Below are 68293 nucleotides of genomic sequence, written 5' to 3' on the forward strand. Positions count from 1 at the left end.
GAGCATCAATTCCTGGAAAATCCTCCCCTGGAGCGCAAATCCCCGGAGCAGCAGCAGCAGCCTCTGGAATTCCCATCCCCGGGAGGAGCCCGCGCGTCCCTCCCGGACTCCCCGCGGAGCCCCGAGAGCGGCTCGGCATTCCCGGAGCCCGGCGGGATCCCCGAGCCCCGGGAGGCAGCGCCGGCCGCTCCTTGGAGCGGAGAAATCCCGGGAGGAACGAGGGAGCGGCGCGGGCAGAGCCCGGCGGGTCGGGAATTGCGACTCTGGGTGTTCCCGAGGGAACTCCACCCCCAGGAACAGCAGGAGCAGAATTCCAGGGGTCTCAGCAGGAAGAGATCCCAGAATCGATCCCATCCCACAAATCGGTTCCTGGATTTCGTTCCCGGCTGCTGCTCCAGGCTCTGATCGCTGCATTCCCTTTTTTTAGGGATTTGTCCCCATTTGCTGCCCCACCCCACTCCAGGATTATTCCTTCCAGGCCCCTCTCCAAAGTGTGCAAAGTTTATTATCCTTGAAAACAGTAAAAAAAAAGGGAATAATCCCAGGGAATGGAGGGAACGGGGACCAGGAGTAACAGTCAGTCCAAAAGCTGGGAATTACAAACTGGGAAGGACAGACAGACAGAACTTTGGGACAGACAGGAAATTTTGGGATACAGAGAGGAAATTTTTGGACACACAGCAGCCTGGGTTCACAGTGAAGTGCAGAATTCCCAATCCCAGGGAAAAGCTGATGGATCCTTGCTGGACCTGTCCAGTCAGGACATCCCTGAATCCCAACCTTCCCAGGGATTTGGGATTTCTCAGCATCCCCTGCTGGATCTGGAGTGGTTCCAGGGTCAGTCCCCCGCTCTCACCAGGATATCTGACAGGTCCTCGGTGCTTTCCAGCTTCAGATTCTGGGAATGGGAAGGAAAAGCCTTGGAATTAAATCCCCTGGGATGAGGCTTGGGAACAATCCCAGCTCCTTCTGCCCTGCCTGGGGGCTTTTCCAGGGAATGGGGACAGAGCAGGAATTTCCTCATGGGAAGGGGCCCCCAGAGGGGGTTGGAGTCTCCATCCCTGCAGGAATTCCAAAGAATTCCTGGATGTGGAAGGAATCCCAGTGGGAATTGGGCACATTGTGACCTTGGAGAGCTTTTCCAGCCTCAGGAATTCTGGGATTTTGTTCTCTTATCCAGAGTCCAGAATGTTTGGGACAGCTCTGAGGGACAAACCTTGCACGAGCTGGGAATGTTCCCATTCCCTGGAAAAACTGGGAATGAGCTGTATTCCCTGGAAAAACTGGGATGGATGGACCAAGCTGCATTCCTTGGAGTCACTGGGATTGGTGGGAATGGCTCCCTGCTCTCACCTTCTCGTTGGCCAGGTGCAGGAGGCACACGAAGGCCAAGGGCACCGACAGGTTGGTGGCCATGGTAGGAGGGAGCCTGTGGAAAAGCAGGATCGGGATCAGAGCCTGGGAATGCCCAGGAGCAGGGACTGGGCTCCTCCCTGGGAACACCCACAGGGGTTTGCCCTGTCCTGGTCCCAGTCCCATCCCCATTTGGAATTTTTCCTGTCCCATTACCATCCCAACACCCAGAGGGATTTTCCCATTCCTGTTCCCATTTGGATTTCCTCTGTCCCATTCCAATTCCCATTAAAGATTTTCCCACTCCCATTCCCATCTGGGATTTTCCCTGTCCCATTCCCATTCAGGATTCTCCCATGCCCATTCCCATTATTCCCATTCCCATTCCTGACCTGTGCAGCAGATCCTTGGTGAGGTCACTCAGGATTTTCTCTCCAGCCACCTTCACCTCCATCCCTTCCTCGGCCTCCTCCCCCTGCTAGGGAAAATCCAGGAATGCAGAGCCCCCAGATTCCAAGGAAAACGCCTGGGAACCTCAGCCCATCCTGGCCAGGGGGAAACTTGGGGCTGATCCCATGGAATTGGGGTTTATCCCATGGAATTAGGGTTTATCCATGGAACTGGGGTTTATCCCCATGGGACTGGGGCTTTTCCCATGGGATTGGGGCTGATCCCAGGAACTGAGAAGGAAGCCCTGCAGAATTGCCAGCAGGAATTTCCCTTCCTGACCTCTCCCTGGTCCGTCAGCAGCTCCCACATGTTCCTCTTCAGCCTCCTCATGTCCATCCTCTTGGCTGTCCTGGCGTACTGGATGGGGATCTTATGGATCTGAGGGGGGAATCCGGGATCATCCTTGGGATCACAGCCACAACAACTGGCATTCCTGATTTTCCATGGGAACTGCAGCGAGTGCAGCCTCGCTGCCAATCCCAATGTTTAGTCTGGGAATTGTTCCTCTGGGAATGCCAATCCTGGCAATCCCTGGAATCACAGGGGTGTCCTGGGATTTTTAACCTTGGAGGTGCTGAGAGGTTTTTGCTCCAGCCCAGCCCAGGGAGGAATTCCCGGTCCCAGTGAGGAATCTCCAGCCCAGTGCTCCCAGTCCCTCCCGTCATTCCCAGTGCCAGTATCCCAGTCCCCATTCCCAGTGCTCCCAGTGACCTTGTGGGGCTCAGCAATCAGCTCCAGCTCCCCGCAGCTGGGGCCGTTCCCGCCGTTGATCCCGGAGTGCTCCGGAGCCTCGGGATGAGCCGGGAGTGGGAACAGCCCCGCCTGGCCCGGGAATTCCGCAGGATCGGGATCGTCATCGCTGTCAGGGACCTGCCAGGGGACACAGGGGGGGACACCAGAGTCACCTGGGAGGAGCCAGAGGCAGCAGGAGCTGCTCCAGAAGGTGGGAATTCCTGCCCAGCTTCCCCATGGGATTTGGTTTATTGATGGGATTGGGGCTTATCCCCATGGAATTGGGGTTTATCCCATGGAATTGGGGTTTATCCCATGGAATTGGGGCTTATCCCATGGAGTTTGGCTCATCCCTATGGAACTGGGCTAAGGCTGAAGCCAAGGCAGCTGCAGGAAGCAGAAATCCCAAAGTTTTCCCACCCCTGGGAATATCCAGGCCAGGCTGGACACCATCAGGGCCCTGCAGCTCCGATTGCTCCCCTCAGGAATTCTCTGGCCATGGATTTTATCCCAGCAGGAGTTCCCCAGTCCCAGGCTGTACCTGCAGGGCAGGGCAGAAGTTGGAGGTGTCATTGGGGTTGTTGTAGTCATAATCCTCAATTCCAGCCTCGCTGTCCAAGGCTCCCACTGGATCCGGGCTCGGGCTGAGCTGGGGGAAAAGATTCCAAAATATTCCTGGGAAAAGGCTGGGCCTTGGCCCTTCATCCCCCTTTTTGCCCTTCCAGGAGGGTTTGTGGTGTGAGCAGCCCCAGGGAACATCCAGAACATTCCCAGGGTTTGGTGAGGAGAGGTTTGTGCTGGGAATGATTCCTGGGATGATTCCTTGGGGTAATTCCGTGGGACACTTTGCTGGAATGGCTGCCCAGGATAATTCCCTGGAATTCTTTTGGGAATTCTCACCTTAAGCAGGGGTTTTAGGAAGAGCTGCCCCAGGTTCTGGGGGTCATAGTTGAAGTCTGCAGGGAGCGTGGTGCTCCGGCTGTTCTGGCTTTCCAGGATGGATTTGGCCAAAGTTATGGATGCCTGGGAATGGGAATGGACAGCTCCATGGAACAACGGGAAACCGCACCAGCTTTCCATGGAAAAACAGGGAGTGTTTTGTCTGGGAAGGGGCAGGGTTGGAGCGGCCCAAATCCCGGGAATTTCAGGCTGCTGTGGGAAAAGGGCTCCATGGGGACCTTGGTCTTCTGGAAATGGGCCTCGAAGTCGATGTCCTCCTGGAAATCCAGCTCGAAAACCTTCCTGGGAATCTTCTGCCGGGAATCCTTCTCCAGGCCTGAGGCTGCTGCGGGAGAGCAGGGAAAAAGGGGAAAGGGAAAAGGAAAAGCTCAGAATTCCAGAATTGAGCATTTCCCAGCCCAGAATTCCAGGATTGAGCCCATCCCAGTCTGGAATTCCAGGATTCCAGCCCCTCCCAGCCCAGAATTCCAAGACTCCCTGCCCTGGGCACTCACGGGGCTGGCGGGGCCGGAAGCGCCAGTGCTCGGGGCCGGCCCACATGGAGAGCACGCGGGGGCTGAAGTAGGAATATTCCCCGGGATTCATGGACACGTGCAGGCTCAGTGTGCCAATGTCCCCCTCTCCCAGGGGAGCTCCAGTGCTCCTGGAAAAGGAATGGCAGTTGCTCAGAATTCCATCAGCATTCCCAGGGGATTTCTTATCCCTGCTCAGAATTCCCTTGGCATTCCCGGGATTTCCTCCCTGGCACTGGGAATTCCTCCCTGGAATTCCAGCCCAGTCCTCATCCCTGGATCCCAGCCCCACCTCTTGCTGTGGCCCAGGGAGTCTCCGTTAGGCTGGAATTCCCGGCTCCCATCCCCAGCTGGGGATTCGGGCTGGAATTCGGGCTGGCAGGGGGCCCAGCCCTCGCCCTCCTCGCTGTCGGGATCCAGGTTGGGATCGAAGGCCTGCTCGCTCTTCCGGAACTTCTCCAGGAGCGCCGACACCGACTGCAACACACGAGTTCCCAACCTGGATTGGGGATCCCGCCTGGATCAGGGATCCTGCCTGGATTGGGAATTCCCCACCTGGATCAGGAATGTGGCTCAGGAGCCCCTAATCTGGCTCAGGGATTCCCACCCACCTCATCGTTGGACTCCTCATCCCACTCGGTGAACTGGAATCCAGCCAGGGAGGAGCAGATCCGGCATTTTTCCAGGCACGGGGCCAGCAGGGCTGTGGAGAGGTGGGATACAAGTGAATTCCTGGGATCCCAGCAGGATCTCCCATTTGGATCAGGAATCCCCACTTGGATCAGGAATCCCTAATCTGGCTCAGGACCTCAAACCTCCCAAATTCCCATTTTTCCAGCAGCCCGAGCAGGATCCGAGCAGGGAAAACGCAAGGGAAAAGGGCAGGAACAGCAGGGAAAAGGTTGGGAAAGGCTGGGATTCACCTTTTAGAGCTGGCACGGTGACGGGATGGGAGCTGGGCAGGGTCAGGCTCTCTGAGGAGGGCAGAGGGACAATGGCAGAGTGGAAAAGGAGCCGGCTCTGGAAGTCCTGGGAGCGCAGCCCCGTCAGGAAAATGCCGGCAGTGTTGCACTCGTCGAAGGAGGCGGCTGCTCGCTGGAACATGGGATCCACCTGCAGCATGGAGAGGGGAATCAGGGAATGGGGATCCAGGAATGCAGAGGGGAATCAGGGAATGGGGATGGAAATCGGGGAATGGAGGTGGGAATCAGGATGGGGGAGTGGAGAGGGGAATCGGGGAATGGAGAGGGGAACTGGGGAACGGAAATCTAGGAATGGAGATGGATATTGGGGAAAGGGAATCAGGAATGGAGGTGGGAATCCAGGAATGGGACTCAGGAATGGAGATGGATATTGGGGAAAGGGAATCAGGGAATGGAGGTGGGAATCAGGAACGGAAAAGCAGGACAGAGGGGCAGGGAGGATGAGGAGCAAGATAGCGAGGATGAGGAGCAGGGAGGATGAGGAGTAGGATAGCGAGGATGAGGAGCAGGACAGAGGGACAGGGAGGATGAGGAGCAGCCCAGGCCCACCTCAGCCCTCTGGCTGCCCTCGGGCACGTTGATGTTGCTCAGGTTCTGCTCGATGGTTTTGAAGCTTTGCTTCTTCTTTGGCTGAGCCTTCCTGGCAGCCTCAGGGGCTGGGCTGGAGTCTGGTATAGGGAGAAGGACAAATTCCACCTCAGAAGGGCTGGGATACCCCAAAGGAGGGAGAAAACCTGGAATTTGCAAACTACGGCAGGCACTGAAATTCCTCAGGATCTGTGGGCATGAGCAATGTTCCACTGGCTTTTTATGGATTCTGTTTGGCCCCAAAGTGCAATCTGAAATCACCGAGCAACAGATCCAGCTCTTCCTCCCACCCTCCCTGCTCTAGCATTCCAGGAGAACCAATCTGGGATCTCCCAACCCCTGGAAAACCCAATTAATCCAATTAATCCCAAACCTCTTCAGAACTCCCAAAGAGCGCCGAGGCTCCCCCCAATCCCGGGTGGGAAATGAGGGAATGCCTGGGTTTTTTTGGGAGGAAAAGAGGGAATTCCCACCTTCCTGGGGGCTGTCTGGGTCCCGGGCAGGGGGTGGCTCCTTGCCCAGGTGGCCCAGGACCCTGAAGGCGTCGGCGTGCACGGAATCCACGCGCACGGCGTAGATCTTGGCGCTGGCGTCCAGAGTCCCGGCTGCCACCTGCAGGGACAGGGAATTCCCAGCTGGACAGGGAAATCCCCACCTGGGGCATCCCAGAGTGACCCCCAGTGCTCTGCACCCCCAGGAAAATCGGGACAGAGAAATACAATAACAGGAAAAGGGTTTAGTGAAAGCTATGGACTCCCCAAAGGGTGTTCTCCCCATAGTTTGGGGGTTTTTTTTGGGATTGCAGCTAAAAATCCGTTAGGAATTGTTTAGAAATGCCAATTTTGTGCAGTGGTTTTGGTTTGTTAATTGTAGGTCTTTTGGTTAATGTATAGTATAACATATAATAGAATAGAATAATGAATCATAATGTAATTAGGAAATAGTGGGCTTCTGATTGTAATAGCATGAATTATAACATCTGTATTGTCTCACCCTTCACGTGAGACTGAAAACGGAGTACAAGTTTTTGAAACACTTCTCAGCTGCCCCATCTCTGGGTCTGAAAAGGACACGATCCAACAGAAATGAAGCAGCAGCAGCAGGGACCCCTCTGACCTGGAAGTTGGTGAGCTCCGAGTTCTTCTGCTTCAGGATGTCGGTCATGTAATCGATCAGGTGCAGCCCAAAGGCGTTCTTGGTGGTGATTTTCTGCAAGAAAGCACAGCTGGAACCCTTCCCCTGGCCAGGGACACCCACGGGGTCCAGCCATGGGATGAGAGGAACAGGCAGGAAAAAGTGCCACAGGAACTTTTTCCTAGGATTGCCCAGAGATATTCCACAACGCTGTGGACAGAATCCATGGCCTGGCTGGGACCAGACACCCCTTTACGGTCCCTTAACCTGCTAAAGCCCCGGGTGTCTCAAACCCCGCGGGCCCAAACGTGGCCGCCCCGACTCACATTCTCGGTGGAGAGCTTGATGCAGGTGCTGTAGTGCTCCGAGATCTGCGCGTTGGTCCACTGGGGCAGCGGCGGCTGCCAGCTCTCGGTCCTGCGGGACACAGCGGGATCGGTGTCCGGGCTCTCCCCTCAGGCCGGGCCCGGCGGGATCGGTGTCCGGGCTCTCCCCTCAGCCCGGGCCCGGCGGGATCGGTGTCCGCGTTCCCCCCTCAGCCCGGGCCCGGCGGGGTCGGTGTCCGTGTTCCCCCATCAGCCCGGGCCCGGCGGGGTCGGTGTCCGGGCTCTCCCCTCAGCCCGGGCCCGGCGGGGTCGGTGTCCGCGTTCCCCCCTCAGCGGGGGCATCACGCACCGCCCCTACCTTAGCGATGGGGAGCCGAGGCCCTGCAGCGACGAGTCCACAGCCCTGGAGCGGCGGCGCTGGCGCCTCTCGCGCTCATCGTCGTTGCCGGGGCACTCAGCGAGCACGGGGGTGCCGGTGCTGCCGAGGGCCCGCGGGGTCGGGGAGAGGAAGGCGGCGGTGACGGTGGCGGCAGCGCGGGGGCTGCGGGCAGCCATAGCTGCGGCTCCGCGCTGCGCGGAGGGCGAGCCCGCCTTCCCCGGTGCCACGCCTCCTCCGCGCCTTCCTGCCAATCAGCGCTCGGGGTGCCTGCCCGACAGCCAATCAGCGCGCGGCTCTCGCGCCCCCCCGAGGCGGGTTTGAACGGCGGCGCGCGCTCAGTAACGGTCGTGAGGGCGAAGGGGGCGGGGCTTCGCTCTGAGGGAGCCGTGAGGGGGCCCGGGAAGGGACGGGGCGGTCTCGCCATTTCCGACTTTCCCCCCCTAATTCCGGGGCCGGAGCGCGGTCAGCAGCCTCCGATGCTGCCCTGGAACCCTCCCCGCCTCGGAAGGAGGAGAAGCCGCCAGAGTAGCGCCGCTAACCCCGGAATCGCTGAGGTTGGAATCTTTGGGATCACTGAGTCCAAGCTGGGCCCGATCCCCACCTTGTCACTGAGTGCAACATCCAGGCCTTCCCTTCCAGGTGCGTCCCGATATTCCCTTTGTCCTTCCAGGTGTGTTCCCACATTTCCTGGACTCTCCAGGTGTAATTCCCAAATTCCCTGTCACTCTCCAAGATGTGTTCCCACATTCCCTGTCACTCTCCAGGTCCATTCCCGCATTCCCTGTGACCCTCACCTGGCTCCAGGTCCCACATCCCTGGGAGACACTCCTGGGAGAGCCCCGATCTTTGTGCCTGAGGCAGAGCTCCACCAAGAGGGAAGGAAATCCACGGCTTTTCCTTCTGGAGCATCCCTCGTGCTCTGGAAGCTTTAGGAAATAATTAGGATGGCCTGGATGTGCCAGATCCGTCCCCAAGCTTGGGAATTCCATCGCGTTCCAAAGTTTGGGAAGAGCGGTTTGACTCCGCCGGGAGCAGGAGCTTTTCCGGCATTCCCAGACGGAATTTAGGGTTTAGGGATGCTGCCGCTGGGTGCCGCCGTTTTTCCCGGCGGTTTTTCCCGGCCGAGCCGCTGGATGGAGCAGGAGGAAAAGCCGTGGATTGATCTCCGCGGGAATGGTTCCCAGGATTTCCCCTCCCCGCATGGAGCAGCCAAGGGATCACAGAACCATGGAATTGTTGAGGGTGGAAAACACCTTTGGGATTATCAAATCCGAGCTCCAGCGTGGGATGGAGCCGCGGGATCTCCCGAGGGGGAAAACCTGGCTTTAGGGAATGGCGTCCCTATCCAGGATATTCCAGGCTCCCGGGAAGGGCTGATCCAAGGAAACACTGTCCAGCGCTGTCCCCAGGACAGGAGTGACAGCTGGGTTTTCACACAACCCCTTCCAAACACAGCCATCCATCAGCCAAACAAGGACAATCCCATTTTTCCTAAGGAATGTGTGGATTTAGGGTGATCCTTAACTCCCAAATCCCAGTTTTATTTTGGCTCCATCCACCCTCCAGAGCTGAGCTTGATCCACACTTTGGTTTTTATTCCACACACAACTATGCATCAACCAAACAAAGAAAATCCCATTTCCTCAACTGAGCCCTTCCTGGGCTCAATTCACAGTTGGGTTTTTATAGAACCCATTCCAAGCACAGCCATCCATCAACTGGAACCGAACAAGGAAAATTCCATTTTTCCTAAGGAATATGTGAATTTAGGGTGATCCCCAACCCCCAAGTCCCAGTTATGTTGTGGCTCCATCTGTCCCTCTGGAGCCAGACTCCATTCCCGCCAGGACGGAGCCGGAGGGATCTCAGCTCTGCCTTCACCCAACCCCAAAAATGGCAAAGGAATCAGTGCTTGAAGCCCGGAATCTCCTTGGAAGATTCCAAGCACCCGGGAGGCCCCGGCCGATTCCCAGACCTGGAGGATCTGAACCACTTTGGGGTTTTTTTGTCCCCCTGATAATCTGGGGGCTGAGCAATGGGGTCGGTCCCTTCCCTCGGCTGCTCCAGGATTACCAGGAGAGGCTGGAAAATCCCCGACAGGGTTTGGGATGTGTTTTCCTGGGAGCAGCCCCCGCTTTCCGTGGCTGCTGTAAACAAATCAATCTCTGCAGCTGAGCCCATCCCGGAGGAGACTCCAAGGAATTCTGACGGGTTTTATGCCCGAATAAATCATTCCTGCCCTGGCAACAGCGTTGGATTTTCCCCCGGCATCAGCAGGAATGTTCCTGGATGGAAGGGGGAATTGAGGGAATGGATCACTGTGACAACAATGGTACAAAGCACTGTGATCCCTCCCCGGCTCCAGAAATCCTGCCAGGAATCGATTCCCAGCACCCCACATTCCGGAGGGGTTTGCATTCCCAAAATCCTGGGAGGATGTGGGGATGCTCCTGGGTGCAGGGAGGGTTCCTTCGGGAGCTGCCAGGACTTTTCCAGCTGGGCTTGGGAGGATTTGAGGCACCGGGATGTGCCTGAGCTGTGGGGTGGGAAATGTGGGAAAAGGGGAGGGAATGGGGATTGGAGACCTTGCCTGGAACAGGCAAGGAATGGGCAGGGAATGACCATGGAAGGGGCAGGGATTTTTACCCTGGGACCAACCGACCCGTCCCTGCCCATTCCCTGAATGGAAGCCCGGAAAAGGCCTTGGATTTGGGATTTCAGGGCATTCTCCCCCTGCTTTCCTCTTCCAGGGCCGTGTCCATCCCCTCCGGCTGCGGCCCCAGTGCTGTGAGGGAAAGCTCAGGAGAGGGAAAGGGGTTGGATCTTTCCAAGATTTCATTGGGAAGCTCTGTTCTGCCTGGCTGCTGCATGTGCTGCTTGTATCCAGCTGGGATGGATTCTTTTCCCTTTAGTGGGAATGCTCTGGAAGAGGCTGGAGTGTCACAGACCTCAGGGTGGCCCCAATCCCTTCTCCTGGTCCTCATTCCCTGGGAATGGTCCCAATCCCTTCTCCTGCCCCTCACTCCCAATGAGCAGTGAGGATCTGACCTTTGGTGCTCTCATTCCCTGTGTTTTATCCCCAGTTCTTTTGCCACAAATCCCAGGATTTCCCAGATTTTTGGTGTCCTGTCCATCCTGGCCTTGGACACTCCCAGGGATCCAGGGGCAGCCACAGCTCCTCTGGGAATTCCATCCCAGCCCCTCAGGGAGGAATTTCTTCCTAAAAAATCCTGGCTAGAGCGTGGATCCCCCAGAATTCCTTAAATCCTCCTGCAACCCCTGGTTGCTCCAATGAATAATTAATTTCTAATTAAGCCCATCCTTGTGGAAACAATTCCCTCTCCTCTTTCCCCCTCTTTCCCTCTGGAATTTCCAATGTCCAGGAGGTTCCTCGGCCCTGGAAACACCAAATCCAACTGAATTCCTCATTTCCCACCCTAAAATTCCCACCCAGCCCGGGTTGGTTCCCAATCGCTGCTGCTGTTGGCAGCTCCTGTTCAGAGCTCAATAATTACCAGGGTAATTAACACTAATTACTGCTGGGAACAAGCTGGAATTCTCCACCCTCCAGGAACCCCAAATCTGCCAGAATCTGCCCCAAAAATGAAACTGGGCATTCCTGAAAAACGTGAATTCACTTCCATCCAGATGTCCAGAACCCAAATTGTTCCTCCCTGAGCTTTGATTTTTTGGGAAGCATCCCAGAGCCCCCCGGGTGCCATGGAAACTGCGGGATCCGCCCCGGGAGCCGGGAGCTGCCTTGAGTTCTCGGGGATTTTTATTTTCTGGGATATTTTGGACTCAGCATTAAGCAAACATTTATGCAAAATGCTGGAATGCATCCATGGAAATGAGGCTGAACCAGAGAGGGAATTTAGCGGGATGGGCTCACTCAGAGCTGCAGATCCCGCTTGGAAAGCACCAAAACCGACAAAATTTGGGGTTGTTTTGTGGTCAGCCCTGATTTTGGGGTGTTTCCCAAGGAATTGGAGATGGAGGGATAACCCAAAGCCCCGGGAATGTGCAATTCCCTTTCCTTGTGTGGCAGAGGGGGAGTTTTGTGCCTCATTTTATGGGGTGGGGGTGAAATTCCCCATTAGGGACAGCCCTGTTAAAGGGATGGGATGATTCCGATGGGATCCCAATGAATCCTGCTGGGAAGGGATGATCCCAATGAAGGAAACGGCTCCGTTGGGATCTGAATCCTGCTGGGAAGGGATAATTCTAGTGAAGGAAATGGCTCCATTGGGATGTGAATCCCACCAGGAAGGGGGATCCAACCCAGCGTTCATGGGAAGCTCAGCCAGGAACATGTGGATATTTATCCCTTCCCTCCTTTTTCCCGGATAAAATCACTGATAGAAAACCAACAGCCGGAGTTTACCGGGCCCGTGGGGTTGAGCTGAGCCCGGGAACGCTGCTTTAATTAAACTCCAGAATTCCAGTCGGCCGGAACTGCCGGCGGGGGTGGGATGCTCCCGCAATTCCCACCTGGAATATCCTGCTTGGAAATGCACGGAGGATTGCGCGTTCCAGCGGAGCAGCGGGATTTGGGAAGCCCAGCCCGGGAAGAGGAGCCAGGGATCCATCAGGGACACCGGAATCGCCAGGAATTGCCTGGAGAATGGAGCGGCCCTGAGCCCTGCCCGCGCTCCAGGAGGGATTGGAGCCTTTTCCCTGATTTGGGAAGAATCCCAGCCCTGAATTTGAGGAAGAATTTTGGGAATTACTCCTTTTCCTGTTTTGGTGACATTTCAGGGCAAACCCCTCCCACTGAGGGTGCCCCCATACCCCTCATCCATCTTTTCTATGGAATTTTAGCTTTTCCACCTCTTCCCACTCCCACCCCTCCTCCCCTTGTTAAGGGATAATGAACCATTCTCCACATCAAAGGAATCTTTATCCATGAAAATCCACACTGGGACAATCCCGAGATGCTTTGGGAAGGACAGTTGGGTTCCCTCTCTCTTGGGATGCTCCCCTGGGAAGAACATCCCAGAAAGTTCCTTCCTGCTGCCACCATCCTGAATTCCCCAGGGATGTCAGAGTCACAGGGATGGGATTTGGGGTGGATATTCCACAGGGATGGGATTTGGGGTGGATATTCCAAGGAAAAGGGGGTTTCCCATGCTAAACTTTGCATTATAATGGTTGTGTCCATTTTTCAGCTGGACACAGGATTTTGGGGCAGGGTTTGGGAGAGGAATAAATCCCAAAATTCAAGAATCCCAGAATCAGGAAGGCTGGAAGGGCCCCTGAAGGCTGAAAATCTGAATTTTTTCAGATTATGGAGATTTTAATGGGAAATAAACCCCAGGAGTTCCCAGGCTGGGCTCTGTGACCTCACGCCAGGGCTCCAGCAAGGACGCGGAAATCCCAAAAAACCCAAATCCCGTCATTCCCTGTGGGAACACTCGATAAACAGTGGATCCTGCGCTTCCCTCCCGGAACGCTCGGAACGCTCGGCCGTGAGGAGCCCTCGAGGGACAGAAAACAAAAACAACAATAAAGACAAGGATGGGCGGGGCAGGCCTTGCATCCACGGCAATCCCAGAAAAGTGCTGGGAACAATGGGAATGGCTCCCGGATGGATCCTTGGCTGCGGCTTCCAAAGGCGCCGCGGTTCTTCTGCCAAACAGACCCAAACCAGGGCCAGGCCTGTTTGAATCCCAAAATCTGCGCTGTGGCTGATGATTCCCCCATGCAGCTGGAAAAAGCCTTTTTGGGATTTTGGGATTCAAGATCCCCCTGGATCTCCAGCAGGGAGAATGCCATTAAGGATGGGAGGAGGGAGGTGCAGGACGGGGCTGTTTTCCACGGGGTGGGATGCACCGAGAGGTCCCTCCTGCCTCGCACAGAGCACAGAAGCGCCGGCCAGCGTTGGAATTCCGGAGGAAAACGCAGCTCTGTCCTGTTCCTTCATCCCCTCCATCTCCGGCCAGGCAGTGAAAACATTCCTGGTGTCCAGCCCTACAACGGAACTCATCCCAAGGAAAAGAGACAGGAAAACAGCACGGGACACGCCAGCACGGCACAAGCAGGGCGGTGACACTGAGGTGGCACTGAGGGGACACCCCTAAGTCAGGGTGTTGGAGTAGAAGCTGAAGCTCTCGGAGACCGTCTTGGAGTCGCTGCGGGAGGAGCCGTTGGAGGTCATGTCCAGGGAGAGCCGCTCGGCCCGGCCGGGCTCGTCCAGCTCGTCGTCGGCCACGCCGAGCGCCGAGGCCACGGTGGTGGTGTCCATGCGGCTGAGCTTGGACACGGAGCTGTGCGTGTGCAGGAAGCGTGCCGAGCGCAGCTCCAGCCCCTCGTACTCGCCAGCGCTGACCCACGGGCACCACCGGAAGGCGTGCTTGAATCCCACCCGGAACCTGGCCACAGGGACAGGACAGGCGTGGAATGGGCCAGAGGAACAGGATGGATGAGGGCATGGATGGGGAAAGATGGGGAGATGGCCAAAGGAACGGGATGCAGATGGACAAAGGAATTGGGATGGAGATGGCCAAAGGAATTGGGGTGGACATGAACAAAGGAATTGGGATGGACATGGCCAAAGGAATGGGATGGAGATGGAGAAAGGAAGGGGGAGATAAAGCTGAGCTTTTCTAAACATTACAAAATTGCCATCTTCCACTGAGGAGAAGAAAAACCCTCCAAGAAATGAAAAATCCGCAGAGAAATGGAAAACCCCCCTGAGAAATGGACCCCCCCCCCCATAAACCCCAATAAGGAGTTGGGATCGTTTCAGTTGATGTTTGCCCTCAAAATCCACAGGGATTAGGAAAGACTCCAGGTGAGAACTGTGCCACCCCCACCCCTGCTGGAAGTGGCACCGGGTGGGACAGAGCCATCCCAAAAAAACCCCATCCATCGTCTCCTCGGGACCCCACTCCACGTTCCCGAGCCCCGCGGCACTCCCACCTGTCGTTGAGGCAGCAGTAGATGATGGGGTTGTACATGGTGGAGCTCATGGCCAGCCACATGACGGCCAGGTACACCTGCTGGATGAAGCTCTGCAGGTACCACTGGGGCCGCAGGTACTGCAGCGTGAAGTAGACGTGGTAGGGCAGCCAGCAGAGCGCAAAGGTGCACACCACCATGATCATCATCTTCACCACCTGCCACGGGAGAGAGCCATGCTGCAGCCACTCCCATTGTTTGGGATTGGCCAGGAATCCTGGATCCAGTCCCTCCTGGAATTCCTCACCTTCCTCTTGGCCGACACCTGCTCGTGGTAGCGATCAGAGGAGTCTCCGGGGATGGCGCTGGCCCAGAGCGTGCGGCCGACGGCGGCGTAGGCGCAGCCGATCACCAGCAGAGGCAGCAGGTACAGCAAGACGGTCATGGAAAAGTGGTACCTGGAAAAAAACGGGATAATCCCTGAGGATCCAGCATTGGGAATGCCATGGAAGCACTGGGAATGCCGTGGATCAGTGAGGACTTCTGTTAGAGAGGAGTTGGTTTAAATGGAAATCCAATAATTCCAGGTTTAAGCACAGGAGGGGACGAAGGCTCCGACCCTGCAGAAAATCCTGGAAAATCCTCTCTTCCCTAAAACCTGAGTCCACAAACGTGGCAGGTGCAAACTTGGAAAACTTCCCAAACCCTGCCTGCTTAGTGGAAATTTTATTCCCAAGGCTTTGGCACCTCTGGGCAGATTTTTGAGCTCCCAAAACTTTTTGGGATCCCAGCTCCTCTATCTTCCCAAGGATTTGGAACCCAATCCAGGCCCTGCTCCTGCTCCTCTTCCTGGGAGCTCAGGTTGAATCCCGGCTCCAGAGGGTGAGGAGCGGCTCTGGGAATTCTCCCTCAGAGAACGGGGCTGGCCCCGGCCCCACTGCTGCTTGGTACCGCAATCTGATTTTCCCGGCCCTAATTCCATTTGGGATGGCCTTGGCGGGGCTGGATTTCGTTTGCCTCATTCCAGAGGCGTCTCGGCGGCTCCGGAGGAGGATTTGGTTGCGGTTCCCATGGAATTCCAGATCCTTAGAGCGCTGCAGGAATGTCTGGAGGAGCTGCGGGATAACGTCAGCAGCGCAGAGCCCCATTCCCAGAGGGGTCTGCGCTCCGAGAGCCGTTCCAGACAGCTCCAGGAATCCTTTTGGGATGCCAGGCCTGGAAAAGCACTGGGAATTGCTCTGCCTGCAGCATTCCCGGGATCGCAGCACTCCGGGAGATTTGGGGTTTGCAGCTGGGAGGGTTTTAGGATGTGGTGTGGGATGGAGGATCCCGGGATGCCCGAGGATGGAGCTGCCACCTCCTTTTCCCTGGGAATCCCGGGAATGTTGGCATGGACGAGATGTCCCTGAATTCCCAAGGGATCCAGGTGTTTCTCCCTTCCCTCAAAACCCCAAATGGAATTCCTGATCCCTTTGGGAAGCAGGGATCGATGGCCGGATTGAATCCCACAGAATCTCAGCTCTGGCTGAAACCAGGGATGTTTTCCAGGGAAAAGCCAGCTCTGGTACCCTCTGCACAGCAGGGTTGTGCTCCCCAGAGGTTTTCCAAAGGAATTCCCCCCAGAAGTGTTGGAATTCTCCTGTTTTCCCTGGGTTTTCTCCCTGTTTTTCCTGGGAACTGGAGAAGGGATGGAATTTTTTCCTCCTGGCGCCGCAAATGGAGCAGCTGCCACCGGAGCGTTCCTGCAATATCCACTCTGAGGCCATGGAGCGGGGAAGGGCTGGAATGGCGCCTCTGGAATGACCCAAACACCTGTCCCGAGTTATTTAGGGCAGGAAAATCCCATCCTGGGATCTGCTCGTGGGATTCCCGAGGATTGGAGACGCCACTGAGCTGCCAGTACCTCCCAATCCCCAAATTATTTGGGATTTGCCCATCCCAAGGCTGCCAGGGATCTCCTTTCCCAGTTTTCTGAGCGTGGGATGTGGATCCATTGTGGATTTAACGGCGCTGTTTTCCTTTGGGATCAGCCTTTGGAAAAGCCACTGGAATAATCCATCCCCATCAGCAGCTGCCTCATTCTAGGCTGGGAATCTGGGAATATTCTGGGATGGAAGGGGCCCCCGAGGATGGAACAGTGCCACTTTGGGAATGAGGTGACAAAGGACACGGAGAGGGTTTGGCACTGGCCACTCCTGGATCTGACACCTGGCCCGGAATTCCAGAGTGGAATTCCACAGCCCCAGTTCCTCCCTCCTCAGGGCTGGAGATCACAAGCTCCTTTTTTATTCCCTATTTTATCCCCTCTTTATTCCCTTTTTTAAAATCCCTTTTTCATTCCCTTTTTTATTCCTCCCCCTCCTTTTTTTCCTCAACACCTGACATATAACTCCCCTTGCAAACCATTCCCAGACCCTTTGGAAATTCAGGACTTCCCTTCCTTTTCCTCTTTTTCCCCCCTCTTCTTTTCCTCTTTGCACACCTCTTTTTTTCCTCTTTTTTTGCTCCTTTCATTTTACTTTTCCCTTTCCCCTTCCCCCCTCCATTCCCCCCGTTTTTCCCCGTTCCCACTCACGTTTTCCCGGACATGGCTCCGCCGGGCTCCGGCCACTCCACGAGGCAGACGAGGCGTCCCGGGAGCTCGGCAGTGATGGAGAAATATCCCTGGGGAAAGGCCAGCAGGAGCGCCAGCAGCCAGATCAGCCCGATCAGAGCCTTGGTGGCCGTGGCCGAGAGGCGCGGCCGGAGCGGGTGGATGATGGCCATGTACCTGCGCGGGAAAACCGGGAAAATCTGGGGTAAAATCCCGGGGTTCTGGCTCTGGGGACAGCGGGAATATGGCCAGAAAATCCCAGGGTTCTGGGTCTGGGGACAGCGGGAATATGGCCAGAAAATCCCGGGATTCTGGGTCTGGGGACAGTGGGAATATGGCCAGAAAATCCCGGGGTTCTGCCTCTGGGAACAGCGGGAATATGGCCAGAAAATCCCGGGGTTCTGGATCTGGGAACAGTGGGAATCAGGGGCAGAAAATCCCAATGTTCCAGCTTTTGGAACAGCAGGAATTAGGGATGGAAAAACCCGGGGTTCTGGGTCTGGGAACAGCAGGAATATGGCCAGAAAATTCCAGAGGTCTGGGTCTGGGAACAGCAGGAATATGGCTGGAAAATCCCAGTGTTCCCTTTGGGAAAAGTGGGAATTAGGACTGGAAAATCCCGATGTTCTCCAGCTTTGGGAACAGTGGGAATGGGAGCTGGGAGATCCCGGTGTTCCCTTTGGGCACACAAAGGATGGGGCGGGAATTTGGGAGCCGAGGGAGGCCCTGAATTCTTTGGGATTTTCCTGAGGCACTTCCCGCAGTGCCAGCCCCGATCCCGAATTTCCTGCCATTGTCCCGAGTGTTCAGAACAACTTCCGGCTGTTTTTCTTTCGTGCCCAGGGCTGGAGCAGCTCCAGGGGAAGGAGGGGATGAAGAAACTTCCAGCAAAAATCCCGCATGGATCCATGATGGATCCCACAAAATTTCCCACGGGGGATTCCTGGGGAGCCCTCTGGTCCTGGGCAGTGTCCAGGGCTGGGCTGGAGGGGTTTGGGGCAGCCTGGGTGGGATTTGAGGTCCTTCCCAATCCCACCCATTCCACAACTTTGTGAACACGAGGCTTGTTCCATGCTGCTTCCCTGATTTTTGATGGGAATTGGGAATTCCAGCTCCATCCTGGCTGTGACTGGAACCCCAACCCCGCTCTGCCCATTCCCAATCCCATTCCCAGTTCTCCCCATTGCCAGTTCCAGCTCTCTCCAGTCCCAGTTCCACCTCTGGGAACTGGTAATCCTCCCTCCCAGGCTTCTGGAACAAATTCCTGCTTTTTCTGCCTTTCAGCTCCATTGTCAGCTCCCAGTCACAGGAAAAAGAATTTTCCCAATGTTTGGAGGGACTGAGGATGGGGTTTGGGGTTTGTTCCCTTCCCCATTCTTGGCTGGAATTTGGGATGCAGTTGGAGCTGCAGTTTCCAGATGGGAGCCTGGATTTTTTGGGAAAACCAAGTCTCTCTTCAGGGTTTGCAGGTGCAGGAAGATTTTTTGGGAATGCTAATCCTCAAAAAATTCCAGCCCCAGCCTCCCAGACCTCCCTGTTTTACTGCAGCTTCCCTGGATTTGCTTTCCTGGATTTTTCAGGGTCGATCAAAGGCTGTAAATTAAATTATTCAGCCCAAAAAATAATCCTTGGAATTCATTCCAGCCCCAAAGGGGCTTTTCCAGCTGATCCCAAAGATCCTCCTGGAACCACACCGTGGGAGAGGAGCTGGAAGTATCCTGGTTTTTATTGATGACTGCCTCAATGCCCATGGATTTTTTTTAGGGAGAGGATTTGGTGACAAAAACAAACCTGGGGCTGTTTTTAACACCCGGGAGCCTCACCCACCCCCAGCCCTGCTTCCCACAGGGAATCCCAGAGCCAGCAGCTCCAGAGCTGTTGGAAAAGGGCAGGAAAAGCGTCCTCCCCCTCCCGGATCCCTGCCAGAATTCCCTTTATTCCCTGGGAACAGGGAGAGGGGCAGAGCCTGGCTGGCTCCGGGAACTGGGCCTTGGAAAAATCTGAAGGCTCAGAGGGAGCCCTGGGGCGGCTCTGGAGCCAGGATTTGTCCTGGGGCTCCAGGGGAAAATGTCCCTGACCCCAGATTCCTGGGAGAGGGAAGGGACATCTTGGGGGTTCTGGGGATTTGGGGTCCCTCAGTCCCACTGGGATCCAGCTGAGCTTGGGATCATGGATCCAGTGAGATTTGGGATCATGGATCCATTGAGGTCTGGGATCATGGATCCAGTGGGATCTGGGATTAGGGCTCTAGTGGGATCCAGGATCCAGCTGAGTTTGGGATCATGGATCCAGTGAGGTCTGGGATCATGGATCCAGTGGGATCTGGGATCATGGATCCAGTGGGATCCAGGATCCAGCTGAGCTTGGGATCATGGCTCCAGTGGGATCTGGCAGGAACTGGGCAGGGAAAACCCAACCCCGCTCACTGACCTGTCCCCGTGCTCTGGCCAGGGATGGATGACCCTGTCACTGACCTGTCCCCAGCTCCGGCCAGGACTGACCCCTCACTGACCTGTCCCCAGCTCCGGCCAGGACTGACCCCTCACTGACCTGTCCCCAGCTCCGGCCAGGACTGACCCCTCACTGACCTGTCCAGCGCGATGGCCGTCATGGAGTAGATGCTGGCGAAGACGGCGGCGATGGGGAAGAAGTTGTGGAAGCGGCAGTAGGCGGGCCCGAAGTACCACTCGTTGTGCACGGCGTAGCTGAAGTTGACCACGGTGTTGAGCGCGGCCATGGAGGCCTCGGCGAAGGCCAGGTTCACCAGGAAGTAGTTGGTGACCGTGCGCATGCGCTTGTGCGCCAGGATGATCCACATGACCACGGCGTTGCCCACCACGGCCACCACCACGATGAGCGCGTAGGCCACGGCCCACAGGGCCACCTGCCACGGCGGCTGCACGAACGGGTTGGTCCAGGACTCGTTCAGGGAGGCGTTGAGGGGCTCCAGCTCCAGCTCGGCCGCCAGCGGTGGGGACTCATCCATGGCCAGGGAGATCGGGGTGAGGGACTCCGGATCAGCAAAACTGAGGTGAGGGACCTCTGGATCAGTAAAATTGGGGTGAGGGACTCCAGATCAGCAAAACTGGGGTGAGGGACTCCAGATCAGCAAATATGGGGTGAGGGACTCCGGATCAGCAAAATTGGGGTGCGGGACCTCCTGATCAGTAAAATTGGGGTGAGGGACCTTCTGGATCAGCCAGTTTGGGGTGCAGGAACCGGGATCAGCCAATTTGGGGTGCAGATCCCTGCTGGATCAGCCAATTTGGGGAGCAGATCCCTGCTGGATCAGCCAATTTGGGGTGCAGATCCCTGCTGGATCAGCCAATTTGGGGTGCAGATCCCTGCTGGATCAGCCAATTTGGGGTGCAGATCCCTGCTGGTTTAGGCTGCAGTTGGATCAGTGCCTGGCCCGTGGGGTGCAGGGGCAGGGCCCTGCCGGCTCAGCCACTTTGGGGTGCGTGGCTGCTCCAGGGCATGGGCACCTCCCAGTTTGGGGGCAGCAGGTTTGGGGTGCAGAACCCGTCTGGGTCAGGGTGCAGAGGGTTTGGGGTTCCGGTCCCTCCGGTGTCCGGGGGCAGCTGGAGCCGGGAGCGCGGCCATGGCACGGCTGGCTCGGGGTGCGGGTCCTGCCCGCTTCGGCACCGAACTGGGCTGCAGGTGCAGCAGAGCAGGCGCGGATCCCTCCCGGTTCGGGATTCAGTCGCTTCGGGAAGCAGCCGGTTCAGGATGCGGCTCCTCTCGGTACCTGCTGCAGCCGGTTCGGCATGCAGATTCCCCGGTTCGGCATGCAGATTCCCCGGTTCGGGATGCAGATTCCCGCTCGGTTCGGGATGCAGCCGGTTCCGGATGCAGTCAGTTCGGGATGCAGGCGGTTCCGGATGCGGATTCCCCGGTCCGGGATGCAGCTCCCCGCCCGGTTCAGGATGCGGGTTCCGCGGCTCGGGCTGCGGATCCTCGCTCGGTTCGGGATGCGGGCGGTTCGGGATGAGGATTCTCCTGTTCGGGCTGCGGATCGCCGCTCGGTCCCGGCCGCCGGCGGTTCCGTCCGGCCCAGCCGCGGGCTCGGGGCGCAGCCGGTGCCGCGGACCCGACTGCGGCGGGCGAGGCACGAGCGGGGCTTTTATGGGCGGCGCGGGCGGTGCCAGAGCGGGGTGGGCAGAGCCGGCCGGGGACAGCCTTCTCCCGGTGCCCTCTGTCCCCTCCCCTTATCCCCCCGCCGGCCCCCGGCCCCCTGTCCCCTCTCCCGGTCCCCTGTCCCCTCCCCCGGTGCCTCGGTCCCTCTTTGTCCCCTCCCGTTGTCCCCCCCGTTCCGAGCTCCGCCGTCAGCGGCTCCTCCGCCGTTCCAGGCACCCCCATCCCAAATTTCCCTCCCTCCATCCCCTCTCCCACCTTCTTCTCCCCAAATCCCCCCGGGCACTTTTGTGGCCCGACTCTAAAATCAGCGGAAATGGAGAGATCCCGGTAACGGCGAAGCTCCGGGGTTTTATGGATGATTTTATCGATTATTGATCGGTTTTATCTTTATTTATCCCGAACCTTTTCAGCCCCCCTAAAAAAGGGCTGGAAAATCCCTGTCCCTGAAATTCCCTCTCCATGACATTCCCTCTTCTCCCTAATTAATTTAATTAATCTCAGATCCCTTCCCGCAGCCCGGGTTCGTATCCAGGGATTTGAACTCCGCTGCTGCCAGATCCATCCCGGCCCTGCTGCTCCAGCCGGGAATTCTGCCAGGAATGCTGCTGGGAATTCTGCCAGGAGCGCCCCCCGCTTTCCCCTCGGGAATTCTGCTCCTCCCTCGGGATGCGCCGCCGCTTTTCCTCGCGTGGAAGCCGCTCCGGTGTGGCCGGGGGTGATCCCAAAAACCGGATTTTTGGGCAGAGGAGCCGCTCCCAGGTAAATCCCGCAGGAATTCGGGCCGGGAGCTGCGCGTGGGGAGGAGCCGCTGGAATTCCTTGCTCCCAGAGCGATCCCGGGGTTTATTCCAGGGGGGAATTGATAAATTCTCGGTGTTCCCAGAGGGATCCAGAGGGGGCCGGGCCGGGGCCGGGCGCTCCTCCCGCTCCATCCCTGCTCGAGGGCAGCATTCCCTAAAAACCTGGGAATGCAGGAATGGGGACTGGGAATGTGCGAATGGGATCCAGGAATGGGAGCCGGGATGTGCTTAGGGTGTTCCCAAAGAGCTTTGGGATTTGTGAAGAAGGAGAGAGCCCAAAATTCCTGGAAAAAACTGGAATTCCAAGGTGGGAATCACATCCTGGACAAGGATGTGGCTCCTTCCCGAGCAAGGGGACCCCGAACCCCCAAATCCCAGAGGAAAATCCATCCTCATCCTCTCGGGAATTTCCCATCCTGGGAGGTTCCGGCTCCTCCAGCCCAGGGTTGGATCCCAAAATCTGGGATTGAGGAACACCAGGAGCAGCTCCAGGTTCTGCCTCCTCCCAAACCCCTGGAACTGGGAATTGGTCCCTTTGATCAGGGGCTCCCCTTAATTGGGGTTCCCCTTTGATCAGGGCCTCCCTGTTTTGGATCTCCCCTTTAATTGGGGTCTCTCTTAATTGGGTCTCCCCTCGATTGGGGTCTCCCAAATTCCCGCCAAACCCCGCAGTCCCACCGGGCTTGGCTCTCTGGGAAAGAATTTTCCAGACTTTGGGAAGTGAAGTTTTCACTCTGGGTTGTTTAAAGTGAAGATGGCAAAATAATAAAAGAAATTTGGGATGGATCTAAATAAAAAAAAAAAAAAAATCAAAATCCAAGGGGCTGAAAAGGATCAAAATCTGAGGGAATCCAAAAAAATCAAAATCCCAGGGAATGAAAAGCTGAAAATCCGTGAGAACCCAAAGCAATTCCAGATCCCTGCGTGGCTCCTGGAGCGCAGGTGATTCCTCAGGTGCTCCCGGGGATTATCCCTGCTGGAAAAATCACTGCTGGAAAAATCCCTTGCCACAGCCGCTCCTTTCTCCGCAGCGCGGAGCTGTTAAAGGGTTAACGCGGCCGCGCTCGGCCCCTGCGGGCGGAAATCGGCCCCAAGTTCAAATTGCCCGCAGGAATTGCAGCCGGGAAGGAGCCGGGAAGAGCCGGGGGTTCCAATTCCCCGCAGGAATTGCAGCCGGGAAGAGCCGGGCATGGCCCGGACCTGCCGCGAGTCCCATTTTTATTACTACGGCATCAAATTCGCGCTCTCCGCCTACGCCACGCTCTTCTCGGTACGTTCTTCCCCATTTTTTCCCCATTTTCCTCCCCATTCCCCTCATTTTCCCCGCGTTTTTCCCGGTTTTTCCCAACCGGAATTGCTTTTTCCAGCCCCTTTCGCTTTTCCGCGTCCCAATTTCCCCTTCCCAAACCCCGAATCCTTCAGGAAAACCCGCGGCGCCTCCAAACCCCCGGGGCCGGCTCCAAACTGGGTAATTTAGGGCAATTTTGGGCTCCAAACGTGGCGATTTTGGGGTGAACCCGCGGATTTGCGGTTTTTTTCCAACCTCATCCTCCCCTGTGATTCCTTTGTGGCCGCGAGTCCCGTTTGGAGCAGAAAAAACCAGGAAAATCCAATTTTTTTCACCCCCCCAGGTGCCCCCTGCAGACATTGAGGGGGTTTCAGTCACGTTTTTGTTGGAAAAAATCCCAAATAAATGAATTTTTTAGGCGGTTTTGAAGCCCTGGACTCTGCTCGGGGCGGGATTTCCCCGTACCTGGGAGCTGCAAACACCTGCAGGAGGAGGGGAGGGGAAAACCGGGAATTCCACCCGCTGTGGGGTCTCTTTTTGGGGTTTACTTTGGGTAATTCTGACTTTATTTCCAAATATTTCTTCCCCAGGGTTAAATAACCCCGGGGTGGGGCTGATTTTTCAGGTGTGGGTGCAGAAATTCCTCTGCAGGTGCCCGGAAATGGTTTTAATTTCAGTTTTGATTTTTGACCCGTGAATGAGCTCGGCCAACGCCAAAAATCACCAAAATTTGGGCTTTTTTGGGATTATCTCCCAGATTTTCCAAGCTCTCTCAGGTGGGAAAGCTCTGAGGGGCCAGAGCTCTGTGACATTCCCAGAAACCCCAAAAATTCTGGATTTCTCCCATGTTTCTGGCTCAGGGTGGAGTTTTGGGTGGGATTTGTTCAATATTCCAAACAAATCCGGGGCAAATCCCAACATTTGGGCTCCCAAGGAGCCTGTCCCGCCCACTTTGGGGTTTCCCAGAGGTTTTTGGGGTGCTGAAGGAATTGTGGGATTTTCCTCCCAATTCCACTCTGGGAATTGTGGATGAGCCCTGGGACAATTCCCAGATTTTTGGGGGAATTTTGGGAGAGCTCCATGGAGAATCCACCAGCGAGAGGCTCGGATTGATTCAAAAAATGGGAAAACAACCCCAAAAAATCCCCACTTTGGGCAGTTTAACCCCTCCCACCTCCATCCCCGGGATGTTCCCAGGCAGGAATTCTGCTCCAGGGAATCCAGAGCCTTTCAGCCTGACCTAATTCCGGCCTCATTTGCATAATCGCAGCCCAGTTAATTCCTGGACAATTATTTTCCCACAAAACAGAGAGCTGATGTTTCAACTGACCCTGAAAATCCTGAAAACCCCAAAAATCCTAAATTCCGTGGATTTGGAGTCACCTACATGGTTTGGGGAGGGAATTCCATGGATTTGGTGTCCAAACCAGGTCTGGGAGGTTTTAATGAGGGAATTCCATGGATTTGGAGTCACCTCCATGGTTTGGGGATCCCTTGGAGAGAATTCCATGGATCCAGAGTCACCTCCATGGTTGGGGATGCTGAGGAGGGAATTCCATGGATCTGAAATAGTCTCCACAGTCTGGGGATGCTGGAGGGAATTCCATGAATTCAGAGTCCAAACCAGGTTGGGAGGTCTTGAGGAATTCCATGGATCTGGAGTCACCTCCATGTTTGGGGGTCCCTTGGAGAGAATCCCATGGATCCATGGTCACCTCCATGGTTGGGGATCCCGGGGCAGGGAATTCCATGGATTCAGAGTCCAAACCAGGTCTGGGAGGTCTTGAGGAATTCCATGGATCTGAAGATCCATTCCATGGATCTCTGTGATTAGGGGATCCTGGGGGGAGGGAGTTCCATGGATCTGAAAACCCCAAAAACCCTGGAAATCCCCAAACCCCTAAAAACCCTGAAAACCCCGAAAACCCCAAAAACCCTGAAAACCCCAAAACCCCCTGAAATGCCCCAAACCCCGGAGTAATTGCCGTGAATCCCCTGCAGCTGCTGGGGCTGCTGCTCCTGGCCGTGGGGGCGTACGCCGAGGCGGAGCGGCAGCGGCACCGCACGCTGGAGGGGATCTTCCTGGCGCCGGCCGTGCTGCTGCTCCTGCTGGGATCCTGCGTCTTCCTGGTGTCCTTCGTGGGCATGGTCGGCAGCCTCCGCGACAACCGCGCCCTGCTCCGCACGGTGAGGGGGGATCCGGGGTCATCTCCGTGGAATTCCATGGGTCTGGGGTCATCTCCATGGAATTCCATGGATCCGGGGTCACCTCCATGCGTCTGGGGTCATCTCCATGGAATTCCATGGGTCTGGGGTCACCTCCATGGAATTCCATGGGTCTGGGGTCACCTCCATGGGTCTGGGGTCACCTCCATGGATCCCGGGGTCATCTCCATGGAATTCCATGGGTCTGGGGTCGTCTCCGTGGAATTCCATGGATCCGGGGTCACCTCCATGGATCTGGGGTCGTCTCTGTGGAATTCCATGGATTTGGGTTGTCTCGATGGAATTCCATGGATCTGGGGTCACCTCCATGGATCTGGGGTCACTTTCATGGATCTGGGATCATCTCCATGGAATTCCATGGATCCCAGGGTCATCTCCATGGATTTGGAGTCATCTCCATGGATCCCAGGGTCACCTCCATGGGTCCGGGGTCATCTCCATGGAATTCCATGGATCCTGGGGTAATCTCCATGGGTCCGGGGTCACCTCCATGGGTCTGGGGTCGTCTCCATGGAATTCCATGGATTTGGGTTGTCTCCATGGAATTCCATGGATTTGGGGTCACCTCCATGGGTCTGGGGTCATCTCCATGGAATTCCATGGATCCTGGGGTCACCTCCATGGATCCGGGGTCACCTCCATGGGTCCGGGGTTATCTCCATGGAATTCCATGGGTCTGGGGTCATCTCCATGGTTCGGGAATTCCATGGGTTCCGAGTCATCTCCATGGTTTGGGAATTCCATGGATTTGGAGTCACCTCCATGGTTTGGGGATCCCAAGGAGGGAATTCCACGGTATTTTCCCTCCCGAGGTCCATCCCGGGATGCGAATTCCCAGGACCAGTGAATTCCCAAGAAAATCGAACTCCCAGGAGCAGCGCACCCAGCCCGGATTTGTGGGAATGGGGCGGTGAAAAGCCAGGAATTGCTGAGGACAGGAAGGAGCAATCAGAGCCCTTGTGGGATGGGGAATTGTCCCTTCCAGGAGAATTCCCAGAACAAAAGCAATCAGGGAGAGAGGCCCTGGAGGAGCTCTTGGAGCTGAGCTTGGCCTGGCAGCTGCAGCTTTTGGGTTTTTTTTGGAAAAATGGGGAAATTGTGTTTTAAAGGATCCAGATTTGTGTTTTAAAGGATCCAGGATTTGTGTTTTAAAGGATCTGGGATTAGATTTAAAACGATCTGGGATTGGATTTAAAAGGATCCAGGTCCATGTTTAAAAAGGATCAGAATTTGTGTCTAAAAAGATCTGGGGTGGTGTTTAAACCTGGATTTGTGTTTAAATGGATCTGGGACTGGTGTTTAAACCTGGATTTGGGTTCCAAGGATCTGGGTCTGGTGTTTAAACCTGGATTTGGGTTCCAGGGATCTGGGGTTGGTGTTCCACAGGAGCCAGGCTGGTTTCTCCCCGGGGCCGTGCAATTCCCGCTGGAATTTGGCTGATTTGTGCCGGTGGTTGGAGCTGACAGCTCCATCCATCTCCCGCCTCCGCAGCCGCTCCGCTCCCGTTGATCCGCCGGGAACGCGCCGGTCCCGACGGCCCCAAATCCCCGGGATCGATGGCCTGGAAACCCCAACCCCAACCCATGGGATTTGGGCTCTGGGGGGGAGGAATTAACCCCAAATTTCTCTGGAGGGAGAGGAATAAAACCTGAATTTGCTGCAGAGGGATGCGAGTGAAACCACTCAGATTTGGTGTCTTGGGGCTGGAATGTCCGGATTTGGGAATAATTAAGGAGGAACAAAACCTCAGAGATCGTTAAGGGAGGGAAGGAGCAGCTCCCAGAGGGATCCATCAATTCCCGAGGCTGCTGCGGGAATTGGGATTGATGAGCTCGTTAGCGGCCGCGTTAATTGAATCGGAATTGAGCGGCTCTTCCTGACTCAGCATCCAGGGCCGGAGGAAGATTTCCTCGGGAAGTTTCTCCGAGAAATCCAGAATTTGTTTGGAGCTTTGTGCTGGGGGAGACCCTGAGGCTCCTTCCCAATCTCCTTCCCAATCCTTCCTAACATTTCCCGTTCCCTTCCCGATTCTTTCCCAGTCACTTCCTGCTCCTTCCTGATTCCTTCCCAATCTTTCCTGATCCTTCCCTATCTCCCTTCCCAATCTTTCCTAATCCTTCCCAATCCCTTCTCTGGCATGGTGACACGCTGGGACATGGCCACCAAGGTGGAATTTCTGCCAGAATTCCAGGAAAAACCGGAATTTCGGTGGTGAATTCCTCATTTCCTGGGTTTCACTGTCGGGGTCGGATCCGGGACCATCCAGATCCTTCTTCCATCTCCTCCATCCATCTCCTCCTTGCAGTTCTTCTGGGTGCTGCTGCTGATCTTCCTGACGGAGCTGCTGCTGATCCTCGTGGAGATCATCTTCGAGAGCAAGGTGGGACAGGGACACAGCCGGCATTCCCGGGAATTCCATCGGTGTTCCCAAAAATGGGATGGTTATCCCCAAAACCAGAATGGTCATTCCCAAAAACAGGATGGTCATTCCCAAAACCAGAATGGTCATCCCAAAAATTCGATGGTTATTCCCAAAAACAGGATGGTCACTCCCAAAAAATTGAATTATTTTATCCTTGACCATGGAATTGTCATTCCCAAAACTGGAATTGCAACTCCTTGGGATGGAACTCTGGGATGCAGCGAGAGTTTTAAAGTTAAATTAATTTAAAATAAATTTTAATTAATTGGGATGATATTAAAAGTGAATTAAACCCCAAATAAAGAGGGAAGCACAAATCCCTCTCTGGAACAACGGATCTTCATCAAACCCCCAATGCCAGAATTAATTGGATTTCAGGTGAAATCAGCCACGACTGAGAATTAATTTTGATATGCAAATCAGCTTCATTGATATGCAAATGAGCAACAGGAAAAATCAGGAGGAGAAAAATTCCTTGGTTTGGATGTGGCGGGAACGGATCCAGACAGCTCCAAAATTGTGGATTTTATCCCAAAAAAATCACCCTGGGATGGGGTAAATCCCTCCTCCAGTGTGAAAAACGTGGGATTTTGTGCTGTTTTCCATGGATTTTCCCAACTTTTGGGTTTCTCCATCCCAGATGAACGAGGTTTTCCACTCCAACATCCAGGAGGGAATCCGGCACTACTACGACGACCTGGACTTCAAAAATATCCTGGATTTTGTGCAGGAAAAGGTTGGGATGGGGAAAGGGGGAGGTTTCCCAAGGAATGTTCAATCCCATGCCCCATTTTCCCTGGATTTTCAGGCTTTTTCCCTGGATTTTCAGGCTTTTTCCCTGGATTTTCAGGGTTTTCCCTGGATTTTCCATTTTTATTCCCATCCCTGCCTTGTTTTTCTTGGATATCTTCGCCTGCTTTGAGATTTTTTTGGGTTTTGCCTCCCTGAGCTCAGCCCAGGGGGATTTTTTGGGAATTATCCTGGGATTTGTGAAAAATGAAAATCCCAAAACTTGAGGAGGGAACTCTGGGAATCCAGGAAAATCCTGAAATCTGTGCCTGGAATGGAGCAGCGCAGGAGCACCCCAAGAGTTTTTCCTGCTTTTCCTTGGAAAAGGGGAGCAGAGGGAAAAACCTCTCCCAAAATCTGCTCCTGGATGAGTTTGGTGCTTAAAAAATGGGAAAAATCCAGACCAGACTCATTTTTATTCCGTGGAGGACTCGGAGTGACTTTGATTGGAATTTTTTTTATCTTCGCTGCAGGAAAAAAAGAGATTTTTTAATTTGAATTTTTTCCCTTTGTAGCTGCAGGATTTGATCCCAATTTATCCTGACAGGAAGAGAAATCCCTGAGGGGCTGGTGGGGATTGTGTGGGATGGCTGAGAGCCCCCAGATCCATCCCTGCCTCGGGAAAAAATAGATTTGTCACCTGGAATTAAAGCATGGAAGTGGGGATGGATCTGAGCCACACCCAAATCCCTCGAAGATGGGGAGAAATGGGAAAAATTCCCTTTTTTTTTTACCCTTCAGCTTCCCTGGGAACAGGGGAAAATTGGGAAGTGGAGATGGAGGGAATGGGATTGGAATTTTGGGATGGATGGGAGCCTAAAATTCCCTTTCCCCATCCCAGGGTGTTCCAGCCTGGCCTTGGACACTTCCAAAGGATCCAGAATTCCCTGGGAATTCCATCCCCGCCCTCCCAGGGAGGGATTTCCCCCCCAGATTCCCCTGGAATTTTGGGGTTTCCCAGCTCTTCCCTGTGTTTTTCCTGCAGTTTTCCTGCTGTGGAGGGGACGAGTTCCGGGACTGGGAGGTGAACCAGTACCACCGGTGCAACGGCAGCGGGGCCCTGGCCTGCGGGGTGCCCCACTCCTGCTGCGTCCGAGGGGTGAGTGTGGGTCCCAGGATCCCAGGGGAATATCCTGGAATTCCAGGGGCAAAAATCCCCAAATTCCAGGGAAAAATATCCCCAAATTCTTGGGAAATCCCCTCATTCCCCTCCGCCCCACTCCTGCTGCGTCCGAGGGGTGAGTGTGGGTCCCAGGATCCCAGGGGAATATCCTGGAATTCCTGGGAAAAATATCCCCAAATTCCTGGGAAAAATATCCCCAAATTCCTGGGAAAAAAATCCCCAAATTCCTGGGAAATGCCCTCACTCCCTTCTGCCCCGCTCCTGCTGTGTCTGAGGGGTGAGTGTGGGTCCCAGGATCCCAGGGGAAATAAATCCCAGAATCCCAGGGAAAATATCCCAGAATCCCAGGCAAAATATCCCAGAATTCCAGCGAAAAAAATCCCAAAATTCCATGGAAAAAAAATCCCAAAATTCCAGGGAAAAATATCCCAAAATTCCTGGAGGAAATTCCTGAGAAATCCCTTCTGCCCCACTCCTGCTGCGTCCGAGGGGTGAGCAGTGGGTCCCAGGATCCCAGGGAAAAAAATCCCAGAATTTCAGGGAAAAAAAAAAATCCCAAAATTCCTGGGGGAAATCCCCAAATTCCAGGGAAAAAAAAAAACCAGAATCACAGAGAAAAAATTCTCATATTTCCAGGGAAAAAAATCCCAAAAATTCCTGGGAAATCCCTGCTGGTAAGAGGGGTGAGCAGGGGATCCCAGAATTCCTGGGGGAAATCCCAAAATTCCAGGGGAAAAAAATTCTCAGAATTCCTAGGAAAAATCCCAAAATTCCAGGAAAATCCCCTCCAGTATTTTGTGGAACAAAATTTTGCTAAAAATTTGTTTCATCCAGCCCTGCTCCTGCAGGATTCCATCCCAGGATGAAACCTCAGGATGATCCTGCGAGGCCGGGAAAGTTTGGGAGCGAGGAGAATTCCTCATCAATCCCTCATTGTTTTTAATGGAAAAAGAGGGAAATGTGAAGGGGTTTAATTAGCCTGATATGCAAATGAGATACAGATTTGAGCTCCTCTCTAATCAAGGCCTTGATTAAGGATCCTGAGGCTCCTGGAGATGGAATCAGGGGTTCCTGCAGGGAGCTTTTTTTGGGGGTTTTTACGCTCCTGTGGTTTTTTTGGGACGATTTGGTAAAAATAAAACCTGAGCAGGTTAAAGGGAAAAATCCCCTGAATCCAGAGGGGGGGAATTTGGGGAACTTTTTTTGGGATTGTTGGAAGTGGCCTCAGAGCAGCCTGGGATCTTGGGATGTTGTCCCCGATGTGGGATGGGATTCACGGCCCCTCCCCACCCAAACCACTGCAGCATTCCCTGAGCTGGGTCTGGAGGAAAATCCATGGAATCTGCATGAATCCATGGAATTTCCGTGGTTCTTCCAAGAGGGAAAAGCCCTGCCTGTGGCTCTGAGGGTTTTTGGGAAGTGAGGCCTTCCCAAAGGCTCCTGGGAAGCACCAAAACCTTGGGATGGATTTGGCCTCGTTCCTTAAGGAACCAGCCCCAGAATTCCAGGAAAAGAACAGGGAGAGCCAAATCCCTTGGGAATTTCCTGGCCTTGAATCCCATGTAGGGCCAGCTCTGGGGACAATTCCCACTGTCCCAGGTGGCTCCAGCCTGGCCTTGGACACTCCCCAGCTCCTCTGGGAATTCCAGCCCAGCCCTCCCCACCCTCATTCCATCCCAAAATCCCATCTCGGTTTCCCACTTTGAAGCCATTCCCTGTGTCCTGTCCATCCATCCCTGATCCCAAATCCTCTCCAGCTCTCCTGGAGCCCCTTCAGGCCCTGGAACGTTCTGGAAGCTCTCCCTGGAACTTCCCTTCTCCAGGGGAACATTCCCAGCTCTCCCAGGCTGGCCCCGGAATCCTGGAATGGTTTGGGTTGGGATTTGCCCTGAAGACCCCTCAGTGCCAGGGTCACCCCAAATTCCCAGGGCTGTCCCATGCTGGGCCCCTCCAGAATTCCTGATCCCCTTTGGATTTCTCCTGTTCTCCCGGGATAAATCCCTTTGGATTTCTGCTGTTCTCCCGGGATAAACCCCTCCCCTATCCCGGGATAAACCCCTCCCTATCCCGGGATAACCGTGCCCGTGCCCGTTCCCGCAGGCTCCCGGCGGAGTGGTGAACACCCTGTGCGGGTACCGCGCCCTGGACAAGGAGGTAACCTTGGAATTTTTGGGAATTCTCTGCTCCCTTTTCCCCCCAGTCCCAAAAATCAAACACTCCCTGCGGGAATTCCGCTTCCCCAGCTGCTCCCAGCCCGGCTCTGGGGCTTTTCCCGGGAATTTCGGGGCACTTTTGGTGCCCTGGGATTCTCACCTGGGAATGGCCTCAACCCTTCCCAGCGGGAGAAGGATCCGGGGTCAGCCCAGGGTCCCCTCGGGGATCCCCCACGTGCAGAAATGTGGGAATTCCCTGCAGAAATGTGGGAATTTCCTGCAGAGTTCCCTGCAGAAATGTGGGAATTCCTCACAGGAGTTTCCAGCTCGGACAGGCCCCATCTGAGGGAATTTGGTGCTCCAGGATCTCTCGCAGGGCCCCAAAATTGGGATTTAGTCCCATCTCAGCTCCAAAACTTCCTTTGGAAGCACAAGAACAAAAATCCCTCCCCTGGGGCGGCAATTTGGGTCCAAAAACCCCAACCTGAGGGGGGAAAGCCGCGGAAAAGTCCCAAAATTCCCGGGAATTTGGGATCCTCTCTCTGCTCCGCAGCGCCTGGAGCTGCTGGGCACCATCCACGTGCGGGGCTGCATCCACGCCGTGGGGCTCTGGCTCAAGGACAACTTCCAGACCACCCTGGCCATCGTCTGCTCCCTGCTGCTGCCTCAGGTACCATTCCCAAATTCCCAGCTGCAATTCCCAGCTGGAATGAGCCCCCGGGATCAGGGGTGACCCCGCAGTTTTGGGGCTCTCAGCACCGAGGGCTCCTTTCCCCTGCTGGAGGATGGGAAAAATCCTTTGGGATCCCATTTCCGTCTGGGATTTGTGGTGGGGCAGGGAAAGTCATCCCATGGCCTCATCCATTAACAGCTTGCTGCTAATTGGGAATGCTAATGGCACTGCTAATTGGGAATGCTAATGGGGAGAAATCCACGGGATTCCAGCTTTGATGGAGCTGGAGTGGTGCCTTAATGGGGAATGCTGGGGACAAATCCCTGGAATGCTGCTGGAGCTGGAGTGGTGCTGTTAATTGGGAATGCTGGGGACAGATCCCTGGAATGCTGCTGGGTCTTGTGGGAATCCAGGATCCCCCAAATCCAGGAGCATCCTGGCCTTTTTCAAGGAGAAATCCCCAATGCCGTGGGAGAGGTTGTGTTCACTTCCCCTCCGCTCGGAGCCAGGCACAAACTCTGCCTCCATCCATCCCTGGAATTCTCTTTCCCCATTCCTGTGTTCCCACCCCGCTCTGTTCCCTCTGTCCCCCACCTTCCCTGTCACTCCCAAGGATTTCTCATCCCAAAATCCTGCCTGGCCTGGGGCTGGCTGTGTTTCATCCCGGCTTTCCAGCTCATCCATCCTTCTCCTGCCGCCTCCGTGTCCTCCCCTGCCTCCAGCCGGGGGCTGGGGACGTGCTCGGGCTGGCAATGAGCCTCAGAAATTCCAGCCTTGCTCTTCCTGCAGCTTTCAGGGATTGCAGCTCCAGCTCCTTCCTTCCTGTGCCTTTCCAGGGATTTTTTAATGGAGGTTATTCCAGAAAATTCTGGAATGGTTTGGGTTGGGAAAGAGCTTCAGGATCCCATCCCACTGTCCCAGGCTGCTCCAGCCTGGCCTTGGGCACTGCCAGGGATCCAGGAGCAGCCCCAGCTGCTCTGGGAATTCCATCCCAGCCCCTCTCCACCCTCATTCCTTCCCAAAATCCCATCAAATCTCCCCTTTCCCAGTGGGAGCCATTCCCTGTGTCCTGTCCCTCCATCCCCTGTCCCCAGTCCCTCCCCAGCTCTCCTGGAGCCCCTTCAGGCCCTGGAATGTGCTGGAATCTCTCTCTGGATCCTTCCCTTCTCCAGGGGAACATTCCCAGCTCTCTCTGGATCCTTCCCTTCTCCAGGGGAACATTCCCAGCTCTCCGTGGATCCTTCTCCAGGGAACATTCCCAGCTCTCCCAGCCCTGGGCTCATTCCCTGCCCCTCTCAGCCTCTGCAGTAAAACAGAAGCAGCAGCAGCCAAACCTCTGCAATTTGGTTTTCCCTTAAAGCCGGGATTTTTTCCCCACCCCCACGCAGCAGGAAGACGAGAGGATCCTGGAAGGTCCCTGCCCAGGGCTCCATCCATCCCTGAGAATGATTTCTCCCTCTGTCCCATCCATCTCGGGCTGGGGGCGGCCGTTCCCTCCCCGGAGCGTCAGTCCCGGAGATGGACGAGGCCGTTCCGTGAAAAACGCGGAATTTTCCTCCGGCCGGGCGCTTCCATCTCCCGCTGACAGCGATGGAGAACGTTCAGCGTTTCCTTGGAAGATTAATTTGGGATTTGTTCCTTCTCCTCCGCAGCTCTGGGGGTTCTCTGAGCGCTGTCGGGCTGGGAGAAGGGAGCGAAGGGGATTTTTCCATCTGAACTCTCCATAAATCCCAATTTAGGGAATGGAAAGCCAAAAAAGGAGGGGGAAAAGCCCCACTTTGGGCTTTGTTAAATCTGGGAAAATCGGGAATTTTTCAACATTCCAGGTGAGCAGGATCCAGCCAGACCTGGGGAGTGTTCCCAAATTTCCATGGAAAAGGGATTTTTGCAGGGAATTTTCCTTGCTGGAGTCAGGCCCAGCCCATCCCTAAGGGAAAACTTCCTTTTACCATTGGAAATGGGGTAAAAATGGAAATTTGAGCCTTTTCCTTCATTCCTGATCCCCTTTCCCAGAGGAAGAGGAGGAGAGGATCTGTCCATGGCTTCCCAGGAGGATTTGGGGCCATTCCAGCCCCAATTCCCAGTGGAAAACTGATCCAAAGGAACCAACAGACACCCCACGAGCTAAGCTGGGCTTTGGGATGGAGCTGAGCCTGGAAATCCTGCACAGGAGTCGGGTTTAGAGGAACCACGGAATGCTTGGGGACTGTCCCATTCCATGGAACTCCCAGATTCCCACTGGAAGTTTTATGGATTCCCAAAGCTCCTGGGATTGATGGATTTTTGTATGGATTCCCAAAGCTCCTGGGATTGATGGATTTTGTATGGATTCCCAAAGCTCCTGGGATTTATTTACTCCCTGCAGGAGCAGCTTTTCCATGGATTTGCACCCCCTGGGCACTCAAATCCCACAGCAAAAAGCTTGGGAAGGGTGGAATTCCACCCAGGAAGAGCGAGCACTTCCCTAATTCCAAAGCCAACAATTCCTGCATCCCAATCCCAGAAAAAAAAATTCCATTTTTTCCTTTTCCCAGCCTCAGCCCTGCCCCGTTGCGTTCCCGTTCTCCCCCACGGCTCCCCGAGCTCGGCGGTGCCGTAACCGCGGAGCCGAAATTGGATCCATCCGTAATTCCTGACAGCTCCGGCCCAGGGGCTTTGGGCAGGGAACGGGGCCGTGACTCAGCCTGAGGGGCCTGCAGGGGCTCCTTCCCTTTGTTCCCCATTTTCTCTGGGATTTGGGATCCTGACTGAACCCTTTGGATGGGTTTATTCCCCATTTTCTCTGGGCTTTGGGATCTTGGATGGGTTTATTCCCTTCAATTCCCCATTTTCTCTGGGATTTGGGATCCTGACTGAAACCTTTGGATGGGTTTATTCCCTTTTATTCTTTGTTTTCTCTGGGATTTGGGATCTTGCATGGTTTTATTCCCTTCAATTCCCCATTTTCTCTGGGATTTGGGATCTTGGATGGGTTTATTCCCCATTTTCTCTAGGATCCAGGATCCGGACTGAACCCTTTGGATGGTTTTATTCCCTTTGAGTCTTTGTTTTCTCTGGGATTTGGGTTCTTGGATGGCTTTATTCCCTTTTATTCCCCATTTTCTCTGGGATTTGGGATCCCCATTGAGGAGTTTGGATGGTTTAATTCTCCTTTATTTCCCATTTTCTGTGACATTCGGGATCCTGATTGAGGCGTTTGGATGGTTTTATTCCCTTCCAAAATTCCCCATTTTCTCTGGGATTCAGGATCCTGATTGAGGCCTTTGGATGGTTTTATTCTCTTCCACAATTCCCCATTTTCTCTGGGATTTGGGATCCCCATTGGATGCTTTCGTTCCCTTCCAGAATTCCCATTTTTTCTGGGATTCCTCAGCAGGAGGAGCAGGAGCCATCCCTGCCCCAGACCCGGCTCTGTTTCACACACAAATCCTTCTGCAAGGCAAAAATGACAGATTTGCCCCAAATCCCACATTTCAAAGGGCTTTTCCAGCTCCAGGGGATTGGGATTGGGATTTTCATGGGGACTGATGACAGTTCAACAATGGGAACGAGGCTGCAGCTCGACATCCATGGAAATGTGATTGCAACCCCAAACTCCCAAGGATTTGCTCTGGGTGGGGATTGGCACCATCCCATTATTCATTATCCCATTATTCATTATCCCATTATTCATTATCCCATTTTTATCCCATTATTATCCCATCATCCCTGCGGTGTCCCCGGCTCTCCCAGCAGTTCCTGGAATTCTGGAGCCCTTCCCAAAAATCCAGGATGAAGCAGCCTCGTCCCAGGCTGTGGGATAACAGGAGATTCCCAAAGATTCCCAGATTTTCCCTTTTTCCAAGCCCAAATTCTTGGAGCTGGGAAAGCCCTGCAGGATTGGGATCAGCCCCGTCCCCAGGGATCCTGGGAAAGTGGGAATGGGGCAGGAGCTGGCTGAGGATGGGCTCAGGGCTGGGAGAACATTCCAGGCATCGGATTTCCTGCTTTCCCTGGGTTTGGGATCCACGGAAATCCCTTTGGGATCCACTTCCAGGTGGATTTAGGAAGGAAAAATCGACATTTTAACCATTTTGTGGGTTCTGTACAACCCATCCTGGATTCCATGTGCAGGGATAGATGGGATTTGGGGGAGAAATATTGGGATTGGGAATTGTCCCTGTCCCCTTTTGGGATATCCTGTCCCCTTTGGGCTGTCCCTGTCCCTTTTTAGGATATCCCTGACCCCTTTTGGAGTGTTCCTGACCCCTTTTGGGCTTTCCCTGACTCTTTTAGAATGTCCCCGATGCCTTTGGGATGTCCCTGACCCCTTTTAGGGTCTCCCTGACCCTTTTGGGGTGTTCATCTTCCCTTTTAGGATATCCCTGTCTCCTTTGGGGTATCCCTGATGTCTTTTGGGGTGTCCCTGATGTCTTCTGGGGTGTCCCTGACCCTTTGGGGTCTCCCTGACCCCTTTTGGAGTCTCTCTGACCCTTTTGGGTGTGTCCCTGACCCCTTTTAGGATATCTCTGACCCCTATTAAGATATCCCTGATCCTTTGGGGTGTCCCCTTTCCCTTCGGGATGCCCCTGACCCTTTTGGGTTGTCCCTGACCCCTTTTAGGATATTCCCTGTCCCTTTCGGGGTGTCCCTGTCCCCTCTGGGGTGTCCCTGACCCCTTTTAGGATATCCCTGACCCCTTTTAGGATATTCCCTATCCCTTTTGGGGTGTCCCTGTCCCCTTTGGGGTGTCCCTGATCCTTTTAGGATATCCCTGACCCCTTTTGGGGTGTCCCTGACCCCTTTTAGGATATCCCTGACCCCTTTTAGGATATCCCTGACCCCTTTTGTGGTGTCCCTGACCCCTTTTAGGATATCCCTGTCCCTTTCGGAGTGTCCCTGTCCCCTCTGGGGTGTCCCTGACCCCTTTTAGGATATCCCTGACCCCTTTTAGGATATTCCCTATCCCTTTTGGGGTGTCCCTGTCCCCTTTGGGGTGTCCTTGATCCTTTTAGGATATCCCTGACCCCTTTTGGGGTGTCCCTGACCCCTTTTAGGATATCCCTGTCCCTTTCGGGGTGTCCCTGTCCCCTCTGGGGTGTCCCTGACCCCTTTTAGGATATCCCTGACCCCTTTTAGGATATCCCTGACCCCTTTTAGGATATCCCCTGACCCCTTGGGATATCCCTGACCCCTTTTGGGGTGTCCCCAGGTGCTGGGGCTGGCCATGGCCCGGCTGCACTGGCAGCAGCTGGACGAGCTCCGTTCCCGCTGGGACTCGGTGGATTCCCGGCGCGGCCCCGCGGCCCCGGGCGCGGCCCCGCTGGATCTGCGCGGCGCCGGCTGCTGCTGGTGCCTGCCCCGGGAGGGCGGCTACGGGAACAACGCCACGGAGCGGGAGGAGCGGGAGGAGGAGGAGGAGGAGGAGGAGGAGGAGGAGGAGGAGGAGGAAGGAGCCGCCTGCCTCCGCAAGGTGTGAGCAGCGCTCAGACTCGGACTCGGACTGGAGCAGAACGTTGGAAAAATGGGATTTTTCCTCTCAGGTCCTGGATTTTCTTTTGGAAAATTGGGGGAAATTTGGGAGTTTTTTTATTCTCAGCTCCTGTTGGGGAAAGTGTAAAAAAATGGGATTTTTATTCCTCTCAGGTTCTGGATTTTCTTTGGGAAAAATAGGAAGAAATGGGATGGGATTTATTGATGTTCCCATGAAAGGCTGCAGGGAGCAGGGCTGAGGTTCCCAACCCTGAATTGATGGGGTGGAAGGGAAAATGTGGAATTGGGAACAATTCCAGGGCAGATCCTGACCCTAAGCCTGCCCACAGGAGATCCTGACCCTAAACCCAGCCAGGGGAGATCCTGACCCTAAACCTGCCCAGAGGAGATCCTGACCCTAAACCCAGCCAGGGGAGATCCTGACCCTAAACCCACCCAGGGGAGATCCTGACCCTAAACCCACCCAGGGGAGATCCTGACCCTAAACCTGCCCAGTCTGGAGGGGATCCCCTGGGGGCTGAGCCCGGCTCTCCAGGGGCTTTGGGATCATCCCGCTGAGGGGATTTGGGATCATCCTATGAATGGGGGTTTGGGATCATCCCATGGATGGGGATTTGGGATCATCCCATGGATGGGGTTTTAGGATCATCCCACAGCTGGAACTCCCTGCCATTCCCTAAACTCCAGCCACAGAAACCAGAGCAGTTCCCCTCCCGAATCCCCCAAAACCCACAGAAAAAAATCCCCCCAGCCCCACAAACCCAAACCCCACAGCTCGGGCTGGATTTCCCACATCCCAGCGATCCCACACGGAAACCCCATCCCGGTGTGGGGCCCATGCCCTGGGTTCCCCCCTCCCTCCCTCCCTCCCTCCCTCCCTGGAGCTCCCGTCATGCCCCGGCCGCGGTCGATGGATCGGGATCGGGATCGGGGCCGGCGCTCGGGCTCGCTGGCATGTTGGGAAGAGCAGCTCTGGCTCCCGGCAGTCCCAGCTTCCCCTGACCCCACAGCCCATCCCAGATCTCTCTTTGGGGAGCTCCAGGTGAGTTTGGAAGGGGAAATGTGGTTTTTGGGGAATTCTCCTTTTTGGGGTTTCCCGGGATTGGGGCCGGCGCTCTGGGGTCGCTGGGAGAGCAGCTCAGACTCCTGGCATTTCCCTGACCCCACAACCCAATCCTAAATCTCTCTTTGGGAAGCTCCAGGTGAGTTTGGAAAGGGAAATGTGGTTTTTGGGGAAATCTCCTTTTTGGGGTTTCACGGGAACGGGGGCAGCGCTGGGCTTGGCTTTCCCTGCCCGGATTTCCGTGGAATCCCAGTTGGGTTTTCCAGCTCTAATTCCTGCTCCAGGTTGGGTTTTAGGGATTTAGATGGGGGGAAAGCTCCATGTGGGAAAAATCCCAGATTGTCTGAGCCCAGAATCGATCAGGAGCTTCCATTTAACCGTGCCTAACAAAGCCTGGCTTTACCCCGGGGCTTCTCTGTGCTTCCCAGCTCACCCAGATTCCCCAAAAAATCCCATTTTATCCCAGAATTATCCCAGCTGGAAGGGTTTGTACCCCAGTCCATCATCTGGGAGCCTCAACCTGCTGGGATTTCCTGGGGGTTGTGATCCTTCATCTTCTAAAAGGTCATTTTTAGAGTAAAAATATTCTGGGGGGGGGCATTTTCCTGCTTTTTCTGCTTTTCCAGCTTCCTAAAATTGTCAGGGTTCACCCCAGAATGTCTTTGGGAAGCCAAGGCTCATGGATGATGTCATCCCTAAAATTCCCAGTTTGGGTTTTCCCTCCAGAGGAAAAACTCTAAATTTGTTTTCCCTTAAATGAAATCAATTCCTGCCAAAAAGGTCAGATTGATGGAAAAAATCCCAAATCTTGAAAATCAAATTTAAATCTCAACCAGGATGGGACTGGAGCTGGACTGGGATTACCTGGATTTGAGCTGGACTGGGATAAACAGGATTTAAATTAGATTGGGGTAAACCAGACTTGAGTCGGACTGGGATAAACTGGATTTAACCTGGATTGGGATAAACCAGATTTGAGCTGGTTTGGGACAAACTGGATTTAATTTGGACTGGGGTAAACTGGATTTAATTTGGACTGGGATAAACTGGATTTAATTTGGACTGGGGTAAACTGGATTTAATTTGGACTGGGGTAAACTGGATTTAATTTGGACTGGGGTCACCTGGATTTTCCCAGGTAAAAGGGTCAGGAATCCCTGCCCTGCCAGCCCCAGCAGCTCTGGCCATTCCGGTTTTTGGGGTTTTTGGCCAGATTTGGGGTTTTTCTCCCCGAAAGAGCTGGAAAATGCGGGAATGCCGCCCGGGATCGCCCTCTGGGTGACTTTGGGAGCATCGACCGCGCCAGGAATGGAAACAGCCGCGCCCGGGCAGCCGAGTGTGAAAGGCAATCGCTGGAGCTCGGCTAATTAGGGAGCCGTTAATTAACTCATCATCGGTGTCCTGGCAGATCCCCACCGGGATCAAAGGGGAAACGGCTGGAAGTGGAAAGGAAATGTGGGATCAGGGGTGGGGAAAGGAAAATTTGGGCTGGGAAATCCCTTTGGGATGTGTGGGGTCACCCCAGAATTCCGGGAAATTCCAGGGAAATGTGGGACCGGGGATGGTGAAAATCCCTTTGGGATGTGTGGGGTCATCCCAGAATAACAGGGGGCTCTGGAATTCTGGGAAAATTGTGTCAGGAATTGTGCCAGGCTCTGGAATTTTGGGAAATTCCTGTCCGGAACTGTGCCAGGAAATCTCTGGAATGTTCTCCTGGACCCTCTGAGCAGCAGGAATTGGAGGATGGGGATGGGATCCTGGGGAAGTTTGGGGAATGGGGGGAGAGGAGAGCAGGGCTGGCACAGGAGGGAATCCTGCTGGAATATTCCAGAGCAGGGAGCTCCTTCCGCTCCCAGCCCCACCAAATCCCAGATCCCGCTCAGACCCCGCTCCCAATCCTCCCCCAGCTCCCTGAGCAGCCCCACCATGCTGGAGGATGAGGATGGGATGAGCGAGCGCGGCCTCGGCGGCTCCCGGAGGAGGTTCGAGGATGAGGAAGGTGAGAGAAATCCCAGGAATGTCCCAAAGTGGAGATCTGAGGATGAGGGAGGGGAGAGAAATCCCAGCAAAGTCCTGGAGATTTTTTTGAATTTTTTATCCCAATTTTTTTTCCACCTACATCATTTTCACCTGGAATTTTTCTCCCTAAAAAGTGACATTTTTATTATCATTATTGCTCCATCTAGGTAGTTTTCACCAGGATTTTTTTTTTCCTCCCAGAAAAATGAATTTTTTATTCTAATTTTCTTTCTACCCACCTTGTTTTCACCAGGAATTTTTCATTCCAATTATTGCTCCACCTTATTTTCACCAGGAATTTTTCATTCCAATTATTGCTCCACCTTATTTTCACCAGGAATTTTTCATTCCAATTATTGCTCCACCTTATTTTCACCAGGAATTTTTCTCCCAGTAAAATGAGTATTTTTATTCCAATTTTCTTTCTATCCACACCATTTTCCCTAGGAATTTTTCTCCCAGAAAAACGAATTTTTTGCTGAAATTATCACTCCACGTAGATCATTTCCACCGGGAATTTTTCTCCCTTGAAACTGAATTTCCTACTGCAATTATCGCTCCATCCTTGCCATTCTCACCAGGAATTTTTCTCCCAGAAAAATTTTTCACTGCATTTACCACCCCACCCCATCATTTCCCCCCCAGATTTTTTAACCCCTTCCTCTCCCCATCCCCAGACTACCACTCCATCTACATCGGGGTGCCGGTGCCGCGCGGTTTCCGCAGGAAGCGGCGCCGCCGGCGCTCGCCGGGCTCCAGCCGTGAGCGCAGCGGCAGCGAGCGCCACTTCGGGCCCCGCGAGCCCTCGGACACCGACGAGGGCCAGGGCTGGCCCGAGAGTGGCAACGACAACGCCAGCAGGACCAGTGAGTGCCGGAGCACCCAAACTCCAGGCGGGGTTTGGGGTCGGCGTTGGATCCGCTCGGGTTCTGCTGCGCCCGTGCGGGGTTTGTTGGTCCCGTTGGGGTGGGGTTGGAGGGGGTTTCTGCTGGGGTTGGGGATCCAGACAAAGCTTGGGGGATCACACCTTGTTCCTGCTGGGGTTGGGGTTCTCCACCACCTTCATGCCTAGTTCCCGATGGGTTTTTCCCATTGAAATGGGATTTGGAGAGGTTTTCCTGCTGGATTTGGGTTCTCCACCACCTTCACACTTTGTCCCTGATGGGTCTTTCCCACTGAAATGGGATTTGGAAAGGTTTTCCTGGCTGGAATTTGGGTTCCAGAAAAGTTTTGGACATCCCAATGGGTTTTTCCCATTAAAATGGGATTTGGATGGAGTTTTCATGCTGGGGTTGGGGTTCTCCACCCCCTTCACACCTTGTTCACAATGGGTTTTTCCCATTGAAATGGGATTTGGATGGAGTTTTCCTGCTGGGGTTGGGGTTCCAGACAAAGCTTTGGGGGATCACACCTTGTTCTGATGGGGTTGGGGTTCTCCACCACCTTCACACCTTGTTCCCGATGGGTTTTTCCCATTGAAATGGGATTTGGAGAGGTTTTCCTGCTGGGGTTGGGGTTCTCCACCACTTTCACACCTTGTTCCCGATGGGTTTTTCCCATTGAAATGGGATTTGGATGGAGTTTTCATGCTGGGGTTGGGGTTCTCCACCCCCTTCCCACCTTGTTCCCAATGGGTTTTTCCCATTGAAATGGGATTTGGATGGAGTTTTCCTGCTGGGGTTGGGGTTCCAGACAAAGCTTTGGGGGATCACACCTTGTTCTGATGGGGTTGGGGTTCTCCACCACTTTCACACCTTGTTCCTGACAGCTTTTTCCCATTGAAATGGGATTTGGAGAGGTTTTCCTGCTAGGGTTGGGGATCCAGAAAAGTTTTGGACATCTCACCACGTTCCCAATGGGTTTTTCCCATTGAAATGGGATTTGGATGGAGTTTTCCTGCTGGAATTGGGGTTCCAGACGCGCTCCAGGAATCACACCTTGTTCCTGACAGGTGTTTCCCACAGAAATGGGGTTTGGATGGAGTTTCCCCGCTAGGATTGGGGTTCCAGACAACTTTGGGGAATCACGCCGTGTTCCCGCCGGGTTTTGCCGCTCCTTAGGGGGGAAATCTCCTTAGGGGGGATTAACATTTCACAAGGCCACCGAGCCCTTCCATGGGCTGCGATTTTTTCACTCCCCTGCTGGGAATTTGCAGTCGGGTTCAGGCCCAGCCGAAGTTCTCCTGTTTTTTTTTGCACGGGAAGAGATTTTTAATTCGCTGGCAGCTCCTTCGCGCCCTCGGCGGAGGCGGGAGCAGGGGCACGTCTCTTCCTTTTCCCTCCTTTCCCCCCATTTTCCCCTTTTTTCCCCTCCTTGTCCCCTCCTTTTCCCCAATTTTCCTTCCTTTTTCCCTATTCCCCCTCTTTCCCCCTCCTTTCCCCCTCTTTCCCCCTCCTTTTCCCCTATTTCCCTTCCTTTCTCCCTCCTTTTCCCTTTTCTCCCATCTTTTCCCCTCTTTCCTCTCCTTTTCCCTCTTTCTCCTTCCTTTCCCCCTCCTTTTCCCTTTTCTCCTCCTTTTCCCCCTCCTTTTCCCCCTCCTTTTCCCCCTCCTTTTCCCCCTCCTTTTCCCCCTCCTTTTCCCCCTCCTTTCTCCCTCCTTTTCCCTTTTTTCCTCCTTTTCCCCCTTTTCCCTCCTCCCCACACCCCCAAATTCCCCTCACCGATAACTCCAGCCCACTTTGTTGCCTTGAACCAAACCCCTCATTTTACACAAAAAAAAAACCCAACCCCAAACCCTCAACGCCCCCAAATCTCCCTTATCCCTGTCCTTTTTTTTTCCCCCTGCAAACCAAACCCTGGATTTTGGGGTGGCCGGGAGAGCCCGGCAGGAGCGGCCCCGACCCGCGGCTTTGGGGCTCTTCCCGCCGCCTTCCCGAGCGCATCCCGGCGCTTTGGTAACTTCCCGTCATGGGAGCCGAGCAGGGAAGGATTTTCGTGCCGTAATCTGCTCCCTAAGCCGTGGAGTTTAGCGAGCTGAAGTGGATAAAGGAGAAAGGAGAAAGGAGAAACTCCGGCCCTTGGCGGCGTTTTGGGATCGCGCGCAGAAGCTTTGGGGTTAAAGCGGGGAGAAATGGGGGAAGAAATGGAACCAACCCCAGGTAGGGTTTGGGGTTTGTATTTCCCAGCGCTGTGGTGGGAGGGGGAAAAGATCTGTGGGGTTTGGTTTGGGATTTTTCCCTTGGAAAAGCAACCTGGGGGCTTCTAAAAGTGCAGAGATCCAAAGCTCGTCCCAAAAATCATCGGGGGAGCTCCTGCTGCTCCTCGGTGGAAAAGTCAAATTTTGGAAGGGTCAGAAATATCCCAGAGCTGGGGATTTTGAGTAAATTCATCCCATGGGATGTGCAGCCTGCTCTCTCTGGGGTTTTGGGGCAGTGGGGACTGTTCTGAAGCAGGAAAATGCAGGGAAAAGCTGTGGAGAACCCCTGGATAAGGCTGGACCTAAACCCAGGCTTAGTCCTGGCTGGACTGCAGAGCCCCAGCAGGGCCACATTCCCTCAATTCCCAATTTGATCCCAATTTAGTGGGAATTTTGGTTTGGAAAAGGATCCCCAGGCAAGATTTTGTCACTGGCTCGGGGTTGGGGTATGAAGGGGCAGCTGCACCTTGGATAAATGGGATTTAAATCATTCCTATCCTGTTTCCCTTGGAAATGATCCTAAATATTCCCTGGGAATCCTAAAACCTGGCTCAGGGAGATCTGGATCGACCCAAGGAGCTGATTTTGGGGTGTTTTTTGGGATTTGTGTCACTTTCCCCTCTCCAACCAACACCTGCTGCTTCCTGGGATTTTCTGTGCTGGGTGGAATTCCCAGGAATAAAAAACCCCAAAGCAGGAGGAGCTGGGAGCTCTCCCAGCCGTGGAATTGTTCTCCAGGTGAACAAATCCCAGGAATTTTGGCCACCCTGAGGAGGGAGGGAAGCAAAACTGAGAGCTGCCAGTTGGATTTATTCCCTAAAATGTGGCAGGATAAGGAAAAGAAGCAAAAAAAGCTCTTTATGTGGGAGATTTCTTTCAGGTTTTTGGGGTTTCAGGGGTGGCACAGCCCCGAGACCCCAAAATGAGGCCCTGGGGGAAGCTGAGGAAGGAAATCTGTCCCTGAAATCAAGGACAGAATCCCAAATCCCATTTTTTCCACCAGGACAGGGATTTCCAGCAAAATCCTGATTTTTTTTTGTGGTTTAACTCATTGAATTTGGGAAATTTGGGGTTGGCTGGGGGGTTGACCAGAATTTCACCTGTTTCATCCCTTTTCCGAGAACAAGCCCAGGCTTAGGGAGCCTGAAACCCTCCAGGCACGGAGCCCAGCCCCAGAATTCCCGGGAATATTCAGAATCACAAGAAGGGATTTATGGGAATGGTGGCAGGGCTGGACCTTGGCAGGCTTTGGGCTTGGCTTAGAGGGGCTTAAGTGGTTTAAGCAGGCTCAGCCTAAAGGGACATCCTCTTCTTTTGGAGCCTGGGCTCCTATGCTCTGTGCAGGAACAGGGGCAGAATTCCCATTTTCCCCCATTTATCCATGGCAATTTCATCCCCTGATTTTTAAAGTGCTGCATTACCCAATTTAGTTATTCCCAACTTGGAGAAAAGGAGGATTTTGCCCCAAAATTCCCATTTTCCAAGCCTGGATCATTCCTTGAATCAGAAAACAGAGGATTTCATTCCAAACACCCCTTTTGCTTGGATTTCTCCCCAAATCCACCAAAACTGGGAAGTTCTGCCAGAAAAACCCCCGAGGATGGAGAGGGTTAAGAACAAATCCAACTTTTTCTTTTATTTTCCTGGGAGTTCTTCACCCTCCCGTGGGCACTGGGAATGTGCTGGGATGGAAAAGCCTGGGAGGGCACCGTGATCCCAAAACCATTCCCAGATTGCTCCCCAGGCCAGAAATGCTGCCGCTTCCCAGAAAAAGATGGAATTTTTCCTGCAGGAATGATGGGAAAGGGGGAAATATCAAGGCTGGAAGGGTTGGGGGGGATGGAGCCTGGAAAAAGGAGATCTGTGGGAGGGAAAATTTGGGATAAACCTGGGAAGTGGGCACGGGGAACTCCTGGGAAGGGAATTTGGTGGGAATTGGTTCCTGGAGCTTCATCCCGCTCCTCCTTTCCCCAGCATCCCCCAGGGGATCAGGATGGGATCAGCTGGGGTTCCCCCATTCCGTCAAATATTTCCCTCCAATTTTTATCCCTTTTTTTTGTGATCATCCTGTTTTCCATGGAATTCCAGCTCTTTTTCCCACAGGGAATTCTGGGTGGGATCACTTGGAGTTCTCCCATTCCCCCAGACATTTCCCTCCAATTTTTATCCTTTTTTTCTTGATCCCAAATTCCCTCAGGTCCTTTCCCTGCAGGATGGAGTGGGATTTTCCATGGAATTCCAGCTCTTTTTCCCACAAGGAATTCAGGATGGGATCACGTGGAGTTCCCCCATTCCCCCAAACCTTTCCCTCCATTTTCATCCCATTTTTGCCACCCCAGCCCCGCTCTGGGGCCGTTCCCCGCGGGCCCATCCCGTTTTCCCCCGGAATTCCAGCGGTTTTTCCCGGCAGTGTCGCCGGCGGCCGAGCGGCTCCGGTACATCCTGGGGGAGGAGGATGAGCCCCCCAACCCCACGCTGTTCACCGAGATGGACACGCTGCAGCGCGACGGCGACGACATGGAGTGGAAGGAGTCGGCCAGGTCAGGGAGCCGGGAACACCCCAGCCCAAAACCCCATCCCAAAACCACATCCCAAAATCCCATCCCAAAATCCCATCCCAAAATCCCATCCCAAAATGTCCCCAGGGATCCAAGGAAAACCCCGTCCCGAAACCCCATCCCGAAATCCCACCCCACAATCCCATCCCGAACTCCCGTCCCGAACTCCCATTCCGGAATCCCATCCAAAAATCCCGAAATCCCAAAATGTCCCCGGGGATCCAGGGAAAATCCCATCCCTGATATCCCATCCTGAAATCCCATCCCAAAATCCCAAAATGTCCCCAGGGATCTAGGGAAAACCCCATCCCGAAACCCCATCCTGAAACCCCATCCCGAAACCCCATCCCGAAACCACATCCCACAATCCCATCCCAAAATCCCATCCCAAAATGTCCCCAGGGATCTAGGGAAAATCCCATCCTGAAATCCCGTCCCAAAATGTCCCAGGGGGAGCAGGGTAGGGAAATGGGTGTGGGATTCAGGAGGGGAGAAAAGGGCATTTCTGAATTGGAGGAAATGCTGGAAAACGGGATTTTGAACATGGAATATCAGGGAATGGGAGTTGGATTTAGGAGTGTTTGAAAAGGGCATTTCTGAATTGGGGGAAATGCTGGAAAAATGGGATTTTGGGAGGGTGTGAGAATGTAATATCAGGGAATGGGAGTTGGATTTGGGGGGGTTAGAAAAGGATAGTCCTAAATTGGGGAAATGCTGGGAAATGGGATTTTGAAAATGGGATAGCAGGGAATGAGCGGTGGGGGCAAAAAGGGAATTCAGGATGGTGGGAGCAGCAGGAATTGGCCGGAACCTCGGCGAAGGAATCCCGGGATGCACCGCTGGAGCTGTGCTCCCAAATCCCACAGGGATTCCTGCCCCCAGTCCCAAATCCCACAGGGATTCCTGCCCCCAATCCCACAGGGATTCCTGCCCCCAATCCCACACTCCATCCCGAGCTCCCTAATGACCCAAATTCCTTGGAAAACGGGGCAGAAGGGAGAGGCAAAGCGACCTAATCGGCTTTGGGGGAGCGGCGGCGGCGCTGGGCGGGAAGTTTGAATTCCAGCCCCGGGAAAGAGGGGCTGGAGAACGGGATTCTCCAGAGGAACCAGGGATGGGAGGGGTGGGGTGGGCACCGGGGCCAGGTGTTGTGGTTTGGGGTTCTGCTGGGGCCTATCCTCCACTCTGATGTTCCCAAATCCCACAGATACAATTTGAGGAGGGCGAAATCCATGAAATTGGGTTTCCTGGTGGGACTGGGAGCATTCCCTCCCCTCCAAGCAGCACTTTTGGGAACGACTCCACCAGATCCTCCCTTCCCAGCCCGGATAACAAGGGAGAACTCTGTGAGATGAATTAATCCAGACCTTCCAAGCAGGGAAACTCCCCAGGAAGGAAAAGCCATTCCCAGATCCTCACAGCTGCCCCATCCCGCTCCTTTCCAGGTGGATCAAGTTTGAGGAGAAGGTGGAGGAAGGCGGTGAGAGGTGGAGCAAACCCCACGTGTCCACGTTGTCCCTGCACAGCCTCTTTGAGCTGCGGACGTGTCTCCAGACAGGCACGGTGCTCCTGGACCTGGACGGATACTCCTTGCCCCAAATTATTGGTAGGAGCTCCTGGAGGTTTTTCCCCACCATGTCCTAAAATGATGGGAATGGATTTCAACTCATTTTTTCCTGAATTTGTCCGGGAATGAGCAAAGGGAGGAGTTGGGAGCCATCAGCTGATTCTAGAAATGGTTGTGTTGAGGTTTTGGGGGGGGTTTGGGGGTCACCATGGCTGGGTACCTGCAGACGATGTCATTGAGGACATTTTGGGGAGGTTTTGGGGGTCACCACCTCTGGGTGTTGTAGATGATGTCATTGAAGAACAGATCGATGGTGGGACAGTTTGGGGAGGTTTTGGGGAGGTTTTGGGGCTCACCAGGGCCGTGTGTTGCAGACGATGTCATCGAGAAGCAGATCGAGGACGGGCTGCTGAAGCCGGAGCTGCGGGAGAAGCTCAGCTACGTCCTCCTGCGCAAGCACCGGCACCAGACCAAGAAGCCGATCCACCGCTCGCTGGCCGACATCGGCAAATCCGTGTCCTCCAACACCGGTGAGCCCCGGCAGGCAGGGAGGGAGGGAGGGAGGAGCCGGGGCCGGGCACACCCGGCCAGGACCCCGAAATTCCGCCCCGGTGGGTTCAGGGGTGAGGGGCCAGCGGGAGGTTGGGGTCAAGGAGGTGCTGGGGACAGGGACAGCACTGTGTGAGGGATGTGGCTGTGGCAGGGACAATGTCACCGTTTGGTGACGTCATTGCGTGATGGCATCGTTGTGTGAGGGACAAGATCATTGTCTGATGACATCACTGTGTGAGGGAGAATGTAATTGTGTGGTGACATCATCGTGTGATGACATCACCATGCGAGGACAATGGCACTGTGTGAGGACATCATTGTGCAGTGACACACCGTGTGGTGACAATGCCATTATATTATTATTACATATATTATTACATCACCATGTGAGGACAGTGGCGTTGTGATGACATCACTGTGATGACAGTGGCACTGTGTGATGATGTCACAGTGGGGAAAGTGGCACTGTGTAATGACAACATCACTGTGTGATGGCGTCACACGAGGACAGAGGTGCAGTGTGGTGTCAATGGTGCTGTGTGATGACATCACAGTGGGGACAATGACTGAGTGATGACATCACAGTGGGGGCAGTGACTGAGTGATGACATCACAGAGGGGACAATGACTGTGCGATGACATCACAGTGGGGACAGTGACTGAGTGATGACATCACAGAGGGGACAGTGACTGTGTGATGACATCACAGAGGGGACAATGACTGTGCAATGACATCACAATGGGGACAATGACTTTGTGATGATGTCACTGTGGGGTCAGTGGTACTGGGTGATGACATCACTGCGGTGACAGTATGTGCTGATGACATCACCGTGTGCCGATGACGTCACGGTGCGCTGGCGCCGCGCGAGGACAATGGCGCAGTGTGGCCCCGGGCTCGGTGCCGCAGACAAATCCGGTCTGGCCGCGGCTGATCCCGCCTTTCCCAGCCCTTACAAAAGGGGATTTGGGTCCGTTCCCGATTGTTCCCTCGGGTTTAGCGGGAGGTCACTCGCTGCAGCCCGGGATTGATCTCCAGCAGCTCCTGGGAGCATCCCGGCATTCCCAGGGGGGTCCTGACATTCCCAATGGGATCCCGTCCCCACATTCCCAGCGGGATCCCCCTCCATTCCCAGCGGGATCCCCTCCCCGTCTCACCCTCTCTCCTCTCTCTCTCTCCAGCCCGCAGCCCCGTGCGGGGCCCGGCCGCCGGCGCCGCCTTCCACCGCTCCACCGAGGACCTGCGGCTGCGGCAGAGCGCCAGCTACGGCCGCCTGCGTGAGTGGGGCACGGCCCCAGCCCTGCCTGGGACACCTCAGCCCTGCCCAGGGACACCCCAGCCCTGCCGGGGACACCCCAGCCCTGCCCTGGGCACCACAGCCCTGCCTGGGACACCACAGCCCTGCCCTGGGCACCACAGCCCTGCCTGGGACACCAAATAATTCCCTGGGCCACGGAATTCCCAGCCCCAGGGGCAGAGTGGGAGGTTGCAATGAGGCCCCACCACGGCACCATCCCAGAAGTGCAGCAGGGAATTTGGGATGAGCGAGGGGGCTGGTGTGGGGTGCAGGAAAACATCCCTTGGAGTCTTTAGGGAGGGAAGGAACGGCGCTTGGAAGAGGGTGGGGATCCTAAAAGATTGCTTGGCTGGGAGAGGGCAGCTGGGAAATCCCAAAGGGACCCTGGTTCGTGTGGCTGGGACTGGAAATGCTCCCATTTACGGAGCTTTGGGATCATCAGGGTTGGAAAAGCCCTTTGAGATCACAGAGCACCACGATGTCCCCAAGTGTCACATCCAGACGGTTTCTGGACCCTTCCAGGGATGGGGATTCCATCACTGCCCCATGCCAGCCTTTCCACCCATTCACAGGAGGAACTTCCCCTGATTCCCAGGTTTTCACAGCCCTGCTGCTGCTTTATAAGCCCAGACACCATCACCAATATTTTATTTCCTGTCACAAATTCCCCCCTCCAGGTTTTCTCCTGGCACCTGGGGTGGCTTTTCCTCACAATTCCCTCTCTTCCCTCCAGGTCATGCCCAGAGCCGGAGCATGAACGACATCTCAGACACCCCGAGCACTGACCAGGTACCCAAAACCCCAAAATCCCCAAAGCCCAACATGATCCCTGCTGGGCTCTGGGGCTGCCAGGTCCATGTGAGCCGTGGCTGGGTCGATAGCCACACAAATTCCTAATTAGGGCAGTTAATTGCTGTATTGATCCCCGCGGGGCAGCTGCCCCAGAGGTGACACCTGCGCTCCCAGCACGGAATTTGGGACGAGCCAGGAGCCCAAATCCATCAGGGTGGGGCAAAAATTCCCTCCAGACCTGCAGGGAGCTGCTTGGAAGTGTGGGAATCCTGAAGGATCCTAAAGGGAGAGGGCAGCAAATCCCATCCGCGCTCTTGGGGTGCAGCTCTGGGGGTGAGGGGGCTGCAGTTTGGGGTGGGATCTGGTTTTTCTGAAGGTTTCTCAATGTAAAGCTCAGCCCAGAGGCCATGGGGGGCTTTTCCTTCTGGGATTGCTTTTAGGAGGAGCTGGGAGGCAGCTCCCAGCTTGGGCATGGATCAGTGGGATTTTGTCCCGTTCCCATCCCAGGCTCTTTTCCTGGGAATGGCTGGTTCCTTGTACGAGCTTTGCTTTGTTTCTGTTGCTGATTTCACCACAAACCAAAGGCAGAATGGGATTTTAGGGAATGGGATGGGATAACCACTTGCTTTGGGATTTTAGGGAATGGGATGGGATAACCACTTGCTTTTCCCCCAGGATGTCCTCACTGGGCTTACCTGGGGTGATGCACTTTAGGGCAAGTCCAAACACAATAAAGAATGTTTGATTTCCTTGGATTCCATGGATGGAAATCCACGTTCTGCTGGGAGCCACGGGACAGGGACAGCACCTGAAATGACTCCATCCTGGTGCCCAGTCAGGAACCCCAAATCTCCCCTCCAGCAATGGGGTTCGGAGGGTTAATCCCAAAATATGCAAAGCATTTAGGTTTAATCACCCTATTAGACCCACTACAAAGGGACTTTTTAAGTGTTACATGCAGCTTAGTGGCCACTGGTAACTCCTGCTCTTATTCCAAGCAGAACTGGAGGAGTTGCTTTATTATTATTATGATTTTTTTTTTCCATTTGGATTTAGAAGATTAGGACGGGGCGAGGCGGCTGCCCGGCTCACATGCCTCCCCTCATGCTGCCATATAGATTATCATAACTCCCTGCCTGGCTGGGTATTGAACCCTTTTAGGCTGTAATGAAAAGAGCTGCAGGGGAGAAGAGACCTGGGGAATAAATCCATGGATGAGGTTTTTCCTCCTCCCATTATTTGTTCCAGCTCCCGGAATGGGGCTGGGGAGGAAGGAGGCACAAAAACCTCCCCCGTGCAGGGCTTGGGGGGTTCTGTGCCATGAGGGGCTGCAAATAAACTCTAAAAATGTTCCTGGCTCGCTGCAGCACCCCTGGGGTTGGCTGAGGTTTTCCACAGGGGGATTTCAGGGAGTTTTCCTCGCAGAGAATCCAGGAGAGCAAAGCAAACGCTGCTGGTTGGGTTGCGGAGCCCTGGGGGTGCAGTTTAGTCTCGGTTTTAGCCACGTTTGTGAAGAAATTTGCCTTTGTGAATTTCCCCTTGCTGATTCCCAGATGTGGCTCCTCAGTCCCCACCTCTGGGAGTCCTGGGACAACCAGAGGTGAAATCTTGCAGCCTGAGGCTCCAACTTTGGTGGAAAAAAAAAAGGGGGGGAAAGCCAAATTTTGGCAACCGCTCCCTTCCTCGATCTTGTCTTTGCCAACAGCTGAAGAACAAGTTCATCAAGAAGATCCCCAAGGACGCCGAGGCCTCCAACGTGCTGGTGGGGGAGGTGGAGTTCCTGGAGAAGCCCTTTGTGGCCTTCGTGCGGCTGCTCCAGGCCACCATGCTGGGCGGGGTGACGGAGGTGCCCGTCCCCACCAGGTGAGCGCCGTCCCCTGGGCACGTCCTGGGGCTCTGGTGGCACCAGAAGTGGCCGACACGGCGCCTTTCCCTCCCCAGGTTCCTCTTCATCCTCCTCGGCCCGGCGGGAAAAGCCAAGTCCTACAACGAGATCGGCAGGGCCATCGCCACTCTCATGGTGGACGATGTGAGTGGAGACCGCCCCAGCCCTCGCATGGGACCCCCTGGCTCAGAATCCGGCCAAAAAAGCAATTTCCACCTTATCACCCCAAAAACTGAGGTTGAAACCCCCAGGGGGACGTGGGGCTGGAGGCTGACCCCTGTCCTGTGTCCACCCCCAGCTCTTCAGCGACGTTGCCTACAAAGCCCGGGACAGGGAGGACCTGATCGCCGGCATCGACGAGTTCCTGGACGAGGTCATCGTCCTCCCGCCCGGCGAGTGGGACCCCAACATCCGCATTGAGCCTCCCAAGAAAGTGCCCTCAGCTGAGAAAAGGTGGGTGGGGCTGGACCAGCCTGTGGCCACTGCTGTGTCCAGTTCTGGGGGGGTAAGAGCCTTGTTTGGCTTCATCCCTGGAATTAGCCCCTCCAGAGGTTCCAGAAACGCTGGGTTTGCAGAAGAGTCTGTTCCCAGCTCGGCTCAGAGCTGTTCCCACCCTCCTTGGGCAGTGGGAGGTGACCCTCCCTGGGCAGGAGTTAGACTGGATGATCCTTGAGGCCCAAACCCAACCCAACCCAACCCATGGCTCCACAAACTGAGCAAACCCAGCTCTGGATCCAGCCAAATTTACCCCAAAACCCACGTGCAGTGCAGGCTCAGAGCTGCACCACGGCCTTGGCCACGGTCCTCACACCGGCGCTGATCCGGTGGTGCCAGAGCGGGTCTGAGATGGTGCCAGTCCAGTGGTGCCAATCCAGTGGTGCTGATCCAGGGGTACCAGTTGAGCGGTGCCAATCTGGTGGTGTTGGTCTGGTGGTGCCAACTGGGCACGGCTGATCTGGGTGTGTTGATCTGGGCGTGCCGATGTGGCAGTGCCTATCTGGCGGTGCCCGTCCGGCAATGCAGACCCAGTGGTGCCCGTCCGGCGGTGCCCATCCGGCGGTGCCGGAGCGGGTGCGAGGCGTGCCCTGTCCCGCAGGAAGTCGGTGTTCTCGCTGAACGAGGTGGGGCAGATGAACGGCGCGGCCGGCGGGGCGGGCGCCGGGGGCGGCGGCGGCGGCAGCGACGATGGGGAGATGCCCGAAGTCCACGAGATTGGGGAGGAGCTGGCCTGGACTGGCAGGTGAGCCAGGAGCCACCCACAACATCTCCAGAATGTGCCAGGATCTGTCAGCACTTCCTGTGGGCTCATCCTGGGGTGTCCTGGGGCACCGAGGGGTGAAATCCTGGTGGGAAGGGGTTTTGGTCAGCACCAGGCCCATTTATGTGTCTGTATATAAATGATATTTATGTATCAATATTTATAAATCTCCCAACTGGCCAGAGGAGCTGTGGATCCCCAGAAGTGTCCCAGGCCAGGCTGGATGGGGCTTGGAGCAGCCTGGGACAGTGGAAGGTGTCCCTGCCATTGCAGGGGTGAGATGGGACGGTATTTAAGGTCCCTCCCAACCCAAACCACTCCAGGACTCCACAATTCTGTTCTGGTGGAAGTCACCAGGTGTCGGTGTCACCTCGGTGGTGTCTCTGCAGGTTTTGTGGTGGCCTCTACCTGGATATCAAGAGGAAGCTGCCCTGGTTCCCGAGCGACTTCTACGAGGGTTTCCATATCCAGTCCATCTCCGCCATCCTCTTCATCTACCTGGGCTGCATCACCAACGCCATCACCTTCGGGGGGCTGCTGGGGGACGCCACCGACAACTACCAGGTGTGGGCCAGGTGTCACCGGCCTGGGGACAAGCAGGGATGGGATCTGTGGGATGGGATGGGATCCATGGGATGGGTTTTACCCTACTTGTGCCATGCCAAGCTTCTGGGGATGGGTGTTCTCTGCCAGCCCCGGAGCACTGGAATTCCTCCATGGCAATGCCAGGAGCGATGGGACACGGTCCCAACCATCCCTCTGCTCCGTCCCCAGGGGGTCATGGAGAGCTTCCTGGGCACGGCCATGGCCGGCTCCATGTTCTGCCTCTTCGCCGGGCAGCCCCTCATCATCCTCAGCAGCACCGGCCCCATCCTCATCTTCGAGAAGCTGCTCTTTGACTTCAGCAAGTGAGTGCTGGGCCACCAGGGGACACCAGGGTCTGTCCCCACGGGGGTGGGACGTGTCCCCAGCCCCCGGCCGCTCTCACAGGGCCGCGTCTCTCCTCTTCCAGAGGCAACGGGATCGACTACATGGAATTCCGCCTGTGGATCGGGCTGCACTCGGCCCTGCAGTGCCTTATCCTGGTGGCCACCGACGCCAGCTTCATCATAAAGTACATCACGCGCTTCACCGAGGAGGGCTTCTCCACCCTCATCAGCTTCATCTTCATCTACGACGCCATCAAGAAGATGATCGGGGCCTTCAAGTACTACCCCATCAACTCTGACTTCAAGCCCGACTACGTGACCATGTACAAGTGCGAGTGCGTCGCCCCCGACCCAGGTGAGTTCACCCCGGGGCCGCCCGGGCAGGAGCCGGGGGTGGGAGGGTCCTGGCGTGGAGGAATCCTGGCCCAGGACGAGGGAGGAGGCAGCTGCCTGGGCTGGAGAGACCTGGAACTCATCGTCCTCCTCCGAGGGGGTTGTGGAGATGGAGGAAGAGCCTTGTCCCCCTTGATGAACCTCGGGACACAGCGGACGGAGAGTTGGGATCTCAGCCTGGAGCAGCCAGACCTGGAGGGATAAGGAGGAATTATGGAAGAAAAAAAAAAGGACATTCTGGGTGATTCCAGCCTGCTGCCGATGGAAACTGAAGCTCCAGGAAACACCTGGAGTGCTCTGCGGTGTCTGCGACACCCCGGGATGTCCCAGCTGGGTGTGGAAACCTCCATGGACCGTTTTCCCTCCTTTTTCCACTCCTTTTCCAAAAGAGAGGCCATCAGGCTCTGAGCAGAAGGTCCTTCCATGGTTTTGCTCTTGGGTAGAAGTCCTGGATGATCCCAGATCCGAACTGTGGAGCTCGGATGCTTCTGGAAGGGAGCGGAGACGGCTTCAGGCTCACGGCAGCGAGCAGCTGCTCTCCCAGGAGCTGAATTTGTGACAAAAATCCAAATTTTGGGGAGCACCAGCTGCAGCCAGGGGAGACTGACAGTGGGTGGAGGTGACGGTGGATGAAGGTGACGGTGGATGAAGATCACAGTGGATGAAGGTTACGGTGGATGAAGGTCACGGTGGATGAAGGTCACGGTGGATGAAGATGATGATGGATGAAGATGATGATGGATGAAGATGATGGTGAAGTTCTGCCCATCTCCTTCCTTCAAGAGAAGCACCCAACCCCTCCACCCAAGGCATTCCCAGCGCGTCTGTCGCTCCAGGGAGAGCTCTCACCCCTGGCAATCGCAGCCATCAGGCTGAATTTTGCATTTTCCTCAATTCCTGCTCATCCACCCCTCCGTGAGCACCGTGATCCCCCTGGGAACCGAGACCCAGAGCAGCACCAGAACCGACCCAATTCCCCAACCCGACCCGAGAGAGCGGAGCTGGAGCCCCCAGAGCCGGAATTCCCGGACGGAGCCGTGAGCAGCCCAGGGGGAGCCTGCAGCCTCCAGGGAGGTCTCCCCCTTCTCCAAGCCCCCACCCCAAGCAGCCCAGAGGCATCTGCACCCCAATCCCTGATCCCACTCCTCCCCCTGGCTGCCCGAGGCAGCCATGTCCAGGCTGGATTTAAAGTCCCTCTAGAAATGATGTTTATTTCCCTCTCCATCCTTAATTTTTTTTTAATTCCCTTTTTTTCCCATCCCTGCTGATTTTTGATTATTATAACTGATTTGTCCCATATTTGTCTCTGCTGCACACATCAATTGGGGCTGATTTCAATCTCAAGTGAGTATCACTTTCTAAATATTAAAACTATTTTAATATTTGATACTCTTCCCCCCATGGGGGGGCCATTGTTATTTTTTTTCCCCATGTATTTGACTTTTCTCTCTCTCTGAAAAGGTTTGTGTGGAGCTCTTAGGGCTCCTCTCTTTAACCCCACTGCTGCCGTGCCGCCCTTTAAAGGCGTAGAAAGCCCAAAACAGGGTTTGTGGAAAGAGAAAAAGGTTGTGGAGGAGAGAAATGAGAACAAAGCCGATGTTTTTAGGGCTGAGTTTGTCCCCCAGAGCTCGGTCCCGGCAGCCCTGGGCCCTCTGTCCTAACCCAGCCTCTCCTTCATTAATCCCCGGCGCCGGGGCTGGAGGCGGCGGCCGAAATTCCCACTTGGTGAAGAGGATGGAAGAGGGGGGCGGCAAAGCCATCCCGGAATTCCCGAAATTCCCTCTTTTAGGGGCACCCCGAGAGACCCCGGGGTGCTCCCGGAGCTGCGGAGCTGCGTCGCCTGAAGAGCCGAGGAGGAGAAGGTGCCGGGGGCTGGAAAAGACGGAATTTCGCACCGATGACACCAAAACACCCCAAACTATTTAAAAAAGAATAATCATTAAAAAAAGGCAAATCGGGCGTGATTTGGGTTCCACCTCTCCAAAAAAATATATAAAAACCACCCCGGGCTGCTTTTCCCAGCCTTCCACCCCGGTGGTTTTAAGCCCACCTCATTCCTGGTGGCTTCCCTGGGAAGCTCCTGGAAATTTTTGGAACTGGGAAGGTCCTAAAAATCCCCCCCTGGCCCGGCCCTCGCCAGCCCCGCAGGGAGCAGCCGCCGCGGGAGCCGCCGCGTCCTCCCCGGTGCGGGGATTGATCAGGGAGAAGTTAGAAAAGGGGGATTTCCCCCAAAATCCTGGGATGCCGATCCCTGCCGGGCTCAGCGGGCTCAGCCCAGCTGGGGTTTAGCCCCCAGAGCTCGGGTTTAGCCCCCAAAGCTCGGGTTTGGCCCCAAAACCTCAATAACCGACTCCTTTCCCGCAGCCAACGCGACCTTGTTCGATGCTTCAGCTCCAGTGGCACCGAACACCACTAACGTGTCTCTGGTAAGGACTGGGCTCTGCTCATCCCAGGGGAAATCCGGGATCAGGGAGGGGAACCAGGGGATTCCAGCACCCAGGAGTGGGATGGGCCAGCTCAGAGCAAGGGGATCTCAAATCTGAAGTCCCAGCAGCACCAAATCCATGGTTTTTCTCTCCCAAATTTGTATTGGCTCTGTGGTTTTGGGTATCCCCAAAACTCTGGAAATTCACTTTTCCTTGTGTGCTGAAACAGCTCAAACTGCTCTTCTTGGGGTTTGAGCAGGACATTTCCTTTTTTTCCAAGCTGCAGTTGCTAAAAACGCTGGTTTTGCTCAATTCAGGTGTGAAATCCCATTTTTCTTGCACAGTGTGATCCTTAAGTACAGTTTTGGGTTTTGGACAGGAAATTTCCCTTTCTTTCCACACTGCACCTTAAAAATGCCAGTTGTGCTGGCTTTGGGCTGAACTTCCCCTTCTCCCTGCACACCACAATAATTCCAAATTTTACTAATTTGGGGTTTTTTTTGGGTTTCTTGCCAGTCCAATGCTCTCAACCTCACAGCTCTGGACTGGACCCAGCTGAGTAAGAAGGAATGTCTCAAATACGGTGGCAGCTTAGTGGGAAAATCCTGCAAATTCGTGCCCGACCTGGCCCTCATGTCCTTCATCCTCTTCTTTGGCACCTACTCCATGACCCTGACCCTGAAAAAATTCAAATTCAGCCGCTACTTCCCCACCAAGGTAAGGAAAGAACCAAATTCTGCCAGATCCTTTCCCAAAAACGAAGGGAAACAGGAACAGCTGGGAGGTTTGGGTGGAGGCAGAGAACTCCAGGAAAAGAAATCCCTGGTTTTAGGAGGATTTGGCCACAATTGGGGTCATCCCTGAGGTTTTAGACCCTGATTTCTGGAATTCTGTGAGGTTTTTAAGGCAGCCTCCTCTCCAAAATGGAGTTGGGTTAATGGGTGGACAATTAATGGGTGGACAATTAATGAACAAGAATTTGGGGGATCGTGGATGAGGAATTTGTGGGATGATGGATGAGGCTGGGGTGGGATGATCACCAGCCCAGAGTCCGATGGACATCAGTGACCAGTGGTGTCCAGGGCTCCCATCAGTGCCAGAATTAATTAATGTGCTCATTAACAATGGGGACAATTCCAGAGGATGGGGATGTCCACAGAGACCTGGACCAGCTCCCTTCCCACCCTGTTAATTCCCCTTCCCACCCCATTAATTCCCCTTCCCACCCCGTTTCCCTGTCTTGCCTCCAGGTCAGGGCTTTCATTGCTGATTTTTCCAATGTCTTCTCCATCCTGCTCTTCTGTGGAGTGGATGCCTGTTTCGGACTGGACACTCCCAAACTCCACATCCCCAGTATCATCAAGGTTCGGCCTCCTCTCCTCTCCCACGCTCTTTTTTCCAGGTTTTTTTGGGAATCTTGCAGCTCCAGGCACTGTTTTAAAAGCTACTTAGACTTTTCTAACAATATTCTAATTTTCTGACTTTCTTTCCTCTCTTTTTTTTGTCGTTTTTCCTCCTTTTTTGCCATTTTTTCTCCCTTTTTTGCTGTTTTTCCTCCCTTTTTGCCGTTTTCCCCTCCCTTTTCTCTCTCCCCCTGGCCGGCAGCTCCGTAAGCTCATTAGTGATTTCTCCATCTTTATGTCCATACTAATGTTTGTGGGGCTGGATGTGCTTTTTGGACTCAACACCCCAAAGCTCCAAGTGCCTACTGACTTCAAGGTAAAAACCCAAAATTCCACAAAACCCCATTCCAGAAGGATTTCTCCTCCCCCACCCAGGGGATGACCTGGGGATCCCAGTGAAGATCCCAATGGGGACCCCAAATGGAAATCCCAGTGAAGATTGCAATGGGGACCCTAATGGGGATCCCAATGTGGAACCCAAATGGAAATCCCAAATAAGGATCCCAGTGAGGATCCCCCAATGATGATCCCCATGAAGATCCCAATGGAAATCCCAACGAGAACCCGAATGGAAACCCCAGTGTGGATCCCAATGAGGATCCCAATGGAAATCCCAATGTGGATCCCAATTAAGATATTATGGGGATGCCAGTGGGGATCCCAGTGGGGATCCCAATGAGGATTTGGGACATGGGATTTAGGATGGATCCAGGGTTGGGTTGTCCCCAGATGCCACCCCCTGGGCTCTCCCAGCCCGTGCTGCCTTCCCGAGGTTCCGACCCCGCTGTCCTCCCCAGCCCACGCGCGTGGACCGGGGCTGGTTCGTGTTCCCCTTCGGCAAGAACCCGTGGTGGGTGTACCTGGCCAGCGCCCTGCCCGCCCTGCTGGTCACCATCCTCATCTTCATGGACCAGCAGATCACGGCCGTCATCGTCAACAGGAAGGAGCACAAGCTGAGGGTGAGACCCCCAGGGGATCCCCCACAGCACCCGGGTTTGGGGTGGGCTTGGGGGCTGCCCTGGCCTCGGGCAGCTGCGGGGTTGGGGGTGAAGTTCTGTGGGTAATGGGGTGCAGGGGGTGATACGGGGTGATACAGGGTGCCCAGGGTGCCCCATATCAGTGTGGGGGACACCTGATATCTGCCTGGGGGACGCCCCCCAGTGCAGAGCCCCCAGTGCAGAGCCCCCCGTGCTGTGTTGCAGAAGGCAGCCGGGTACCACCTGGACCTCTTCTGGGTGGGCATCCTGATGGCCGTGTGCTCCTTCATGGGGCTGCCCTGGTACGTGGCCGCCACCGTCATCTCCATCGCCCACATCGACAGCCTCAAGATGGAGACCGAGACCAGCGCCCCGGGGGAGCAGCCCCAGTTCCTGGGGGTCAGGTGGGTCTGAGAGGGGCCCTGGAGCTGGGGGGACATCCCTGTCCTGGGGGACACCAGGAACAGCAGGGACAGGGAGGGATTGTCCTTCGTGGGGACGTCAGGGCCCAGCAGGAGTTGTCAATCCCATTGCCACTGGTGGTTCTTGGTTCCTCGGGCTGACCCCGCTCCTGTCCCCCCTCCAGGGAGCAGAGGGTGACCGGCATCATCGTCTTCGTGCTGACGGGCATTTCGGTTTTCCTGGCTCCTATCCTGAAGGTAAAACATTCCCATTCCCCCCTCCCTACAGAGATTTGGGGACATGGGGACAAAAGCTGGATCCTGGCCCATCCTGTTGGCTCCAGCCCCGTCCCTGCCCTGGGGAGGAGCTGCTGCCTTCCCTGGGCTCAGGGCTGTGCTGTTCCCTGTTCCCAGTACATCCCCATGCCGGTGCTCTACGGGGTCTTCCTCTACATGGGCGTGGCGTCACTGAATGGCATCCAGGTGAGTGCCCTTCCTCCTCGGCATCCTCCTCATCCTCCTCCTTTTTCTCCTCTTCCTCATCCTTGTTGTTCTCCCCCCCCATCCTTGTTTTCCTCATCCTTGTCCTTGTTTTCCTCCTCCTTGTCCTCCTTCTTTTCATAGTCCTCCTCTTCCTCCTCCTCACTGACCACAGACTGTCCCACACTGTCTCCAAAAGGAGGATTTTTACTCCAAAATTTCCACACATGGGACAGCAGATCCCCAAAACCCTCTGAGAAACACCAAAAACCTGGAAATTCCCCAACTGGGGGGGACCAAAATAGGCTTTTCCTGGGCAGCCTGTGGGGTGGGGCTGAGGATTAACCCTGGCCTTCCTCCCTGGGCAGTTCTGGGATCGCTGCAAGCTCTTCCTGATGCCAGCCAAGCACCAGCCTGACTACGTGTTCCTGCGGCACGTCCCGCTGCGCCGCATCCACCTCTTCACCCTGGTGCAGATCGTCTGCCTGGCCGTGCTCTGGATCCTCAAATCCACCGTGGCCGCCATCATCTTCCCCGTCATGGTAATCCCATCCCACCTTGGAAGGGTTCTTGGGGATTTTTGGTGTGGTCCCACCATGGCTGCCACCATCTTCCCTGTCATGGTGATCCCATCCTTGATCCAAATGGGTTTTTTTGGGATTTAATGGAGTTTTTGGCATGGCTCCACCATGGTCGCCATCATCTTCTCCATCGTGGGTAATCCCAGCCTTGCTCCAAAGGGGTTTTTTGGGATTTAAGGGAGTTTTGGTGTGGTGGTCACCACTGGATCTTGGGTTGAGATGCTCCTGGACCTCTCTCTTGTCAGATCTTGGCCCTGATCCTGGTGAGGAGGCTACTGGATTTCGTCTTCTCCCAGCATGACCTGGCCTGGATCGACAACATCATCCCCGAGAAGGAGAAGAAGAAGGAGGACGACAAGAAGAAGAAGAAAAAAGGCAACAAAGGCGACAGCAGCAGCGATGAGGAGGTGGGCACGGGGTCACCAGGGGCTGCCAGGACAGGGGGACATCCCAGAGCTGGGCAGGGACAGTTCCCACTGGGAACTGGGATGAAGGTCTTGGATTCCTGGAGCTGTTCCAGGGCAGTGACAGAACCAGCTGAGTGAGGGGCGCCAGGGGATGACCCAAAAGATGGAAAATCACAGCAAAAAAAGGAAATTCTCAGGGAGAAGAGCCCAAATCCCTGGTTTAGGGCACGGCCCCCATCCCTCAAAGCCTCTGTGCAACTCCTGTCCCGGGATTTGGGAAGAGGGAGGCAAAGCCTCCTCCTCCTCTGGAGGTCTTGGGTCCCTCTGGGAGCTCCAGGTGGTCTCAGAGCCCCCCCAGGCTCTGCCTTCAGCAGGAATTTCCTCGTTTCTTCCCCAGTTCCCACCTCCCTCAGTCATTAAGATCCCCATGGAGCCCCTGCCCGCACAGCCCCAAAATGGGGGCCCCCATTGCCTCAGCCGTAAGTACCGAGCCCAGGAGCCCCTCCTAACCCCCCTGGGCTCCGCTCGGCACTAACCCAGCTGGACAGGCACCCAAACCCAGCACCAGGATCAGGGAACACAACCCAGCAGGGAAACCCAGCAGGGAAAAACCAGCAGGGAAATCCCACCCTGGAAAACCCAGCAGGGGAACCTACCAGGGAAATCCACCAGGGAAAATCTACCATGGAAAATCCACCAGGGAAAACCTCACCAGCTCCAGAGCCACCAGAGCACCACTCATCCCAACGATCACCATTTCCATAAATCACGAAAAAAAATCCGGGAATCTCCTGTGTTTTGTCGCCCCCAAGCTGGTGCTGATGGGAGTTTGTGAGAAATATTTGGGATGGTTTGGAGCTCCCAAAAGCTTCTCGCGATGGAGTTTTATGGCTGGGAAAGAGCAGGTTTGGCTCCACCTTCACCAAAAATCCTCAGAATAAATTTGGGGAGGGGTTCATTTCACAACCCCAGAGAGTTTGAGCTCAGTTTAACTCCTTAACTGCTGGAAGGGCTGGCAGAGCCTTTCCTCTGGTTGATGGCCCCCAAAATCTGCAATTCCCAGGAGTTTTCCTCCTCCTCCCGCTGCTCAGAAAGGTGAAATTGGAGATCTGGGCCCAGGAAAGGTGGGGTTGGTGATTTGGGCCCAGGATGCAGCGAGGGCCCAGGGGGATTTTTGGGGTCACCTGGGCAGTGTTTCAGCTGCGTGTCCCCCCAGGAAAGAGGGCCTCCACCTGGAGCTTTGCGTTCTGACTCCTCCCCGAACGGCTCGGACATGGATCGCAGGTAACCGGGACCCCCCTCCCCATCCCTGGGGGGAAGTTTTGGGATCCTCCCAGCTGATGCTCCACCACAAAAACTCAAAGTGTCCAGGCAGCAGCACCCCCGGGGCGGGTTTGGGGCGGGGGCAGCCCCCCTGGCTGCTCACCCCCCTCTCCCCTGCTGCCCCCCAGTATCACCCTCCACCTGAAGATCTCGTGCCCGTCGTCTCCCGCCTTTAACTACTCCCGCAACCCCATCTGTGCCGTGCCCCAGGTGAAGATCGAGATGGAGTCGGATTACGAGGACAGCGACACCGAGAAGGCCCCGCGGGACATGGGCAGCGAGACCACGCTATAGCCCCGCCCGCCCGGGGAGCAAAGCTTAACTTAATTTATATCTAGCTAGGTAGATAGCGCCGCGGGCAGCACCGATAAAGGAAACTGGGGGCGGCCCCGGTGGCCCCACGCCCCGGTGGATTTTAGGGTCCCACACCCCGGTGGATTTCAGGGTCCCACACCCCGGTGGATTTCAGGGCCCCAAGCCCTGGTGGATTTCAGGGTTGCGTGCTCTGGAATTCCCCCTCTTCCCACTGGGCGAAGGCAATGCCGCTGGCGGCAAAACGGGGCCAGAAAGGTGGGACTGGTGACTTTGGCAAAGGAAAGGTGAAATTGGTGATTTTGGCACAAGAAGGGTGGGATTGGTGGTTTTGGCAAAGGAAAGTGGATTGGTGATTTTGGACCCAGAAAGGAGAAAGCACCTGGGATGGAAGAGGCTCCTGGGTTGGGGTTGAGGAAAAGAAGGCAGCTGGGATGGGCATGAGGAGGAGAAGGAGGAGGAGGAAGCACAGCAAGATGGGGATGAAGAGGAGAAGGCTCCTGGGATGAGGAGGAGGAGGGAGTCAGGAATGGTTCCTGATGGAATGCAGGCTGCTTTCCACAGGGAAATGGGAACGGTGGCTGCAGAGAGACCCTTTGGTCGCCCACCCCACATCCTCACCCCTACTCTGCCAGGCTGGGAACAGCCCCAGCCCTCCTGCAGCCCCTCCCTCCCTGGAGAGTCCCCTGAGGGGAAATCCAAGGATCCTCCCCGGAGGATTCTCCTGGAGGAATCCCTGGCTGGGGGAATCTGGGGATCCTCCCTGGAGGAATCCCTGGCTGGGGGAATCTGGGGATCCTCCCCGGAGAATTCTCCCTGCAGGAATCCCGGGATTCCCTCTGGCTCTGCCGCCCAGGGGCTCCATTCCCACCCAGCACCAGGAGCATGGGGGCAGAGCAGCCCCTGCCCCCAGTGCTCCCAGTTCTACCCAGCAGCTCCTCCCAGTGCCAGCCCGGCTGGGGATCCAGGCTCCCTCCAGCTCTTCCCAGCTGTGCCGAGGCTTTAAAGGAATTTTCTTCTTCTCCACCCACGGCCCAGGCCCAGCCCTGGTTTAGGAACACTGCTCCCACCACCCCTGGAATTGATTTTTTCTCATTTTTCTTGGATGAATCCTTCAGGTTTTTCCCCCCAGAGCCCCCAGGCCCTTCCCTGTGAGCAGAACTGACCTGACACTGACACCAGCAGCACTGGGGTTCTTCTGGGACACCAGTGACACAATTTAACTGGGACACCAGTGAAACACTGTACATAGGACACCATTCAACACTGCAACTGGGACACCAGTCAAACACATTTTAACTGTGAAACCAGTTAAACACTGTACATAGGACACCAGTTCAACCCTGTAACTGGGCACCAGTTCAACCCTGTAACTGGTCTGTTCCTGACCCCTGTAAATACCCAAACCCTCTGAGGCTCGAAGGCCGTTTCCTGTTTATGGCATTTCTCGTTCTGGTTCCGGCACAGCTCTGGGGACTCAGGGCAGTGCCCAGACCCCGCCCAGGCCCCGCCCTGGCACCGCCCAGACCCCGCCCTGGCAGTGCCCAAATTCCTCCTGCAGCTCCTGTCCCCGCCCTGTGCCAGCTGCACAGTGTTCTGGGCAGCTTTAAGGGTTTAGTCCCAGTTTAATTCACTCACTGTGCTGCCCAGGGCTCTGGGCAGGTCTAAGGTTTTAGTCCTGGTTTAATTCACTCTCTGTGCTGCACAGTGTTCTGGGCAGCTTTAAGGGTTTAGTCCTGGTTTAATTCACTCTCTGTGCTGCACAGTGTTCTGGGCAGCTTTAAGGTTTTAGTCCTGGTTTAATTCTTTCCCTGCTGCCCAGGGCTCTGGGCAGGTTTAAGGTTTTAGTCCTGGTTTAATTCTTTCCCTGCTGCCAGGGCTCTGGGAGCTGGGCCCTGGGGCAGAGCCAGAGCCACCCAGGCTCTCTGGGCTCAGTTTGTCCCTTTTGGGCGAGGTCCCCTTGAGGTTTTGGGGTTTTTTTTTGTACCAAGTCTCAGCCTCCAGCACGGCACCACTGAACCAGGTTGGATTTCTCATGACACAACCCAATAAAAACCTTCCCACGAGCTCTCCTGTGCTTCATTCACATAAATACATAAATTAAAATACACAATTATGTATAGACATTAAAAAAACAAGCTTTAAAACCAAGCCCTGCTTTCCAGAAGTGCAATAATCACATTATTTAAATATTATAAATTATTAGAAAATTCAGTCAAGTTATTATAAAAATAGTGATCATTCCAGGGCACAAAAAGGACATTTTTTGGTCTTCTCACACTTTATTGAGCCAGCCTGTGCTACTCACACTTTACACACAGGGCAGGAAAGCTCCCCCCACCCCCAGCTGTTCTTTGGTTCCAAAAAAAGGCTTTTAAAAAATTCACCATCAATCCAAAGAGCAAGAGAAGCCCAGCCTAGCTGCACTCTAGAACAGGTTTAAAAAATTCACCATCAATCCAAAGAGCAAGAGAAGCCCAGCCTAGCTGCACTCTAGAACAGGTTTAAAAAATTCACCATCAATCCAAAGAGCAAGAAAAGCCCAGCCTAGCTGCACTCTAGAACAGGTTACACCAGCCCAGGGCCTGCACAGGCCCAGGACTAAAATATGGCTTTAATTTTAGATTTTTTGTTCAAGTAATTCCTCTAGAGAAGAGCTTAAAATACAGATCCAGCCCTGAGGGGGAATTGGGAGTGCCAGGATCCAAACAGATCCTGCAGGAGCAGGGCAGGTAATCCCAGCTCAAACACAAAGCAGGAGTGTGGATAATCCCAGCTCAAACACAAAGCTGGAGCGTGGATAACCCCAGCTCAAACACAAAGCTGAGTCTGGGTAATCCCAGCTCAAACACAAAGCAGGAGTGTGGATAATCCCAGCTCAAACACAAAGCAGGAGTGTGGATAACCCCAGCTCAAACACAAAGCTGAGTCTGGGTAATCCCAGCCCAAACACAAAGCTGGAGTGTGGATACAAAGCAGGAGGAGTGTGGATAATCCCAGCCCAAACCCAAAGCAGGAGCGTGGATAATCCCAGCTCTAACGCCAAGCAGGAGGAGTTTGGGTAATCCCAGCTCAGCCAATAAATAGCTGTGCCCTCACAGTGGGGAAAAGCCCCACGTGCAGCACAATAAATAACAAATATTGCATTTTCTGTCGGCCTGTCGGGGAGTCTGGAATGGCGTGCTTAGGCCTGGCTCTGAGGGGCCCCTCATTAATGCCAGCTCCAAGGGTCCCTCACCAGGCCCAGCTCTGAGGGGCCCCCAATTAAACCTGGCTCTGAGGGGCCCCTTGCTAGGCCCAGCTCCAAGGGGGGGCCTCATTAAACCTGGCTCGGAGGGGCCCCTTGTTAAGCCCAGCTCTGTTTAGGCAGAGCCTCGAGCTCGCGGGGTTCAGCAGTTTCTTGGCAGCAGTGGTGGTGTTCAGAGGCACCCCTGGTTAAGCCTGGCTCAGAGGGACCCCTGGTTAAGCCTGGCTCAGAGGGACCCCTGGTTAAGCCTGGCTCAGTTTAGGCAGGCAGAGCCTCGAGCTCACGGGGGTTCAGCAGTTTCTTGGCAGCGATGATGGTGTTCTTCATCAGCATGGCCACCGTCATGGGCCCCACGCCGCCGGGCACCGGCGTGATGTAACTCGCCTTCTTCCTCACCCCTGAGGGGAAAAGCTCGGCTTAAGGGCCGGGCCAGGCTCCCCAGCCTAAAGCCAGGCGGTCTCTGTCGGGATTAAGGCTTTAGGATGGGGGTCTGGGTGGGTTTTCCCTGCTGGAGAGAGGGGCAAGGCCCAGCCTGGGTGTGAAGGCCAAGGTGGGGAAAAGCTCCAAGCCAGGCCTGGAGGCACAAAGGTCCAAAACAGCAAAAAGCCAGGCCCAAAAATGCCAAAAAGCCAGGCCTGGGAGCCCCAGAAAGCTGGGCCCAAAAGCACCAAGCCAGGCCTGGAAGCACAGGGGCCCAAAACAGAAAAAGCCAGGCCTAAAAGCACAAAGCTCTGAAAACACCAAAAGCCAGGCCATAAAGCACAAAACATCTGGGCCTAAAAGCACAAATAATGAGACCTAAAAGCAAAAAAAGCCGAGCCCAAAAGTGCCAAGCCAGGCCTGAAAGTACAAAGATCTGCAAGCGCCAAAAAGCCAGGCCCAAAAGCACCAAAAAGCTGGGCCAAAAAGCACTAAAAGCCAGACCTAAAAGCTGATGTTTAGCACAGAAATGTCAAATCCAAGCCCAGGGTTGGAGCAGAGGTAGGCAGACACGGATGCACCCTGAGCTCGGTGAGACAAACCAGGCTTTGTCCCCTCCCCAGTGCCCAAAAAAGCTGATCCTGAGCCTAAAGAGCCGATCCTGAGCCTAAAGAGCTGAGCCTGAGCCTAAAGAGCTGAGCCTGAGCCCTCCTCACCTTCAAAATCCACGTCCCCCACGAGCCGGGGCTGGGCGGTGACGGGGTCCTGCACCCGGGTGATGCCCACGTCGATCACGGCCGCCCCCTCCTTGATCATGTCGGCTGTGATCAGGTTGGGGATGCCTGGAAAACACAACCTCACCCTCAGGGGGGCT

The 68293-nt window shown here is 54.9% G+C and overlaps 5 protein-coding genes across 5 annotated transcripts in view; 2 read left to right on the forward strand and 3 right to left on the reverse strand.

The window, feature by feature from the left end:
* Positions 1 to 485: 485 nt before the first annotated feature.
* NCAPH (non-SMC condensin I complex subunit H) lies at positions 486 to 7528 on the reverse strand. The gene is made up of 17 exons (XM_084221944.1): positions 7397 to 7528; positions 7039 to 7129; positions 6695 to 6787; positions 6052 to 6190; positions 5540 to 5658; positions 4931 to 5120; positions 4619 to 4710; positions 4300 to 4484; positions 3990 to 4138; positions 3714 to 3820; positions 3436 to 3558; positions 3077 to 3184; positions 2515 to 2673; positions 2083 to 2181; positions 1746 to 1828; positions 1354 to 1429; positions 486 to 898 (listed from the first exon to the last, which is right to left on the reverse strand). The coding sequence occupies exons 3-17, from the start codon at positions 6740 to 6742 to the stop codon at positions 839 to 841; spliced, it is 1737 nt and encodes a 578-aa protein (XP_084078070.1). The 5' UTR covers positions 6743 to 6787; positions 7039 to 7129; positions 7397 to 7528; the 3' UTR covers positions 486 to 838.
* Positions 7529 to 13493: 5965 nt separating this feature from the next.
* On the reverse strand, positions 13494 to 19896 carry TACR1 (tachykinin receptor 1; the record flags this gene model as incomplete). Its single annotated transcript, XM_084221883.1, has 5 exons — positions 13494 to 13788; positions 14339 to 14535; positions 14625 to 14775; positions 16893 to 17087; positions 19499 to 19896. The coding sequence occupies 5 exons, from the start codon at positions 19894 to 19896 to the stop codon at positions 13494 to 13496; spliced, it is 1236 nt and encodes a 411-aa protein (XP_084078009.1).
* A 3088-nt stretch (positions 19897 to 22984) lies between these two features.
* Positions 22985 to 40422, forward strand: LOC311163037 (tetraspanin-15-like; the record flags this gene model as incomplete). Its single annotated transcript, XM_084221722.1, has 9 exons — positions 22985 to 23116; positions 25136 to 25321; positions 27666 to 27740; positions 28423 to 28518; positions 29557 to 29670; positions 31795 to 31848; positions 32401 to 32517; positions 37712 to 37902; positions 40293 to 40422. Exons 1-9 carry the CDS (start codon positions 23036 to 23038, stop codon positions 40420 to 40422), a joined length of 1044 nt encoding a protein of 347 aa, XP_084077848.1. The 5' UTR covers positions 22985 to 23035.
* Positions 40423 to 46622: 6200 nt separating this feature from the next.
* SLC4A5 (solute carrier family 4 member 5) lies at positions 46623 to 63734 on the forward strand (the record flags this gene model as incomplete). Its single annotated transcript, XM_084221844.1, has 23 exons — positions 46623 to 46750; positions 48214 to 48374; positions 48710 to 48865; positions 50070 to 50165; positions 50919 to 50974; positions 52683 to 52840; positions 52919 to 53006; positions 53161 to 53315; positions 53959 to 54102; positions 54510 to 54684; positions 54895 to 55028; positions 55133 to 55404; positions 57807 to 57868; positions 58385 to 58585; positions 59119 to 59232; positions 60069 to 60230; positions 60474 to 60652; positions 60835 to 60907; positions 61064 to 61132; positions 61498 to 61671; positions 61956 to 62117; positions 63334 to 63401; positions 63569 to 63734. Exons 1-23 carry the CDS (start codon positions 46698 to 46700, stop codon positions 63732 to 63734), a joined length of 3078 nt encoding a protein of 1025 aa, XP_084077970.1. The 5' UTR covers positions 46623 to 46697.
* Positions 63735 to 66128: 2394 nt separating this feature from the next.
* MTHFD2 (methylenetetrahydrofolate dehydrogenase (NADP+ dependent) 2, methenyltetrahydrofolate cyclohydrolase) overlaps positions 66129 to 68293 on the reverse strand; it is a 7230-nt gene continuing 5065 nt past the window's right edge. The window contains exons 7-8 of the mRNA XM_084221784.1: positions 68136 to 68261; positions 66129 to 67397 (exon numbers count right to left, since the gene is read on the reverse strand). Of these exons, the coding sequence (XP_084077910.1) occupies positions 67258 to 67397; positions 68136 to 68261 (266 nt within the window). The 3' untranslated portion in view covers positions 66129 to 67257. The remainder of the gene's footprint in view (positions 67398 to 68135; positions 68262 to 68293) is intronic.

Source organism: Fringilla coelebs, assembly GCF_963513975.1.
Source record: "Fringilla coelebs genome assembly, chromosome: 26".
Lineage (NCBI taxonomy): Eukaryota > Metazoa > Chordata > Aves > Passeriformes > Fringillidae > Fringilla > Fringilla coelebs.

Coding starts and splice junctions, on each gene's coding strand:
- NCAPH (XM_084221944.1), bottom strand. CDS start 6,742: ATGACCGACATCCTGAAGCAGAAGAACTCGGAGCTCACCAACTTCCAG. Junction 5,659..6,051: donor CCCAGACAGCCCCCAGGAAG/GTGGGAATTCCC, acceptor TCCCTATACCAG/ACTCCAGCCCAGCCCCTGAG. Junction 1,430..1,745: donor ACCAAGGATCTGCTGCACAG/GTCAGGAATGGG, acceptor GCTTTTCCACAG/GCTCCCTCCTACCATGGCCA.